General features: G+C 37.3%; 3 protein-coding genes across 7 annotated transcripts; 2 read left to right on the plus strand and 1 right to left on the minus strand.

Annotated features, from left to right (window-relative positions):
• The first annotated feature begins 554 nt into the window (after positions 1-554).
• Positions 555-2379, plus strand: LOC103709399 (UDP-glucuronate 4-epimerase 6-like). The gene has a single exon (XM_008794708.4). The coding sequence runs from the start codon at positions 672-674 to the stop codon at positions 2064-2066; it is 1395 nt and encodes a 464-aa protein (XP_008792930.1). The 5' UTR covers positions 555-671; the 3' UTR covers positions 2067-2379.
• Positions 2380-27297: 24918 nt separating this feature from the next.
• Positions 27298-38608, plus strand: LOC103709400 (myb-like protein X). The gene is made up of 3 exons (XM_008794709.4): positions 27298-28532; positions 36155-37412; positions 37538-38608. The coding sequence occupies exons 1-3, from the start codon at positions 28455-28457 to the stop codon at positions 38023-38025; spliced, it is 1824 nt and encodes a 607-aa protein (XP_008792931.2). The 5' UTR covers positions 27298-28454; the 3' UTR covers positions 38026-38608.
• A 2967-nt stretch (positions 38609-41575) lies between these two features.
• Positions 41576-56750, minus strand: LOC103709401 (cyclin-dependent kinase F-3). 5 transcript variants are annotated; one of them, XM_039129969.1, is made up of 20 exons: positions 56603-56750; positions 54447-54657; positions 54247-54323; positions 54095-54173; positions 52405-52473; positions 52216-52305; positions 48939-49077; positions 48752-48854; positions 48548-48600; positions 47502-47568; positions 45664-45772; positions 45516-45581; positions 45340-45408; positions 45202-45262; positions 45018-45122; positions 44566-44597; positions 44368-44413; positions 42769-42853; positions 42526-42666; positions 41576-42006 (listed from the first exon to the last, which is right to left on the minus strand). In XM_039129969.1, the coding sequence occupies exons 3-20, from the start codon at positions 54252-54254 to the stop codon at positions 41988-41990; spliced, it is 1341 nt and encodes a 446-aa protein (XP_038985897.1). In that variant the 5' UTR covers positions 54255-54323; positions 54447-54657; positions 56603-56750; the 3' UTR covers positions 41576-41987. The 5 variants fall into 5 exon arrangements, with proteins under 5 accessions (XP_038985897.1, XP_038985898.1, XP_038985896.1 ...); XM_039129970.1 differs by lacking the exon at positions 54447-54657; XM_039129968.1 differs by lacking the exon at positions 54447-54657 and having other exon boundaries at positions 54247-54372.
• Between the last annotated feature and the right edge of the window lie 4198 nt (positions 56751-60948).

The raw sequence follows: 60948 nt of genomic DNA on the forward strand, positions 1-60948 counted from the left end.
TCCAAATGTAGTACTTCTCCGCTGTTCGATCCGTTAAACCCAATCAAACCCCCGTTTTCTGCTCTTATTATTATGGTGAATAACTAAAGGCTACCACCGTCCTCTGCCTTCCATGCTTCCGAGGTAACCATCCAATCAATTGTATACAAACAAGCTGCTGACACTAGTATAATCACCTCCGGTGCACGTTACGAAAACTCTCGCCAAGCTTTCCAAACACAGGAACCTACCACGGCTTAGACCCATTTATCAATCCCTTGTTTACACATTCCAAACACTTAAAGAAAAGAAAAAAAAAAAACCCAGACTCCATTTTCTAGATTATAAGCTATTGGCTTCACCTCAGCAGCGATAGTCTGATAGTAAAAAGAGAGACGGCAAGTAAAGAAAGAGAGCTCGGATGATGGATCTAACACAAATGCAAAGAATAAGGTAAGCACAAAAAAAAGAGAGGAAGGAAGTGGCTTCCAACCAACACCAACCTCACCATGGTCCCCACCCTCCTCTCTCTCTCTCTCTCTCTTTCTCTCTGTCTCCTTCCTTTATATGCATCCTTCTCCTCTCTCCACTCCCTCCACCTCCTGCTCCTCCCCTCACCACCACCACCGCCACCACCAAAGAGGTCCAAAGCCTTCCCGGGATCGGGTCATCGGCGCCAGTAAAGAGGTATCATGGCTCTTCTGACGGACACGAGCAAGACCACCAAGCTAGAACGGTATAACAGCTATCTCCGGCGAGTTAACAGCACGAAGCTCCTCGCCGCCTCCTGGAACTTCCTCTTCCGCGCCACCCTCCTGACCGCCATCGTCCTCATTCTCCTCTTCACCCTCCACTACCCTCCCCTCCTCGCAGGCCACCACCTCTCCGCCGCCTCCGCCCACTCCCACCGCAGCCTCCTCTCCTCCTCCTACGGCGGCTCCGCCTGGGAGCGCGACGTCCGGCGCTCCGCCACCCCACGCCGCCACGGCGGAATGACCGTCCTCGTCACCGGAGCCGCTGGCTTCGTCGGCACCCACTGCTCCCTTGCCCTCAAGAAGCGCGGCGACGGCGTCCTCGGCCTTGACAACTTTAACTCCTACTATGACCCCTCCCTCAAACGCTCCCGCCAAAATCTCCTCTCCCGCCGCGGCATCCTCGTCCTCGATGCCGACATCAACGACTCCAATCTCCTCATTAAACTGTTCGACGTCGTCCCCTTCTCCCACGTCCTCCATCTCGCCGCCCAGGCCGGCGTCCGCTACGCCATGCGTAATCCCCAATCCTACGTCGCCTCCAATGTCGCCGGCCTCGTCTCCCTCTTCGAGGTCGCAGCCAAGCACGCCGACCCCCAACCCGCTATCGTCTGGGCCTCCTCCTCCTCCGTCTACGGCCTTAACACAGCCGTCCCCTTCTCCGAGCTCCACCGCACCGACCGCCCCGCCTCCCTCTACGCCGCCACCAAGAAGGCGGGCGAGGCCATCGCCCACACCTACAACAACATCTACGGCCTCTCCATCACCGGCCTCCGCTTCTTCACCGTCTACGGCCCCTGGGGCCGCCCCGACATGGCCTACTTCTTCTTCACCAAATCCATCCTCTCCGGCGATGCCATTACCCTCTTCAAGACCCGCGACGGCGCCGACGTCCAGCGCGACTTCACCTATATCGACGACGTCGTCAAGGGCTGCCTCGGAGCGCTCGACACCGCCCAGAAGAGCACCGGCAGCAGAGGCGGCAAGAAGCACGGCCCCGCGCAGCTCAGGGTCTACAATCTCGGCAACACGTCGCCGGTGTCGGTGGGGAAGATGGTTGCTATCTTGGAAGAGTTGTTGGGGAAGAAGGCGAAGAAGAACGTCGTGACGATGCCGAGGAACGGCGACGTGCCGTACACCCATGCGAACGTTAGCTTGGCGGAGAAGGATTTCGGATACCGGCCAACGACCGACCTCGCCACCGGGCTCCGGCGGTTCGTGAAATGGTACGTGGAATACAACGGGGTGGCGGTTTCCCGTGCTAAGGGAAAGGGGAAGGGTGGCGTCCGCGAGGAGCGGAGGGGAGTGGATACAGCGGGGGTTGCATCGGCGTAGGATGCGACGGGTGTCGGTGGGCGACGCATGGACTTTGTAAGCGGGTACTATGATGCGTTTTATTAGGATCAAAGATTGTAATAAAGATGGCGATAGAAGGGAAAGCAGAAAAAGACTGAATTAGAGGTCCTGGGATTGAAGAAGGATGACATCTCGGATCCTCTCTTTTTAGTTTTATTTCTTAAAAGTATTCTTGGTTAGTTTTCCAACGATTTGTGCAACTTTGTGGATTCTGTTTGTCAAAGGGAAAAAAAGAAAAAATGAAAAGGTTTTACTGTTGGATGTAAATCCATACAGTTTTAGTTTACGTGCATATTGGTCTCTTCTTATTCTACTTCTCTGTGATGTGATCCCCTGCTCCCTCTCTTTTTACATCTCATTAATCAACTCAATTGGTAATTTATCAGTTAATTGGTTGGTTATCATTAGCTTTTGGTACTGGAGGTGGTGGTGGCAGTGGGAGTGGCTTTGAGAGAGATGTCCAGGATCTTTGTTCCCACTTCCATGTTACCTTCTCTGTTGCCGGAGTTGTATTGGCTCACCACTGAGAGCGGAAAACTTCAAATAAATAAATAAATAAATAAACAGAACATAAGCTCTAAAATCGATGCAACCACCAAGGGCGGAGCACTCACGGGATACCTCTGGCCATCCGTTGCCGGAACCCGGCGGCCCGCCGGCTAGATCCCCAGCCCTCCGTCTATCAGTCGCCGGAACTCAGCGAGTCGCTGCTTGGAACCAACCGGCAGCCATTGGTGTAGAAGGACCCCCGGTGGCGAAGCTGGCCTTCCTTCCATTTGAAGACGCCGTCGACGTTGATCCCGGAGGTGGCGGATCTCGTTGTAGTTCTTGAGGACCTCGGTGGGAGAGTGGTGGATTCGGTCGAGGGGTCGTCGGAGATGACGCAGTCGAGGAGGGGAACGAGGGCGTGGAAGTGGTGGGGCCCGGGGGATGACGCCCCAGAATTTGGTAATGGAAGTCTGATGGTGCCTCGGATCTGAAGCATGTCTCTGAAAGTGTGGTTGGTATCGGTCAAACTTCTGGTATGACTTTGGGTTTGTGTGACCGGTGAGCCGGAGATTTGAAGATTTTTTTTTTTTTTGGACTAGTATGTCAAAAGATGAGGCTGGGCTTAGCTTTGGTCTCTTGGCTGAATGGCGAAATTATATATACATCACTAGCAGAGCAGAGGTAGTACAGCTGATGATTGGCTAGTTTCGGACACTGAAAAGATCAAATTTTAAATAGACTTGGCCTGAGGCCCGACTTATGATCAACTCTAATCACTAGCAAGAAATAGGAGAAAAAATTATATCTTGTACCATATGCATCACATGATGGTGCACCTTGCCAATCATACATATTGATTTCTATGAATTTCATGCATCATGCCCTTGTCTCGGACTGCCACTTTTTGCACCTTATTTCGATTTGTTTCTGTTGTGATGTGGTATAAAGTAAAAGTTCTAATATGAGACTCTTGGTGTTCTTTTTGTCACAAAACTTTGACGAGTAATTATACTAGGGTTTCTCTCTTTTTCGGCTTGAAAGAGCAAGGCAATCTAGCTAGGATCAGTGCCGGCATGAACTTAACAAATTGTAATGAGAGGGCTTTCAAATTTTCTTTAGCTACTGACATGATGACTCTTGACCCTTGATCTATTTTGGTTCTCTTTTGGCCTTAATTTCTTTGTATTTTCATCTTTAAAAAATAAATTGAAAGCGAAAAATTTGCATCATGCCCCCTCTTATACGACATACACTTGTCACATAAAATCTAGATTAATGGTGAGCTTGGTTAAGATATGTGATCCCGATCTCTCTCTCTCTCTCTATCTATTTACCTATCTATCTATCTATCTATCTATCTATCTATACATGCATGCACACATGCGTAGAGAGGAAGAATAGATCACTCAAAATTTATTGAGAAAATTAGAAAGTATAGGACATCTGCAGCATCTAATAGAGGTGGAACTAATATCGAGGCATCATTATAAATTTAACTAAAAAAAGATATTCGGGATTCAAATAAAAATATAACTTGATAATAAAATTGTGAGGATCCGTGCGGACGTGTGTTTAGTCCCATATCGGTTATTCGCTGGGTAGATCTTGGGTACTTATACAGGATCAAGAAACCCAAATAATACCTTCTAGCTAGCCATTTTGGGTGAGGTCCTGGGTTGTTACAAATGATATCAGAGCGGACCTGGACCATAATCTATATGGACTAAGAGACACTGTAGCATGGATCCATTGGGGCGGACCACGGCCCAATCGTGATGTTTGTGATTAGATTTGAATAGATTTGAACACTTAGCCTGACGAGGACGCCAGGATTTGAACGGGGGAGTATGTGAGGATCCGTGAGGGCGTGTGTTTAATACCATATCGGTTATTCGCTGGATAGATCTTGGATACTTATACAAGATCAAGAAACCCAAATAATACCTTCTGGGTAGCCATTTTGGGAGAGGTCCTGGGTTGTTACAAAAATACTGCATTCTAGTAAGAAGTAAATCTTTATTCTACCTCCAAGTAAATTCAATTCATTTGCAAAGACCCTACTATCAATTATGAAACCCAATTTGAAATAAGTGAAACAGTGTTCACCTCAAAGAACAATAAACAAGGGAATCGGGTCGCAACGAAGCAGCGCAAGGGAAGCAAGAAAACTATAGAGTTGGGATTTGGAGTAAAGGACAAAGGTTGGGACTCACAAAGGTCTTAGTCGTGGCATGTGGTGTACTTCATGCACAGGAAAAGGTCGCGATTCGAAATCGAGTGGAAGTGCTTCAAAGATTTCAAAGATGTGAAATCGAGTGGAAGTGATTTGGAGATTGGACCTCTCTAGTTCAAGTGCAAACTGGAGAGGATCTGTTGAAGATCACCACTAACTCGAGATAAGATTAGTTGTTACCTTTTTCTAATTGTTGTAAATTTATTTTTTGTGAGGATAATTCTTATCTAGTAATTAAGATGAAGATGGGATCTATAGCTGATAAAATAGATCTCATCTCTATCATTTAGTTAGAGTTATGCTAATCTTTTAAGCTCTACATATAGCCATGTAACTCAGTTTTCACTCTGCTCTTTAATCTTGCTTCCTCTTCTCAACTCTCTTTCTCCTCCCATCTGGTACCAAGGAAAGTTTACATTTGGTATCAGATACTGGGGCCTGGTCTTAGGTGACCATTTCTTTGGAGCTTCAAGGAGACATCAAAGGCAGCAAGAAGATGGTGGAGAACTGTTGCTGGCTTGTTGGTAGGGATCGAGAAGCTCAACAACAACTACTACATTCCTGGAAGTCTTGCATGGAGTCTTATTCGCAAGCTCGGGATTCAAGATTTTCTGTTCCGGTTGATACTGATGCATACTGACCATACTGTACTAGGATCGAATCAATGCATGTTATGGAGAGTTTACCGACACTTGGTATGCCCAAGTGAATAACATATTGGATATACCGACACTATAATAGAATGATACTGATATGGGATCTGGTACCAAGATGGCAAATCTTGCCAGGACTTATAATGAACGATAGAGATGACAAGGCTCTTGAGGATGTAGGCGTGGAGGCACCTTGCAAAAAATGGATAATCTGTGTTGGAAAAGCCTTGTACATGTTGAAGGCATCAATCAAGATAGATTTTGATCGAACACATGAGAGAAGCCAAGACACAAAATGGAGCATGGAAGGCATTGGAGATCCTTCACAAACAAATGATGCCTGAGTGTTGCTCTTGGAGAATAAGATTGGATTGTTAGCACTAGGCACATTATCTGTTTCTCAATACTTTATCAAAGTAATGACCTTCTGCAACAAGGTTTCGCTGCTGGGCAAGGAGTCTAAAATCAGTGAAGGCCAGATGCGGAGGTTGAATGACCATGATCTGATGAAGGCTGGGGGACTTGGTGCAAGTTGCAAAGTTACCCAGGAAAAGACTAAAACAAGTTATACAATAAAAGTTTGGAAACAACATGACGTTACCATTCTTACCAATCCTGTTTATGAACTTGTGGAGTCACCCTCAAAAGTTCAAGTCTAGGTACTTGACACCTCAATGAAAATGCTGGCTTTGTAAGAGTATTGCCTCTCATTGGTTCAAGTCTGGGTACATGAAAAGATTGTTGTAAAGTAAGTTATGTTTCATCCCGTTTGTTCCATAGACACTACAATTTGTGACAAGTTATACAGAGATATGAGTCATCTTTTTCTTCCCGAAATCTCATCCACAGGATGCAATGGGAACCAAGAAACACAAAGGACTAGTGATTGGTTGATTAATAAAAAATGATTGATAACATCTTCCAAGTACGTTGGCACTAAAGCCTACATGAATGCCATCCAATTTTAAGAAGGCTACTATCTGGTTGCCAGAGTCTCCCATCCAATTTGATGCTGGTACACCAGGGACAAAATATTATTTTTTTTTGGTTAAAAAGGTGCAAAAAAAACAATCAACCCTTGTGAATTAAATCAAGTCCTTCATGCCAAAACCAACAGCATCTGGCAAGCAGTATGGCAAATGCTCTACAAAATTGCTGTATCTGAAATTCTGAAAGAATCTGAGTAGTGTAGCTCATATTTATATCATGTTATAACTTGCAATTCTGTGGTCAGTTTTGCTATAATAAATATGGGGGCTGCAAGAATGACAGAAAACAAATGGTGCCATATGTCCATAGTAGGCCACAAAAGAACGCTCTCATTAGGGTAGACTTTTGAAATTTCCACCTCCACTTGTGAGATATCTGAACAAAAATCCTAGTGTTGAAAGGGAATCGAGTTGTTCGTAAATCGGGACCTGATTGTTGAGTTTCTCTGGGCTCATTCAATTATTGAATGAAGCTCAGGCTCAAGTTTTAGGCATTTTTAGTTACCAAGCAAAGCTTGAAAAACACTAAGCTTGGTTAATTTTAGGCTTATGAACAATTAAGTTTGAATTGTAGTGACAAAATTCTTCATGAAATTTACTAAAATAAAACTCCAGTATAAATGCCAATACACACTAAATCCATTTAATTTGGAAAACTGGACTTTTTGGAGTCTGTTATACTCCTGTAGTCACTCTCCTCAAGTCTCTAGTCTCTCACTTCAAACATCCCAAGTCCTTCCACTAGGAATTTCTGAATAGGTTTTTGCTAATTGCTAGTTAGATTTATATAGAAACCTAAATGAAGACAGATTTACCCAAACAGACTAAAAATCTGAAAAAGATCGAAGATAAAAAAGTAAACAAAGAGAGAAGATAAATGTATTTTCTGATGTGATATATTATGCTAAAAAAGAAATGCTATTCATGAATTTTATAGAGGATGTAATTATAGTGTTGCTCGCTAAATGCAAGATCTTGGTTCCATGACTACAGGCAAGCTTGAGCTTGACAGAACATGTACAATCCAACCCTGAACATTTTAGTTGAGCTCATATGAGGCTTGTATTTGATCCAAATAACCTATCATAACAGTCTAATGCTTGACTCATGCTTGCTTTCTTGATTTCAGGTATTGAGTCTCAAATTGGCATGCAACTTAATGTTTGGTCTTCGAACATCACAGATAAATGCATTACCAAAACTAATCATGCCTTCTTTCCCTTTATCTAAACTCTTTTAGAATCTAGAAAGTGAGTCGATCACCGATGTTGCCTACATATTTATAAATTAATAAAATTGCATTCTGAAAGGAAAAATCATACATTGCATGCCTCCAAACTTTATTAAGTTTTTTGTTGTGTACAGCTTTCTTACATGTTAGTTAGCAAAAGGAAATTTGAAAGCTACATGCTTTACTCCTTGGTGAAGCCCAGGAAGGGTGTCAAAGCGTCGTTGCAAAGCCCCAACCAGTTGCATTGAGACCATCTCAAATAACACATCTCTCAAGTCTCAACGTAGATGCATTCTTATTCTCTATCTTGTGTCAAAACAATGAGAAGCACCTCATCAGAAATGAAAATATATTTAGCAATCCACATAGGTTAGAAACACAAATGCACTCTTATTCTGTCTCATGCAAATGTTGACGTTTCAACGATCGACAGAAGAAGCATTCTAATTTCTCTTAAATCCAACATTTCTCTTAAGTAAAGGTAACATGCTTTGCTTGTACCATATAACATACCATGACCATCACTCGTCTGAGTTCTGAATCACACATAATTTCCTTCTAAAGATCATTCATTATGGAGTGATAATTCAATGGTTAACAAGATAATGATCATTCATAAGATACTCATGCGCACAAGCTTATTAGCAGACTAGCAGCAAGTATGTCGATTTGGATTTTCTGGATGTTTAGATTTCTTTAAATCCATAAGAATGGCTAAGAGGGAGGAGAATTTTCAATACATGCAGCCACTGAATCCCCAAAGAGCTCAGACAAGGTGGAGAAAAGTGAAGGTGGGCTAGCTAAAAAAATAATCTGGTAACAAGCATCAAGACATCTAATGGGGGTGTCATTGTGATCATGCTAACATCCATTAACTGGGGTTGTTAAAAGTAACTTGTCCACTTCTGCTCATTAAGAAAGACAAAGGCAGCATTGGATAGGATTCTGCCCATCTCTTGTTTGGTGAATGGGAGTTGTTCAACTCAAAACGGTTCCATGTGGCTTGCAAGACCTTTCTTTTGTCAATCCCATGCTCTGATGCCTTCCCCATGCAAAGCTCCAACTCACCCACCCAACCACCACATTCCAGGATAAGTGGGATGTCCATGTCCTGCCCAAAAACTTCCCTTTTCAGTGAATCTCCCTAAGATCGCTCGTCCATATGTGATGCTAACACGCAGCTGAAATCAGGACACCAGTCTATTTGCTTATCAATTGCCGCCATGAGTACCTTGTCATGGTGATTTTAATGTAATATCAGACTAGAGGTCCTAAGTTCGAACCATGTCTCTGCACTCTTTAATCCCATTATTAAAAAATTTCACATGTTGGGCGATGATCCAAGGGTATAACGCTGTTGCTATTCATGAATTGAACCCGTCTGTCGACATGTCGGATCTCGATTGCTGGTGCATGTGCTTTGCAATGTAGGATGGAGCCAATCAGTAGACATGTCAGGTCGAGAACTAGTTACATAGCATATATCATGTACTGTAAGGTTTAAAAGAGCCACAGTCAGCGTAAGTCTACTTTACCAACAAGTAGGAAGAGGAAGCATATGAAACTGGGAGTCCAAGAAAATGATGGCAATCCAAAGCACATGGCATGCACATGCATGAGATGTGTCCTTTTGAGGAAACTTCTAGCATCTGGGCTCCAGTTGATGAATGAGAAAGACAATTGTTGCCGCTTAGGTCCGGCCTGCCTCAGGCGCCGAGCAGAAAAGATGTTGGAGTGCTTGGTGATGAGTTGCTTGAGTCGTGCAAGGCTATGGCTCGGAGTTTATAGTTGTAGCTGCAGTCCTGGTTCGCAACCAAGCTTTGATCCAAAACAACAGTGATGAAGAAAACTTTTTGCCAGAGTATGTCCGATGGAGACCTCCAATGCTTAAGTTAGAACGATATTCAGGGAATATAAGAAGTTCTTAGTGGTCTGTAAGGGCATCCGAGTTCTTATTTAGAAGATTTTCTGGAACGTGGATTGCATAGGCGAAGGCGAGCACCTATCACCCCAGAATTTGAGCACGTGGGCCAGCCAGGATTGACAGGCCTCTGTACGTTCCAAAAATTAAGCGCGGGCATTTCGTACACGGTTCGTATCCTACCCACTTGCCTGGCGTGATTTTAGAGGCTGCTCGAGATTTCGGTCGAGGTGTCGTCAGCTGTAGAGAGTTTTTGAAATTCGAAATCAGTTGCATGTTTCAGGGCTTGCCACATGGCGGGCTTTAGTTGGTGATTTAGAAGCTTCATGGCGGGCTTTGAGGATTTACTGTGATAACTCGACAGCAGTTTTCTTCTCAAAGAATAACAAAAGTGGGAGCCGAAGCAAATATATTGACATAGAGTATCTAATTGTCAGAGAAAGAGTAAAGAAACAAGAAGTGGCCATTGAGCATATAAGTACAAACTTAATGATTGCAGATCCCATGACAAAAAGACTCTCAATAAAGGTGTATACACAACATGTAGAGAGCATGGGATTACTTGGATCATTTGATGGTCAATTTCTTGTTTTCTGTCTTACTTGCTTATTGTCAATCAAAGTAGTTTTATTTGTGCATATATAGTTTTGCTCTTAATATTGTCCATTGGGACATTTGGACCCCGAGTGACTTATTGGAAGTCATTCATAAAGAATTACCACATTAAGATCGTATTTAGAGTGAATAAAACATTGTAATACATGAAAGAAAATGTTTACTAAGTAGAGACATAACCGCCATGATTCATGTGTTTTATCTTTCTAATTAAGAATAAAATTTGAGCAGTTTTTAATTGGTGGCCATATTCAATTTTTAAATTTCTCAACCCATATAGTCTTTTAGATATGCCATGGGAGCCAAGTGGGAGAATGTAAGCACACATCTCTATGTAGGAGACTTAAGATAGCCCACATGTCACATCTAGTTTTTAAAATTATTATAATTATGTAATATTATTATTATATTCAAAAAAATCACATCTGGGAGTTGAGATTTTAACATAACTTCTTGTAACCAATCAATCAGATCATGTAACTCATGTTAACGTTGACCGGGTATCTCCACTTCCTTGATGGAAGGAAAGTGGGTGAGATATTCAGGTGGATATGGGTCTTGGCCTATCTATAAAATTATCTGTGATTATCCATCAGGTCACATACTTACGGAAAATAGATTAGGCTGAAAACTGTATCCTTTCCATATAGATAGTGAGGGTTGTGAGGTTTGCTGGGATTTTATCCACCTAGCCTCTTGGTTCTCTAATCGGCTTAAACAACCATGGCTGGAGGTCAGTCCGTATTGTATGTGATTTTCTTCTGCATGTAGTGTTATTATTTCTCCCAAATATCTTTCATGTGCTAGATTCGACATGCCAAGAGAACAATTGGTTTCAACAACTCAAGTTTACTAGTTTCTCCATATCTTTGTTAAAATTTGCAAAGACAGACATTAGCTTTACTTTGTATTCTCAGCTTGGTAATTGATAAAGCTTAGCTTTTGCCTTTGACGAGGAGGAAAACAAAAGGAGAAAGGAGAAAGGAGAAAGGAGAAAGGAGAAAGGAAGAAGAAGAAGAAGTGTGCAATATCAATATCAGAGTCACTCCATTACCCCTACTTATTTTCTGGAGATTTAGTTCCAGTTTTAATTCAGGTCTATCACCTTTTAGCGAGAATTCCTGTCTTTTTTAGTGGCCTGGTCCAATCATTTTTGGCCCTACCAAAAGCCTGACTTTAGAGCGAACAGGATGCTCATCATATGATTATTCCCAGCTTCATTTTGGCTGAGCATCTCGGCATCTCTGCTTTCTAAGCCATGTTATGATAATTAGGTGCTTCACAGACAGATGTCAAGTCCAATAAGAGCCGGTATTACAGTTGAGTTCTTTACACTTGAGCTTGGAGTTTGGAACAAGCTTGGTAAACCTCTTCCTGAAATTTACATGCAAGATGCTGAAGAGTAGAGGTCTTATAATGTCTGACAGATTAATTTGAACCCAATGTTACTGCAGAGAAAAATCTTGCAGGGCTTGGTTTTAGGAGCCAGAGCAGCTTGACTACTAACAAGCAACCTAGGCAAAGAGTTGTTGAGCTGTTCCTACCCTTATCACATCAGCTTGAGCCTAGTTTGGCCCGAATCTATTGGCCGAGATGATATGAGCCAGGTGCGGAACGAAGAATTACTGCAAATCACATTAACTAATCCCATTCTCGCATTACTAGCCAAGGCAAATCTCAAGATTCTGAAACTTCTAGTTTTTTCATGAATTACGTATCGAAGGTTGTTGAATCAGAAGCAAACAAGTCATCCATTCTGATTGCCTGTATCAAGTGAAAAAATGTTGACAAGCAGTTAGAAGATTGCGCCCGCTCATATATTTTTATCATAATATCAAGACAATATGACCCAACTACTAGAACAAAGAAATATTATGTACTGCTGCATTTGTTTTCTCACAAGATACGCAAATATTCAAGGAATTATTTCAAAACAAACGGATATTACTTTCTATGTTGCAGATATAAGCAAAAAATAAAGTCTGACACAGAGCTTAACAATAGGCAAATTATAGTTTAAGATAGCTATAAATGCATGTAATAAACTACATCACTTTTTTGAAAATTTAGATATATTTTTAAAATGAACCAAAAAAAATATCTGGACTTTGGTGGCAAACTATCTGATATGATAAGGATTGATGCTGGCTGGATTATAGAATCAAAACAGACGCAAATGACCGCATAAAGTAAAATCTGGATTAGTCAAGCAACTTCTGAATTCCATGTAAGTATCATGGTATACATTTGATGGCTTCTAAACAAGACCCATGACCATGACCAATAAGTTTTACAAGTTTATTTTTCATAAACTTTGTGAACCCTTAAACATTCTTTCTAGCTAAAAAGGCTACATGCACTGATTTTTTGCAGGATCCTTGCTCACCACATCCAAACAATATCAAGTCATCCTCTCCTTTAGTCAAGGCAAAGTCATTGCACAAAAATAATGTTACAAAGAAGATGTTTCATTCCTTATTGCAAGTAGCATAATCTAAAGTACTACCAAGGTTGCTGGTCTTAAGTATGATTTGCTGCAGTCCCAAACAAAACTAAACTTAGAGAACCCACAAGCATGAAGGCTATGCACAGAGAAGCAGCAGGATCTTAGACTCTCATCAATGAAGGCTTCAGCCAGAATCCCCGCCAGTGCTGCTGCCATACCCACCACTAAAACCACCACGAAGCCCAGAAGTAGGTCTATAATTAGCTTAGCTTACTCAAAAAAATTTGCAGCTATGTAGTTTCTGAAGATAACAAGATCAACATTAAGCATCCATCAGGTGGCAAGTGATATGTAAGAAATCTTTGCGTAGACATCAGGCTAATTTTAAGCTGCATTGTTCAAAACAAAATAGAAAAATGCTGATTCCTTACTATCAAAATTTACAAACCCAAATCCCCTCTACCTTCCAGTGTGTCTTCCAATGATTAGCTTTGTTGTATCTCATAGGAACATGACCAACTAGAGAATCCAATATAATCTTTTGTGCTTTTGGGCTTCCATGATAGAGCTACCTTGAAGATCCACCATTGAATCATTAATCAGCCTGAGCCAGCCCAATGGCCATGGTCCAGGCCCCATTCTGGTTGGTGTACAGTCTTAGATTTGACAGAGCATCTTCCCAAACCTGTTTACATTTCAGGCCAAGTTCAAGCCAACTCTAGACAATACATAAACAAGCCAACATCCCAGAATTGTGGGTGATCCTATTAACATATATATACACGCATATGCATGTAATTAAATGCATGTATAATAGACGAACATGGTTCTATCTTGAATAATGACCAAATGATGAGCTTGATATGGACCTTGTTTGTATGCATGCATATATATGTGTTTGTATAAACATATCTGTGCAAAGAATATGTATATATTGACAAATCCTAAAGGGGTCCACTGCTTGGTGCAATGTTAAAGGATTCAGCTGACTAGTTTGATAGCACAAGTTCGAGTTGGTAGCTATAATGCATGAAAAAATACCAAAGATTAGGTCTTTTCCCAGTTCGCCTCTCCCATGTCCCTAAATTGTTGGAAACATAACTAGCTAATAGTGACAAATCCTAGCTAATATCGTATCATGTTGTTTCTGTATCTCGTAACCACATCCATGCTTCCTAGAAATACTCATCGATGGTTCATTAAAAAATAAAAAACCTTGTATAAATTACATTTCTTAATATAATAGTTAGTTTTTGACAATCGGCTAAAAATTCTATAACCATAAGTGTTATCATGGTTCTTTCGCAACTCATAAAAAAGCAGCAATTACGAACCAAAAATGAAGATCTACTTAAAATGTGAAGTTTATTTGAAATCCAAAGCAAATGAGATGAAGATCAATCTAGTAAGTCAGCGCATTGACTATGCTCTGGGGAAAAAAAATTATCATTATTCAAGCAATCAAATTATAGATAGGAGTTTGACTTCACTACTTCCATACACACACCCAAAAAGGTTGCAGAAACTATATAATGTTGGAACTCAACAAGTTTGAGAAGTAGATTTTCTCTTCAAGATTAGATATGGTCACAAGAAAACTGACATCTAAAATCAATCTTTACCATCTTAAATCATCCTAGGTCATTCATATTATCAGCTGCATAGATGAACCTGTAGATTATATTGAAGAGTGAAGATATTATATTTATTAATTTTAAGCATATTAACTTGTAGTATAACCTTTTATTTGTTACCGGTAAGAATTAATCTCCTTACTTAAACACGCATACCTGCATGATCTAATCTACGACTGCAAACATCAATCACTAAAAAAACAACAAAAATACAAGAAAAATACTCCCATAAATCTCATCTGGTTATTAGCCTGGATGATGCAATCCAAAGACACAATTCAACTAGAGCAGTCTGGCTCATGTGCAAGCTTAGAATCAGCACAAAACCAACCCTCATGCAATGATTAATCCTTAAGACTGAGTTTCAGCAAGCATGGTGTTAACATACATCAAAATATACTTTGAATACATAAAGGCTTGTCTTCAAATCCAACATCATTGCAAGATACCTTGTTAAATCATCAGGCAATCTTGGACCCTTCTACAGTAAATACTTTTTCCCCCACATAGATCTAAACCAATGATGTCTCCATAGTAGATTCTTTATGGTTCACTTTTGATATGGCTTATCCAACAATTGCATGGTATCGGCTGTACCATTAAATTATTCTTTATGGTCGGAAACAATTGCTTGTTGGCGCAAACTCTAAGCCTGGACATCCTTCGTTTCTAATAACTCTATTCATCTCAAAAGAAAAAAGAAAAATAAAGAGATGTGAGATGCACAGCTCAATAAGTAAAATTTATACTACCTTATCGATAATGCATCATTTAAAGAAACTAACAAATATTACAAAATTAAAGCATTTTATAATAAAATATGATAAAATAGGTATAAAACAAATCATGTATACACAAATCATCCATATTTCATAAATATGGTCCAAGTTTATATTGCAAATAAATTCATAAATCATTCATCTGCCATTTAGCACATCATATTGCTCACAAATATTCATGCTAAGATCACTTTATACCCATGACAGGGCCCGTGTTCGTAATCGGCAGTGTATCTTGTTTTGTATGCTAATATTATACTCGCTCGCAGAGCTTGTGCTCCTGTAGATGCTAGCTTTAGGTCTCGATCATTTCCGATTTTAGAAGTCATACATAGCTATTTGAGAGCCTCTGTAATATTCATATTTTTTCTTAACACATACATATAAGTAGATGGAAAGATACTAAATGATATGATAAAATTCGTATTTTATATAAATGCTATTTTCATTAAAAATATGTATGGAGCTATTTTTCATAATAAAGTATGCTTTTCATAACACATATACCAATCTATAATTTTAAAAAAAACATAATATTTTTCCTGCAAATCATATATGCATGGAAAACATGACAATCTGAAAAATAATAAAAAATGTAAGATCTACTTACAAATTCGAAAATTAGTAAGAAATATTAAGTTTACTGACCTCTTCTACCTTAGATCTTCAAACTTCATTAGGCGAATATGCTAAACCTCAGTTCCGGCATTTTTTAGCCTCGATTTTTAACAGACACAATGCTAGGGAATGGTGAATTCGTAGGAAGAAAGAAGAAGAAAAAGAGAGAAAGAGAGGAAGAAGAGAGAGGGGGGGGGGGGGGGGGGGGGGGGGGGCATGATGATCACTGGTGGAAGGCCATAGAGGGGAGGGGGTCCTATTGATAGAGCCATAGAGGTAACCTAGGGTTCTAGCGGCTCTAGGAAAGTTCTGGCAAGCCTAGGTCTCCTATTTTTACAAGAAGATGATCACTGGTGGAAGGCCATAGAGGGGAGGGGGTCCTATTGATAGAGCCATAGAGGTAACCTAGGGTTCTAGCGGCTCTAGGAAAGTTCTGGCAAGCCTAGGTCTCCTATTTTTACAAGAAGTTGTCTGCTTCGGATGAGAAAGCAGACTCCTATCGGAAGTCTACTGCTACTTATTGCGTGCGACGCATGCACGGGTCCAGCATCCTGGTTGGGCTGGTCAAGTGGATTAAGCCTTGACCAGGCCATCACAAATAGCAAAAGAGTTGATCCGATCTTTGATAACTGGCATGCTTAGCAACTAAAAAGTCCTGAAGAGCTGGCCCTCTCTATCCTCACGCAATCTCAAAATGCCCCAATTAACATGATGCATACCCTTGCAAGCATAGCCTTCAGCCCAAAAAAACTTTCCGGCAATCTTAACATTCTTGGTCAACACAATATCGGGCACTGAAGTAGCAGAGAAACAAAAATTGGAAATGGCATCAAAATTATGATGGCATTAATTAGGCTGGGCCGGCTATCCTTTAATGCTGGAAATCCTGTTTCCAATCCCATGTATCCAGATAGATTACTTTAAATGGAGTCACTATCCTCTTAGGAAGTCCAAATCACTAATAAACACATCATTAACACGCAATAAATGGCACATCCTATCTCCATTAACATGGAGTTGAAACCTGCCATTCTATGAGCCTGCATTTCTCAATTCAATAGAGAGGTAAAAATTTGGGAGCACAAAATAAATAAATAGGGAGACAAGGGATCACCTTGTCTAATCCCATGCTTACTTTAAACCATTGGGTAGGCTGCCCGGTTATCAGTAGAGAAAACTGAGAAGTAATACATGCAGTAATCCAATTTACCCATTGTTTTGGGAAGCACCTGAACAATGGCTTCCCAATTCAATCAATCACATACCTTCTCCAAATCAACCTCCATAGTGTGAGACACTTCTTGCGCCATTGTAATATTATTCCTTGAGTGCGGATAACCACAAAGGCGTTCTGCTCACAACCAAAAATAAGTTGAGGCAAAAAAAAGGCTTCAACCAATTTACCAATAACTTCGTCAGAAGATGGTAGGCCACAATTACATAGCGAAACAGGTCTAATCTCCTACCATTGTTGGATGATCCTTCTTTAGCATTAAAACACTATACGTTTGTCCTCACTGGAAAGGCAAGGTGCAGTCCTATGGAGTTGATCAATGGCTATAGAACTCCTCCTCCAATCCATCAGGCCTTGGGTTGTTGCTTGCAGGCATATAGACCATAGAGTGGCCTTAAACACCTCAAGAGTGAAGGATCTTACTAAATCTCCATAGCATTTTGGTCCAATTCCAGAAGTTCTGGCCACTCATCCTCATCATTCCACAAGGAGTGGTAGACTAGGAACTCTTGCCTAATGCCCTGGTCATTAGAAATCTATATTTCATCCCCATCTTCAACCTATAAAAGAGTGTTAGCTCAATGATTAACAAGAGTAGTTAAATGGGAAAAAATCAGTCAGTGTTGATTAGCTAGCCTCATGAGCCCTACCCTAACTTAGACAATTCTTGATTTAAACCCAACCCAATAAGGTTGGGTCGGGTTCGGTCAATTTTTACAACCCTAAATGTACATTTCATATTGATGAAAAATAAAAAAAAGAAAGTAGAGGTAAAATCATAATTATAAAAATAAAATATATTTTACTTCACATTTTAGTCTCACAAAAGTTGCTCCAACCTGTAAAAATGAATTTACCCATATGTATTGCACTAGATAGTTTAACATGAATGGAATTATTTTTAATGTTTGGCATATATTACCAGTGCACCTTCTTGTTTTCTTTCTCCTTTTTTTTTTGGCAGCAGTGGTATCAATTAAGTTTTAAAAAAAAAAAATCCTACAAATGTGCAAACAATATATGAGGTAAATTTGCCGTTATTGGTCTGAATGTTTTATAAAATTGCTCTAGTACACAAATATTACAATCCCCCTCCCCAACACACATATACCAGCTACTGAAAAAAATAACTCACTTAGCAAAAAAAAAAAATCACTCTAATATATCAGTCACCTTACTAGTCATTCACATTAAATAGTTATCATGTTCTTTTAAATAGTTATAATGCCCTTATAAAGCCTTTCATGTTGTTTTCTCATTAATTGTGTTTTTTTCAATAACAGTAAAGAAATCTTAGAACTTCTTCATTAATAATTGTTTATTGATATTTCTCTTTAAATTCATGTTATTTATTATATTTATATCTCTTTAAAAGTTATTATTATTTTTTGAATAATTCAAACAAAAACTCACATTAGATCATAAACTTGATAATATCACTATAGCTATGTGACACCCATACTATCATAAAATTTATAAAAGTAACCACAATAGATACAAATGATTAAGAAAATCACATGTCACCCCGCCTTTTCCACCTTATCACCAAAGACATTTCTCAAGTGAGGACCGGCCGCTGCTCCATGATATTTGCAGGGCATTGAGGGAGGCTGACTCCTACCAGGCCACGCACGTATGTCGGGAAGCGAACAGTGCTGCATGTTGGGTTGCTTCCTTCGCGGCTTATCACTCGGAAGGATTTTTCTGGATAGACCATGAGACTGTGCCTATGCCTTTGCACAACATTTTGTTTTCAGATTTTGTTGGTCGTCTTCACACTCGTCAGGTGTGAGCTGCCGATTCACCCCAAAAAAAAAGCCATTTCTCACCTTCAACCTTTTTGTCCTTATTGTCACGCCCCCGCCTCTGCGAGGCACGTGAGGCACCTAGTGCCCACGTGGGGGCCACATGAGGGGGGAACACGGGGCTCCCCTGCCAGATATTGTCCGGTTCTGGGGCTTCACGCAAGCGTCCTTCACCCCTCCCCGGTTTTGTTTTCTACCCAAAACGCGTCTGCAGGATTTGGAGACATCCGCCTCATATGCCCAGGCTCTGGAACGAGTCTTTCCGATGTGGGATTATTAGGCCTCACACCCTTCCCACCATCGGACAAGAGCCGTCCTCAGCTCTGATACCAAATGTCACGCCCCCGCCTCTGCGAGGCACGTGAGGCACCTAGTGCCCACGTGGGGGCCACATGAGGGGGGAACACGGGGCTCCCCTGCCAGATATTGTCCGGTTCTGGGGCTTCACGCAAGCGTCCTTCACCCCTCCTCAGTTTTGTTTTCCACCCAAAACGCGTCTGCAGGATTTGGAGACATCCGCCTCATATGCCCAGGCTCTGGAACGAGTCTTTCCGATGTGGGATTATTAGGCCTCACACTTATTTTGTGTTAAGAAGAGTAAACAAGAATCCAAATGCTTATTAAAACATAAAAAGTTGATTCAATTGGAAATATAACAACTAGCATACTCTAACCTCCCATTTGTTTCTCAATGAGAAAAAGATTAAAGGTAGCATCCCATATTCCCATATCATTTTAAGAGTATATCAATTCCACAATACAACCATCTTAAAGTTCCTTTTTTTTATATAAAATATAAATCTTTATATCAGCTTGTTTTCTATTGAACCAAAGCACTAAATGTCTCTTTTCATATTTTTGGCCTTCCCTCTCATCATTCTTTAGTTCATGTTTTTAATTTGTTCTTATTCTTTATTTACATTCTCTCATATGCATCCCTACCCTCTAATCATCTTGGAAATATCAGCCTCAAAAAAACCCATCCAACTCTTGCTCTAATGATCCAACCTCAGGGAACCATCTATCCGACCTCTATCTTCACTAATTATTGTTAAAACTTCCCTTATTATAAATCTATCTATCCCGCTTTGCTACCTTACCAATCACATGTTAGAACAAAAAAGATGCGTTATTGAAGTTTTTATATTATAATAGTACTCATAATATGAGGTCATATATTATATGCATATTGCATTATTAGAATATGTTAGAATGATAATAATAATTTAATATTTTATATTCATAATATAATATATTGTATTATACTCTAGTATATAAATATTAAGATATAGCAAAATAAAATGTAGAATATCATAATTAAAATAATTTTAATTATAGTCCATACATAAAATTATAACATACAACACGATATATAAATATTTTATATATGATACATATTATTTTGATAATTATTAGATACAAGTTGGCTATATATTATATTACTAAGATGCAATTTAAGTTTAGGAATTGAGGGGATGAGAGTATATATGATAGAAATTGTATTGGTACCAAACTGGTACGATACAGTACATCCTATACTATATAGTTTAGTATGGTATGGCATATCATGTTTGGAAAAAAAATTTCTTCTATAGTGATTCCTGATCAGAAACTCTATACCAGAAGCATCGTTGTGCGTGCATCTATCAAAAGATGCATTTCAGTTGAAAAATCCGACGTAGCTAAACCTTGAGTAAAAATAGTACTTGGGGTAGTTATCGTGCTCCGATCAAGAATCAAACTTATTTTAATGTTTCTCTTATTCTATATTTTCTTGAAGAAGGTGCTCAACCTTTGTGATATTTTAAGGAAAGCAGAATTATTTCAAGAAAGGAATCCCAATGATCAGGTTGTATATCATCCGTGTATTCGATGGAATCCAAAATATCCTCGGCCAATAGCATAGCTTGCTACAATACTATATAATGACAGTTCGTTCTCAGCAAAGTTTATCTGCATTCCTAACAATTCAGATCTTCTACGTACGGAACATAATTAAAGCAGACAAGATTTGGATCTAAAAACCTTAGCACCTCTAGGAGGCCTCTGAAGAAATTCTTTGGCTGTTACCCACAAGTATGCTGTGCCAATGCCTTATCTTCCATGGCTATGCTCCTGTGATTCCTGAACACTGAAAGAACAAGTGGTCAAAATCCTCAATCCCCTCGTGCCATCTCTGGCTCATCGACTTCCTCAAATACCTCTGACTCAACAGCTGATCAGCTGTTCGTAGGCTCTCTAAAACTATCTTCCTTATACACCAGAAAACTCGGTAGCTAGGGAGCTTTGATCTTCCAAATCCAACCAGAAGTTGTACCGCTTGGAGTTGTTGGTGATAAGATTTCCTTCTACACCTGCTGAATTTTGATTTTATTGCTATAATTCTCACCCCAATACAGCACAACACATTATCTCCACCTGCTGTTGCTGCTTTTGGACTATCAAGGATAGTATATGTAACATAGATGTTAATTATGCCCTTATCAAAGCAACATAGAGGTCGATCGTAGGAAATTTGGATATCGGATGTGTTAGCCGTGACAGCAATATGCGCCGAACCAAGGTTGACAGCAACATCAGCAGAACTAGCATCATACTAATTGACCTTAAAAAACGACCTGTAATGTGAGTACTAACTACGCTTAGAGCCTCTCAAATGGTAAGCTTGTTGATGGTGCAAAGTAACCCTAGCTCCCATTGTCTGGTTGAATGGATATTGTTTTGAGCATCCTTGCTAGCATAGTATTGGGTTGCAGAACAATTCTCCCTGCTAATTACTGGGCAGTGCCGCCAACCATTTCTGAATATTTAGAATGCCAAGGTTCAATGTATTGGTAGATTGTAACAGCTCAGAACCTCACCAAAAATGACTAGCCGGAAGGTATTATTTAGCTTCTTTGATCTTATATAAGTACCCAAGATTTATCCAGCAAATAACCAATGTGAGACCAAATAAACGTCCGTATGGGTCCTCGCATACTTTCCTCCTTTAAGTCCTCACGTTCTCGTCAAGCTAAGAATTTAAATTCATTCAAATCTAATCACAAGCACCACAATCGGCCCGTAGTCAGCCCTAATCTACAAAGGTTATAGCCAGGTCCACTTTGATACCGTTTGTAACAAGCTAGGATCTCATCCAAAATAGCTAGCCGGAAGGTATTATTTGGGTTCTTTGATCCTATATAAGTACCCAAGATTTAAATACACACCCGCATAAGTTCTCACACAGATCATTTTAAGTTCCAAGTAAGCAAAAAGTCATCCTAGTGCATGAGGCTCCTACCATTTAGATCACAACATTATCTCTGCTTTTTTAGAGGTGGTTTCCATATTTTAAACCTATAACACCTATATATCACATCACAGTCGAACAAACTTACTATTGTACCAACGCTCGGAAAGCATATAATTATATATAAACAGTATATAATCTGCGAACATTTGGTGCATGACCCCATAGGAAGCTCCTGATTGTTTTATTCTGTCGGTCCATAAAATGACCCTGTAGGAAGCTCCTAACTTCTTTATCTGTCGATCCATAAAATGAATACTTAGAGAGATTGACACGCTGCCCCGACCATGCACAGTAAGATCTAAAGGCATCCCAATCCCTGCGCCTCGCCCTTGAAAGAAGAAGAGTGGCTGGTAGCTAGCCACTTCTTGGTTGGGAAGCATAGATTCTTCCAGCATCCATATGTTAAGAATCTCGGTACAAAGTATAAATAGGTATCGAGATGGGGGTCGCCCTTGGTGAAGCATCTTTATAGATTTTAGTGTTTGTAAGGACACCATTAACTACAGACAATAAATGTTGGATCACGGTCGTAGCCATTCACCTATTTTAATTTTTTTGATCAAGTGACTCCAGATTGATGCAAGACAACTTCAAGTTAACCCCAACTTACACACAATCATAGGCCCCTCATGCCCAATATTATAGAAATCATTTATAGCCTGCCTTCTTGGGCCTTGTGCAGCCAAGGACTCTTGATTGAGAACAATGTTGCTTATTCTTCAGATACATGCATAGATCTCAAATAGATCTCTATTCAAATATAATTAGGCCTATAATGGATGTTAGAGGTTTTATATTGACGATCCAAGCTATTGGATATAATTTACGAACTGTAAACTACGTATATAATAAAAACTATATGATTGAAGACTCCTAATCTATGAATACAAGTGATCAAACAATATATATAATTTAATTTTATTTAGATTGTCCAATTCTTTGACTAATTGATGCATAGATTAGGAATCTCCAAATTATATGATTTTTTGGCATGTAAGCAATTTAAAGACAATAAATTATAGCCAACAACTAAGATCATTGATGGCCTTCTGAGTGGAGAATCTCTCCACACACACACACACATATAGCACCATGCTTAAGTTGGTAGCAATAATTTTAGCTACCAATTTATACATGGAATTGCATAGAATATTTCATCTCAAATAGAAGGCTTTGGTTGGAGCTTAAACTTTGGGGACAAGGATAATAAATATCCATTTGCTAGCATTTGGGAGTGAATCTATGGCAAAGAAATGTAACATCAAATTACTTTCATGCTTCGAAATAATAAAAAAGCTCGCTGGAAAACCATCAGGCCTATGGACCTTATCTGATGCCATAGACTGTGGAGCTAGCTTGATATCCTGATGAGCTGCCTGAGCTATTATTCCTTATCTAGAAGAATATTGAGAGGTGGTAAGTTAGGCGAGGATACTGTGGACAATTACATGCATCTATCATGAAAGTAGTTTGTAAGCTCAGCTTTGATTTCCTCCTCTTCTTCCACCAAAAAGCCATCCTTCTTTTTTAGGTTGTTAATCTTGTTGTGCCTTCTAAAGGTAATAATCAATCTATGAAAAAAAAAAAAGTATTTTGTCACCTTCTTTTGGTCACTGCAATCATGATTTTTGTTGCCAAAAAACTTCCTATGGCTGTAGAAGATTATGAAGCTCATATATCACAAGATCTCAAAAGTATCAAATTTTCTAGGGAATAAACCCTCAACAACCTTTGCCTGCTACAAGCTAGCAATTTCTCCTCTACCTCCTCTAATCTGTGAAAGATATTAACTCATTCCTTGTTCCATTTTATAGAAAAAATATTTGACATAATCTACATCTCAGGAATAAATGCTCGAAATTTCAGGACAACTTTGATACATAATACGTGTCTGACTACTTTGTGGAGGTGGGATTTGAACAACCAATTCTCTCGTGTTTAACCACAAAGAGACTTTGCCAGCTTGACTACCTTGTGACCAACTCTACTTTTTTTCTTTCCTAGCAAGCACCATTAATCGATCAATCAAGAACTATCAATAGATGTACACATGCAGGCGTCGTACCTTTCGTGCGAAAGAAGAATTCATCTTTCTTTGTATGAATCACGATTGGATCGTGCAATAGCCTCTTCGAGATCTATGCAAATGGATGAAAAAATAATTTGGAGTGCTTTGAGATCTATGTGAGTTGTGATCCAATAATCGATGTCGTGAAAGACGGTCAACCATTTTTTTCGCACGTTCGATACAATGTATCTCTATGTGTTTATCTAATTAATAGTTTTTCTTGAAGAAGAAATAAAATCCCCACCCTAACAAATGAAACACTGTCCAACTTGGAACGATGCATAAGAGACTTAACTAGGCCTCGAGAAAAGAATCAATGATTGCTTTGTCCAACAGGAGTTCTCACTTCGATGGAGATGAGACCACTTGAAGAGTTTAAAACACATGCTAATATTTCATGGACATGTCACTGCTGCCTAGATTCCTCCAAATCTAAAAATTCCAAACAACGAGGTCTCAGGGGATGCCAGCTTGCACTCCTTTTTCATGATTACGTATCATTCATAGAATCCAGTCAAATGGACGTGTCCAATGGATGTCATACGAAGCGCTTGTGGATATGGCATCTCTTCAATTTTCCACGCAATTGTTTTCCTAATCAGTGGATACGTTTCGTCTAGATTTGCTCTCTTTCGTTTTGGATAGCGGACGCAAGAGCACGGCGAAGTCAACCAATTTGGGACGTTGGGACGAAGGCTACAAGAATGTTCACTCATGCTTGTCAACTTTGACCATTTCAAAACACACACCACAAGCACCAACATATAAGATATGTATACAATTTATTTTTTTATTTTTTTTGGAGTTCAGATAGCTTTCATGACATCAATTTTAAAGATGAAAGGCTCTCATTTATCTCAAAAAATATCCATCAAAAATTAAAAAAATAAGCCACAACCTTAATACTTGTGTGTGGATGGATGGGACTAGGTTGAGTTGGCACTTGGCACGTAGCATAAATTAAACCCCGAACTCACTAAGTTGGTCTGGGGTCTATGATCCGGAGTGTATAGCTAAAACATTAAGAAGTTTGGAATTTGGGCCGGGTTTGCATCTAATTTGGAGTAGGAACTAACTTTAATGTATCATAAATATATCAGAATAGCATTATTTTGGCCCAGAGGACACGTACCTGGTCCGAAATTCTAAAACCTTGCTTTCAGAGGTTGCTTTTAAGGCTAGCTCTGCTAAGATTAGTACTGGCTCGTTGGGATTCAGTAAAAAAATATTGCTATACCGGGCTCCAATAAATGATGAATTCTTGGTATGGATCATGGTTGACCGTTGGACATTGCTTGACCCACTTCCTAGGGCTGTATGATCGTGAGAATACCACGCCTACTTGGTCCAATGGCATCTCTAACCCTGCCAAATAGATAACCAAAACGGGGAAGTTGGGTTGGGCATGGAATCAACATAACATGGTGTTGCCTCAAGTTTGCATGGTGATGTTGACCCATGATCCATTTACTGAATAAGTCTAGGGTTAGGTCCAATTTAGATTTTTTTTAGGTCTAACCAATTGGGATATATTACTCTCGATAATCAAGTTGATTAATGCTCAATGGGTTCAATTCTCAAGTCCATTATTGCTTGTAGGATAAACATATATGAGTTTGAGATCAATGCTTAAATCACGGTTTAGGGGTTGGGCCAATATCGACTTAAATCTAATAGTAATAACTGATTGACTTCCACTGAACTGCCATCCTAACCAAATATGCTCAACCGAAATGATCAACCAAAAATAGCCATGAGTCTTACAAGACTTAGCCTATCCCAAATAGACTCGATGGCAAGATACCACCAAGGAGCTCAAACTTAAGGTTTAGCCCTACAAGTTAGCAATTTACTATAATGTAAAAAATGATCAAAAATTCATTGATCCTTGATCAGTCCAACTCAAAACAACACAATTATTCATGCCCTTGTCACCGACAAATACTTATCGCTCCTATTTTATGCTTTTCATATGTTGCTTGCTAGCTATTGTCTCCCAAAATTGATTTGTGCATGCTGGTACAAAGCATGCCATGTTTGGTCTTCCAATGGATTAATGACTTATCTAACTCGATGGAAAGACAGAACTAAAGAAAGAAAAAGAGAAAATAGAGATAAAAGAGATGAAGTCGTGCCCATATGCTTAGTACTTTTAATAATGCCTCCTCCAAAAATTCAGAAAGTATGAGCATCTAGAAGAATCCTAAAAAAACAATATTTTTCTACTTGATAGTTCATTCCTTTTTCTATATTCCTTGCTATTATCTATTATGAACAAGATAATTTTATCATAAACTTCTTTGATTAGTTTAGTTTATCTCTTTCTTTTCACTAACTATAATAGAGTAATGCCCATTAGCTCATTATAAAGGGCCGCACTAACATGATAGAGAACATTTCTTGTTTTGCCAAATCCCTACTTAAAAAGAATATTTTTTAAAAAAATTATTTATTGTTATAGCATGTATCATTAATTGATATAAATTAATATTATGACTTGATCGTATCATTATTATATATTTTTTCTTTTTTTAACTAGGTGAGATTTATGACTTACTATATATTGTTTTTTTTTAGCTAAGTGGACAATCAAAAAATCTATGAATGATACAGTCACCACTAACAATATGAAACAACTGCTATTAGAACCTACGAACCCTTATTATATTTTTAATAAATTCATACATAATATATTTTAAAATAATAGTCATGTCATAACATTTTCTTCTAACCTTGTTCATCAACAATTTCACTATATTCTAGTAAAAATCTTTAAATTTCTAAAGTCATGAAATAAAATTGTCTTATCAATATAAAAATAATATCATTATTTTAAAATAATAATAATAAACTTAAAATAATTTTTGCTCATAAAGAAACTGTTACTTATTCGTTTATTCATGAGACCTAGAGGTCCTCTAGGCCACTCTCATATCTCTTATAAAAGGTATGATAAATAGAAAGAAAGAAAAATTCTTTCTTCTTTTCCCTTTTTTTTCCAACGGGAATAAAATTTCCCATTTAGCTTCAAGTACAGAGCCAGGTCTAACCACACCTGCCTTGCCTTGCCACCTTATAAAAAAATTAAAAAATAATATATTGAGACCAATAATATAAATATATATATTAAAATAATTCTTTGCCTTATATAAATACCCCTTCCCTGATTCCTCTTTACCCTTCTCTTCTCCTGGGGTTTTTGATCACAGCGAGAGAGAGAGAGAGAGAGAGAGAGAGAGAGAGAGATTGAGGGAAAAGAAAGAAAGAGAAGAAAAGGGTTGGCAGCTTCCCTCCCTTCCTGCGTAAAACCGAAGAAGAACTAATCCATTCTCGCTGATAGCTGAAGAGATTTCTATCGAGATTCATCCAAGATAGTTCGAGAAAAAGAGGAAGGAGTAGATGTTTTTGTTTCCGCTTTTTTCCTAGCCCCATCCCTTGTTTCCCCTCAAATTTTTCCTGCAAAGCTTTTATTCTTGGTAGAATTTGAAGCTTTGGATCTTCTCCGCGAAATCTCGATCCCGTGCTTCCCATTCTCCCCTTCCCTTTTCCCCCTTTCCGCTCCCTCCCTGGGAACCCAGAAAAGTCCCCCTTTTCCACAATCCTTTCCGATTAGGGTTCCTCTTCTTTCTCCCGGTCGCCCTCGGCGTCGGGAACTTCGGGGCTCGGCCTTTTAGATCGGAAAGCTTCGACCTTGGGATCCGGGGACCAGTCTATTGGGGCATCTGGAGTGTTCCGGGGATCGGATTATGGGCTCTGGTGCTCTGGATCCTTGTTCTTGGCGGGGTGTCAGTTTCCCTTTCGGAGGTTCTCTTTCCCATTAAAAAAAGTTCTATTTCTATCTCTAATTTCGCTCCCGAGTCTCGGAATTGGCCATGTCTTAGGACATGGAAGAAGACTGCACTTTAACGATCATCTTGGTGTTATTCCAATTTCGGTATAGTTGATTCAAGTTACCGGTTTTCTGCGCGTTTTTTTGGTGTTTCCGGTGGTCGGCGATACTATTCTAGCAAACTGGATCTTGGTTTTTGCTGGGGTTGGTGCCTTGACGACCACTTAGATTTTCTGAGGCTCAGTCTGTGTTCTGAAGGTGTAGTTTGACACTTGGAGGGGTCAAAATTTTGCTTTACTAGTACAGTAAGTTTGTCTTTAGATCGATTTCCTCTCCATTTGGAAGCTCCTAGGGTTCGTGTTTGTCTGTTTGGGTGGTGGGTTGTGACGAGGGCAATGGCGAGGTTTTGAAGCTGGAATGTGTTTGGGGACATGGTGCATGGACAGCAGCTTGGCCAGTGGTCGGTTCCCACACTGGAACAGCTGTACTGGAAACTAGGGTTTGTAGCTGATCCAGGGTCTACGTGCAATGTCTCGCTGCTTCCCATTTCCGCCACCAGGATATGAAAAGAAGCCAAGGAGTGAAAACGTAGATTTACTAGCCAAGGTGCATCTTCCATGCGCTTGCTTTGATTTCCAGTAAATGCGTCATTTTTATTAGCTTCATTCCATTGGCTGTTCGATTGATTGTCTACCCTGTAAATCTTTGCCTCGGTGAATTCCTAGTGTATATTCGGAAGTTAATATTTGATGTGGGCAAGATCTTATGCTTCATTTGCCGATCTTAATCTTTATGACTATAGATGCTGTGTTGGTTTTATGGTTTAAAGAGGTTCATGTTTACCGAGATTTCCCTGTATATAGAAAGATATGACAAATATGAGCATGGATAGCTTGATATTCCAACTACAGATACACGAACCAATTTATTTGCAAGAACTGATATACATCAAACTTGCTTCTTACTGTTGCTCAGTGTATTCATGCAGTTTCTGTTGTGAGGTTTTTTTGGGTGTTCAGACAACATAACATAACATGCCTTTTGTGGGTTGCTTGAGGATTGATACAGTGTACACTTGATATTTTGCTTAGCCATATGATTATTGGGATGAGAACAATGAGTATTTTTCTGATACATCAAAGAAGTTTCTTTTATTGGTGAAATGGCAAAGGGAGTGGTTTACCCATCCTTGTTTTTTATACAAATCTGCTGACTCTCAGTGGAGCTTTCAGTTCTGTAGAAAACAAGGCTGCTCATCTGGACTTTTGGTTGTACTAACTAAACAAGTCCAGCACATGATATCATTTCAATAAAAAATCCATTTTTTTTTTTATTGCATGAGACCACTCTCATATATTCAGATTATTTTCTTGTAGTTGGATGAAAATGTATAGACCGCAGTCATTGCATTAACCATGGATGCATACTAGACAAACAATGCTTACCAAATCTAACTCCAGCTTTTGTTATTTGAGTCTTGTGCCTGTTCTTTGCTGTGGGCTGAATAATTCATCATTGTTATTTTGCAGTATGTTTTTTTTTTTTTTTTTGATTTGATTGATGGTGTCCTTGAACTATTTGTAGCTTACTTATCATCGTGTTGTTTAAATCCCTTTTACTACAGCCTCATTTTCATTTATTTCTTTTTTTTGGATGTCAGTATAATGAAAACCACTTCTTGATTTTGAATAGTCACTGAGACAACTCCTTCACATGAGCTTTGGCTCATGATTGTACTCTGCCTGTGCTCTTTAGGTCTGTTATTCTGTTTTTTTTTTTGTGTTACAAAGAAAAATTCTGCAGATGTGATTTTAGAGATGAGCATAAGGGTTCTTTCTTTCAATGAAAATATGTTTCATTTGCCTCTTTGTTTTATTTGTTGCTGAGGAATGAATGCAGCTTCATATATTAAAAGTTATGATCTCCCCCCTTAATCTGAACTCTTTCCCAGTCTATAAGAATTTCAGAGAGCTTTAATTTTGATCATATTATAGGTCCTCTACATGCAAATTGATTTTGTAGGTTTCATGGGTTCCTCTCTTAACTAAATTTCTTGCCTAGGAATTTGACCATTTTCTAAAACATTAGGCTGCGCTTGGCACTGTTATCACTTTTTTTAAAAAAAACGGAAACAGGAATTCTGTTTCCATTTTTTTCCAGATTTTTGACAATAGAAAACATGTTTGGGTCACTCTTTTTTTCTTTTTAACAATGAGAGGAGCTGCTTGACCATGTTGGGGCCGAGAGACATCACCAGGAGGAGTTGTCCAGGAGCTCGAGCATCATACCTTGTGGTTGGGGTGCTCTCCAAAGGTCTCGAGGATGGAGGGGGTTTGGGCGACATCAGAGATGGCGGTGGCCATGGTAGAGACAAGCATGGCCGCTTGGATGGCCGCAAGGCTGGTTGTCGTTGGTAGGGAGGTTGTCAGGGGCATAGGGGGAGGTAGAGCGGGGGAGAAGGCAATGGATAGGAGGTGGGTCTAGCGGAGGGGGCCGACGACAGAGTCGATCTAGCCATCAACTATGTGGTAGAGGCCGATGTGCTCGATGGCAGTAACATGCTCGACGGTGGTGACATGCGCGAGTCAAATATGAGGAGGTTAGCCGGAGGGGACGAGAGAGTGGTGAAAACCCACCTTTAGAAAAGTGGAAGTGACAATTTTTCACTTCCACTTTTTTCAAAAATAATGAAAGTTTTTTTAAAAAAACAGAAATAGAGTAACCAAACATGTTTTCTACGTCAGATCATGTGTTTCTGTTAAAAAGAAAATAAACAAAATACAGTACCAAACGAGCCTTAGCATTTGGTCGAGATCTCTTAGCAGAATCTGCTCAATTCTTCATGGAGCCCTTTGAACTTAGGATCCAGCTTCGTGACTGAAGCTTTCTTGGTGTTGGTGACTATGTTTTCCTATGAATATGGTCTCTGAAAATATTTAGGGTAATTACTTGTCCAAGCATTCATCAAATTAAAGGTAAAGGTAACCATCTAGTGGATCTTAGAACACTACTAGTTTAAAATTAAGCAGCATATTGTGACTTGTTAAAGAAGGGAGTGTTTATGAATGAGAGTGGGCAAATCACTTGTAGCATGGATATTAAACTATGTTGATGATTATGTGTTTAAGTAAAATGTTTGTTCTCAAAGTTCCTTGAAACATGAGTATAATGTTCAGATAGATTCTGTCAACCATTTTTGATACTTGATTTACTTGTGGTCCATAATCCTATATCTGTAATTCTTTCAAAGTTACATTCTGCTTATTAATAAGGGCTATTGGACTTTCATCAGCTTCTTCCATTTCCAATCTTCATTTTTATGGTGTTATGTCTGGTATTGTTTCTGTTCTACAATAACAATATAAGTAAACACAATAACTATAAATGGGACAGCCAAACTTCTATCATTTTTCTAAGACCATCCGTGTCTATTCTTTTTAGCTCTTTGCTGCAAACTTAAGCGCATACCCTCATTTAGGCTTTCTTTGGCTTTTGTCGCTACTGAAAGGACATTTTATTCCAAGTTCCATTATGTTATGAAATCTTAGTCTCCATTCAGTTTATTCATTTTTCTACCTAACCTTCCTACTGTTTACTGTACATACATACATACATACATACATTCATATTATATACATAGATACATACATATATATATTCCTATCTTTTTTTTTCTGTTTTGTTCATGTCTGCCTTTTCTATGATTAAGCTGGAGTGAATCATAATGCATTGTTGCTATACATTTGCTTAAGTTGTTATATAGTCTCTTATCATATGAGACACTTGTCATTTTGACTTTCTTTTGGGTACTCGTTGCCCTTAAAAGCGACTACATCTAAGATTTAATATGCGATGAACTCCTATTTTCTGTTCTGTGTATTCAGCTTTTATTTACGATCCTTTCCTTATTATAAAGCAATCTATATATGTTGACAATTAAGATGGATTTTTATTGGCATTGTAATTAATTCTATCCTTTTATAGTTTATTTTGAGTCCACCTCTTCAAATATTTAAGCTGGGATAAATCCGATCCATTTTAGAAGATTCTCCAGTAGAAAAAAAACTTCCAATAAGTAAATAGGCAAAAGACCTAACAGTATTTCTTATAATCTGAATCATCATATCTAATTATCTAAATATTCAAGAATTATTTATATTCCTACTTGATATTCACACGAGCTTTTGTTTGGTAAATTCGCTCTAGATCATTTGCAAGTAACATATACAAATGAGAAATTTCTAATTCAATAATTGCACAATCACTTCCCATTCCCAAAAGAACAAGTTTATATTTTTAATAGCCTAAAGCCAAATCTTCATGTAGTCTGCTTCATTGGGAAACTTGCGTAATTCACTATAATCAGCATAGCTCCCATAAATCTCCTTTATGAGTGATTTTGTTGTTGTTAGTATTTGTTTGCTATATTCCACAAAGTCACCATCCACTAATGGTTCTTTGGCTATATTCTTTCTGAAAGTTGGTATGCATCATGCTTATACTTTCCCATCCCCCCTTTCTCTAATTCTCTTCTCTATGCAAGAAAACATTCCTTGTGATTAGCTATCCTGTTATATAACCAAGCTAGTGATGCAATTATATGCATCAGCTTGTCTCTCAGAAATTAGTATCAAAATTCATTTCCTTGAGTCATCAAGAAAATTGTTGTTTCCAGCTAAGTAAGTAAATTATCTATCATCCTGAGATTTCTCAACTTGTGTTTTGTTAAGTCTAAAGCCCTGGATGTACAATATCTCCTTTTTGCTGGGGATGTATATATTGGTTATTTTCAGGTGAAGTAGATGGTTTTTGTTTGCTTGGGAATAACATAAACTAATGGAGCAGGGTGCTGACCTCCCTCTTTTTCTACAATATGATTTGAAGATTTCTCAAGTAACTTGACGGTGGTATCAATTAATCCAAAGATTCTGAACCCTCTAATTTGGATACTCTAAAATCTGGAACTTGGAAGGAATCCTTGTTGAAGAACCTTCAGAAATGTATTTAATGTGATGAATGTTTATTCAGCTCTCTTGGAATGCCTTCGTCATCTTTATTTAAACATCTTTCATAACTGCCAAAAACAAGAAACTCTCATCTTTTGCCAAGCAATGTATCCACTGTCATTATATTCATTTGTATTGGTTTTACCACTACATAGTCCTCCCACCTGTCTTGCATGGTTATGCCAGGATCCTTCATAGATTCGATATATTATCCAGCTTATTCAATGTTTGCTTGTTCTTTCTTTTTTTATTTTTTTCCTCTATAAGATAGATCTTTGTTGATTGAGTTTCTGCTCCTATATTTGCAGCATTAAATATTAGTGCGTAAATATCTTTTACTTAGAATTTCGGTGAATGTCGGTTATTATTTTTTATCTTTTTGAGGGGTAATGAACTATTTTATTATTATCTGTTGTCACATCATATTTTGATAAAATTTTAGTTTCTACAGTCCATCTATGATTAAAAAATAAAAGAATTGAATTCCATCTTACCTAATGCCCCCTATCTCTTCTTGCTCTGTCATTTCCATATATAACCACTAGTCTTTGATGCTTACTCAAATTTATATGATGTGTAACTTTGTACTTCTGTTACCTTATAGACAATTGGAATCCTGTTATGACAAGCTTTGTTTACTATCTAAACTTATCAGATGTCCATCTTTATCTTTGAAAGATCCATTTGATAATTTCTAGGTCATATGCATATGCTTCAGCAAAATTTAAATATGCAGTCCTCTGTCAATTTCTTGTTTTAAAACCCTTGTAGCAAGTGCTTGAAAAAGAAAAAAAGATCAACAGATTTCTGATACTTGTAGATTTTTTATCTTCTTGGCGTTTTATTTCTAGGGATGGTCAGCATTGAAATTTATTTTAGCTTAGTGTATTAATGTTGCTCGATATTTTCTTTCTCCTAAGTTTCTAATGCTCTTCACCTCCTTTACTTTGTGCATGCTCAAACTTGTGTTCATGCATATACTAGTATTATGTTTTTAATCTGGTAAAGAATTTTTAACTACGTTCATCCAAGTCCCTTTGGACATCACTTTTATCAATTTTCATCTTGTTTTCGAAGCCCATGCTGGCTAGGGCTATCTCTATGTTATGTTGCATGTTCTTACAAAGTCAGATGGATTCCCTATTTTATCTTCTAATGCCGTGAACCTGACTCATGGCTGCTTTCATTGAAATGCTACCTCTCATAATTCTACCCAATGGCCACCTTGGCATCCTTCTACACTGATCTTATTTGTGGGTCTTTTCACTCCTCCACATTTCTCATTGATTCAATAAAACTTGTTTTCTAACTGTATGATGTAGTTTTCGTTGTGTCTCTATGGTATTCAACGATCAATCATCTTGCTGTAACTTTGGTAAGGACATTTATATCTACCCTTAGGTAGCTAATGCAATATTATAAGGAAAATATTTGTCCAATAAATTATGATTTTTTTTCTTTAATTCTTTCTTTATCCCATAAAATTATAGTTGAAGTTTTGGTCCATCAAGCTTTGAAACATCAAAATTTGCTAGTTTTACAATCCAGATTATTGATTACCCCATCCCCTATATTCATCAGCAAACAACATCATCCACAAAACAAGCTACAGTAAGGGGTCCTTCAATTATTTGAAAGCCAGTGACCTCTGGTGAAGGATTATTAAAACCTAAACATCTATGCTCCCCTTACGAGTTGTTCATAAACTTGCTTTATTCTTGCACTTTGTCTTTAATAAATTTGATATCTATTTCTTTCTCATTCTTGCGGGCAAGCAATCACTTAAAAGATAAGCGTGCATACACATAGAAGAGTGATTTCCTTCATGATTGACTTTCATAGAATGAAACTAAATCAATTTCTTGAGTTCCTTGTAACCTACAATGTCTATGCCAGTGTATAACTCATAAATCCCAGATCACTTAATCTGATTTGCTTTGTTGGTGGAGTCTCCCTTGGTTTCATGGTATAACTCATAAGTTCGATCAAAGAACAACTTGTGCAAATATATGATTGTTTGTTGTTCTTCCAAACCTTTATTAATCCAAGAAATAACCATGTCTTAGTCTCCTTTAATGCAAATCTGACTGGCTTTGAGAGTGTGAATTGTATAGTTTATACACTTGGATGCTTCATGGGGACTTTCTAAGTCAAGAAAAATGCAAAATATATTTTTTTGTTCATGTAAAAGAACTTTCTTGTTGCTATTGTTGATACTTTCATCATGTCATTGCTAATAATATTTTGAAATCAACAAGCATATGCAATATTTTGATTGCCATTCAACTTTCTATGCTTTGTTCTCATTATTCTAATTTTATAATTTTTACACTTTTTTCAAACTTTTTCTTGGATGTACAAAAAATTGGTTGTCTTGCCATGATGACCATGTCCTGGGGCTCATAATAATATTTTTGAGTATGTGCTAGTTAACATGTACTCACTTGTAGCCATGGACCAATATAGACTGGCATAGACCAATAGAGATAACATACAAGTTTGTACTCCTGAAACATGTGGGCACTTGCTAACACAAAATATAGCTTTATGGCAGAGACTAACATCACGTGATACTTCCGTCATGCTTCATTGTGAAAAGTAGTTATTTGCTTGAATGAAACTCTTCTTCTCAACATAGTTATCCTGCTTTACTGATGAGATCTCAATAGCTTGATCGGTGAGACTTCAATCATCCTGGTGGTGCTACTCCAAATAAGGGAGAAGGTGAGATTTGAGTACTTGTTCAGAAAGAGAGATGAGAGTCCTCTAGGTTGCCTGTTAATCATTCGAATATGTCTTTGCACTCATTCATTCTTCTTTTTGAGATATTATTCAGCTAGTGTGTTTTTGTTCTGCTTCTTTGCATTGGCAAATTCTTTGCGAACTGTCTATTTCACATTCCTGTTTGATCAAATCATGCTTAGTATCTACTCTGGCCCCTTTTTAGGCATACTTTCCTGACACTGGTTCATGTAGTCCTTGAAATATTAGACAGCTCACAATCTTTATACTAAAATATTAAAGGGGCATTGCCAATGGTATTTTATATCGTGGCCTTTGTGGTTTTGATCTTTTTAAACCTTTTTTCCTTCAACATGTTGGCATGAGATGTTCTATTTTTATTTGCTATTATATTGGAGTTGTTCTAAATTTTTAAGAGGTGTTTTTTTTGGGCTGTGGTTAAATTTGTGGCTTACCCTTAGATTGAACAACAATTTTCAGGAGAAGCACAAAGAGAAGAAGCATAAAAAGGAGAAGAGGGACAAAGAAAAGAGAGAAGGTAAAGAGAAAAAGGACAAAGACAGAAGTAAAGATAAACACAAAGAGAAGAAAGATCGAAAAGAAAAGCACAAAGACAAGAAAAAAGATAAACATAAGGATAAAAGCAGGTCATCAGAGGATAGAAGAACTGAAGAACAGACTGAGGGTCGCCATGAAGACAGATTTAGGGAATGCAGCCAGAAGGCTGAGGAAGTTAAAGATTTTAAATTTACAGAGGATTTGGGCAGGAGGATCAAGGATGAAGAAAAGGGGGCAGCAAACAGAATGGTCGAGAACTTCACTAGTTCATTTCAGAGAAACACTGAAAAATCGAGTACTGCCACTGTGGTGGAGAAGAAAAGAGTTACAGGTAATGAAATGCTTCCAAATCACACTGGAATGCAAAGGAGAAATGATGGAATGGGACATCCAGCGGATAACTTTCCTAGTCCAATTCAAAGAAAAATTGAGGGCACAGTCTCTGGAACTGCGATGCAGAAGGAAAGATGTGCAAGTAGTGAAGTGGTTCCTAACAGCATTAGTTCAGGGGAAAGAGGAAACACGGCAATGGGCCTATCAGCAGAAAATTCAATGCATTCTATTCGAAGAAGATCTGAGGGGCCGTGCATTACAACTGCATCAGAGAAGGAAAGAGGCACAGGTGCCAAAATCGTCTCAAAAGCCAGGGTTACAGTGCAAAGGGCACATGATGGGATGGGCCGACCAGCAGAAAGTCCATCTAGTTTCTCTGGTGCAGTTCAAAGAAAAATTGATGGTGTGGGCCTTGCAACTGCGATGGAGAAGGAAAGAGGAAATGGTAATCCAGTTGGTCCTATCCCCATTTTCACAGAGGAAAGAAGAAATGATGGGCTTGGAAAATCCGCGGCAAAGGATGCAGATAAGAAGATTGAAGAGAGGGAGAAAACCAAAGAGAGGGAAGTGGATGATGGAAAGGGAGAAAAATGCAAGGATGAGGATCGGGATGAGAAGAACAGAGGAAAGGACAAAGACAGACACAAAGAGAAGAAGGATAAAATAAGAGAGAAAGGTGAACACAAACATAAAGAACAACATAAACGAAGAGACAGTGGAAAAAAGGATCAGATTGATAGTCTAAATATAAAGCAAATAGCCCCTGAAAAAGACAATGGAATGAGTACTGGTTCTGATGAAACTGCCAAGAAGAGGAAGGACTTTGAGATGAATGGTTTTTTGCATGGTGAGTTTACTTCACTAGCGTCTCTTTTGCTTTCCCGGGGGACACATTTAAAAGTTTTGTGGTGTTATAAACTTCATTTTGTTTTGTTCAAATTTTACATCACTGCATTTGTCATGTGCCTACAGACAACGATGTACGTCCTAATAAGTTTTCAAGAGCAGCACCTTCCTCTGACCTCCCTGTGGAGAATGGAAGAACACTGGAGTTATCGCATGTTGCTACACCTTATTCTTCCATCAAGCCTGGAGTCCTAAGTAACAGCAAACCAGAAAGAGTCCTAGAAATTAAGGACCAGAAGATAAATGGCACCGCAGAAGCAAAGCCATCTTCAGCTGACTTGAGGCATCCAATTGCTGTAGACACCAGGGAGAAGGCTAAAGCTCCTCTGAAACCTCCTCACCGGGATGCCAAATATCTTAACCAGATATACTCTGTTCCCAAAATGGAAGAATGGCCTGAGTCTGATGATCAAGAATGGCTTTTCAGTAGGGATCGCCTTCGGCCAAAGCCTAAGACGAAGTTTGAGGCTGATGAAACACCTTGTGTGTCGGCTGAGGCATTACGGATTGAGTCAGAGGATGTTATTGCCTTGCCATATGTCATTCCTTTCTGATACTAGATATTCTATTTATGCTCAGACATGCTGATCGCTGAATTCTCACTGAAGGTATGGCAGCATGGCAGAATAGATGCCTGTTTTCTTGCTGCCCTTATACTCTAATCCTGTTTTACCAGGTATGTGCTTGGACTTCCTGCAATTAGTAGTACATGACCTCCTGGGCTGTTCGGGTACAATGGTTCGCCAGGCATTGCGTGCTCCCAATCGAATGGACTTGGATATATCAACATTTCTTTATCTATACCAATTGTAAGTCCTTCAGGTAGAAATGCATTGGATTAATGGAATGTCCAATGTCCATACCAGCGAACAGAGATGTTGATGGACTTTATAAATTTTCATTTATTTCAAAAATCTGAGGGAACAAGGGAGAAGCAGGGAGTTGTCTTGCTGCAGAACTGCACAATTTTGATTGATTTGTATCATGTAAATCTTTTCATAATTAGAAATGTACAATAGAGGGGCAAAAGAGAGAGAAGAAAATGAAAGAGGCTATTGTCATTCATTCATACTCTGTTATTTGGTCATCTGCTGACTTTATTTGCCTTATAGAATGTGGTGATTATTTGGTAGCTTAGAGGAGGCATTCATTTGTGTTAGTGAATCATTCATTCATGCTGTGGTAGTTGGGAAGGGAGAGAAAAAAATTTGTAGTTCATATATAAAAGACGTTTCCATTTGATGGATGCACAGAAATTCGAAGGAACAATATAAGTGACATTTTTTCAGCGCCACTGCCGGAAAAAATTTGTTAGTGGCATACAATCTGGACATTAATGGACACAGTTCTACCATTATATGAAAATACTGCTATAAATTTGTTTCCTAATTTCTCGACTAGTTTTATTCAATACACATCCTACTTGAGTGTTTGCTGATTAGAGCCCCTCTTCTTACCTGGGACATCAACATTTATCTTCTTGTCATCCTAATTGCCTGGTGGAACATAAAATGCTTTCCCTAGCTTACTGACTAGTGACTTCATCTGACAAATTGTGCCAGTTATTCAACTCAGCTTACTAATGTTTTTGTTTCTCATCCAATGTGATTATTGTCAACCCATATCTTCACTCTTTCCTTTCTATATGTGCAATACTATGCACATGATTATTGTGACATCAGTTGGTCGTTGGCCATGATAATATACTTGTTCACTGTGATTGCATTTTGATTTGTTTTATTTTTTCCTTTCTTGGTTTTTTCCTCCAAAGCTCTCCTTTGTGGCTCCGAACCTGCGTCCGTCCTCTTTGGGGCTGCAAGTGGGTCAGCTGGGCTTTGGTCCAATATGACTGAAATTTGGTCGCTTTAGCATTTAGATTATACTAAAATTTGGTGCATATATTCAGTCAAACTGAGTTATGTTGGATGGAAGATTTGTCAACTTTAAGTTCGGTTCACGCGTCACAGATTGGATTGCTATTTGTAAAATAATTCAAGTTAGGTCTTATTACTTCACATCTGCTCTTTTGGAGAAGGAAGAATCAGGGCAAGGATTGAGTCTAGATTTTAAGCTGATCAAAGTCTGTTGTACCTATTTATCCTATTTTAGAACCTCAATTCTGTTCATCATGCATTTTTTTATAACATTTGTTGCTAAAACATTTTTTTAGAAAAAAATGCCACCAGTTGGCCCCGTATGACCCCACTATAATTTATGAAATGATTAGGATCTAATTCTGACCTTGGGCGTGGGTTCCTATGTTAATTAAAAAAAAGAACCCCTCCGTAATCAGAGTGATCTCAAACCATGCTAATTGATCATTACCATTTTCTTTTTCTACCTATGTAATTTTCTTGTATTCTAATCTATGATGCTAGTTTGTTTCCTTTCCCTCTTTGAATCATTATGGCAGAAAAATACTCATGATGTTGACTTTATTATTCTGAAGTCATCTTGAGTTTTAATCGCATTTAACAATTTTTGTTCATCAAACACTTTAAATGTTACAATTTTGTTCGTAATTTTAATCACATTATCATGTGTAATTATGGATATCACTTCTTTTTTTTTTTTTTTTGCTTTTATAAGTGGCTGTTATCATACTTTTCTTTATTATTAACCATTTAAATAATTTGGAATTGGCAGACACATCCTCTTTTTGTGGTTCCTTAAACTCTAGTTGATCTCTCGTTAGCAATTTCAGAATTAACATCTCCGATTTTTATCTTTCGATCGATATCAAGTGCATACAGATTTCACATTTGACACATTTGATGTACTTTTAAGAAATATATGTTGGCCTGCCACTCCCACATCTATTTTTGTTTTTAACTTTTCCTAAAATGGTGCCAAACTGTGCTCAATTTTGCTAAACAAAATGCCGATAGTTCACGGATCTGAGAAAAAGAGTCATAGGCCAATCACGGCGATCCTTTCATCCATTTCCACTCTTTTTGAGAGGAAATCTACTAGCGTACTTTGGGTGCAGATCAATAAGCAGCCTCCATCTGAGGATAGTTCAAGCTAATTGTTAGCAGCCTCCATTATATACAAGAATGAGTAGAGTGAGGAAACTCTGTTTTTCTTTCTTTTCCTTTTTTTTGGTGGAAAACTAGGATGTCGGATAAGGGTGAGGATCAACACCTAGTGAGGTATCAACTCATGAAGTGCTACAAGTTGATGTTCCAGTCGTGATCCGCAAATGTTACTCAGGTATAATGCAAGAAGTTGCAGGGTCTCCAACAATATAATTTGAAGCAGATGTTACTATAATGGCATGGAAAACTTATTTGCTATGTTGAATTTATGTGAAACGGTCAACTACAGCTATTATTTAGTTGTTATGGTGTAATAGCCATTGTATAATAGAAGGCGTTGTTTGAGAAGGAGGATTTTCCTATCTTGGTTAAAGCTCTTCTAGAAAGATGCTATTAGATAAAAAGTTTATGGTAGAGGAGAGGAGACGACTATTTGTTGCTGGGTGGCAAGAAAGGATTGGTACAATTTTTTGCGTGGGTGCCCCAAAGCATTTTCCTTGTTCTATTGGTAGAGTCATACCTTGAAAATGAGAACTCCATTCGCTCGATTATCCAACAAAATGAAATAAGAAAGTTAGATGTTCGTATAATTGCTCGTAGTAGCTAGATTACCAGAGTAAAATGAAAAAGAAGTTAGAGTTACATAAAAGGCAGATGTAACTCTCTTTTTGCACCCACAATAATATTAGCCATGGTGTATACTCAAATTCTATTTATACAACTCGGAAAGAAAATCAATTGAAAGAGTTTATTTGCATAATTAGATTTTTTTGTAAATATAAATAAGAAAGAGGTTGCATGACTATGTAATAATATAAAGTACTTTTTTCAAGAACAAAAAAGAACATGTTGGGTATTGCTTAGAAAAGCTTTCTTTTTAAGATAAATATTTGGCAACATTCTTAGATGTTTTTTTTATAAGAAAATCTTAAAAAAAACTTGTAAATGAACTCAGAAATTTGCTTTAGATTTTTTTTAAGAAATAATAAAAGCAGAAGCAATGCCAAACTCGCTGGAGCCAACATAAAGTGTCACATAAAATATGTTTCAAAAAGACATGACAGAATGACAACTTAAAACGGTTTCCATCCAAAGTTGCAAAAAGCTTTAGAACTTCTGCTACTCCCAAACAAAAGGGGGGAAAGAATATTCTGCTACGGTGCTACTTCCATCTTTGAATAGAGCACCGGACGACAACATTCCTCAAATATAGCATCATGGTCTGGTACCAAAAGAGCCAAGTGCCAATTTACTTTCACCACAAAAGTCAGTTGCAGTTTCTGTGGATGATTCACAAGTATATTTTACAGGGTGACTCCAGAGTTGGCATCAACACAGCCCAAAGAAGATTATGACATGATGGCAAGATGGCTCCGGTAGGTTTGTGTTTTGAAAAAAAGAGTATCGTGGCCTGCAATATCCATAAATCATCCTCTGAAACTTGTTTTTAGAGAAAATAATGTGCCTACCCATCTTTATCAGATGTCTTCTCGGGCTCTGCGCAGGGAACCGTGGAGAGCATAAAATCATAAAATGTAGATTTATCTCCTTTCACTATATATGCAAGCGGCAAGACATGCATCAGACATTTCATGAAATACAATTAACTACCCTCTTTAATCACCAATCATAAGGAAATCTCTTTCCTGATTCAGAATGTGAAAATTCAAACTCAAGAAACAGATTACTAACTGAAAGCTTGCATGAAAGAAACTGAACTCTATCGGCTCTCATATGCTGATAAGGGTGCACTTTGAATTAAAGGTGTATTTTGTTTATCATTGATCACATTGTATTTCACAACTTGATAATGTTGATTAACATAATATGTACGCAAAGTCTCTTATTTGATCTTCTGTCAGAGTGTTATCTACAAAAATGAAAGCCATAATTTACAATTTTTCCACAATAAATCAGCCGCTTATTTGACCATCTCAAATGCCAATCATGCATGCATTTGTACACAGAAAGAGGAAAAGATGAAAAAAAGAACTAATGATTTAAAAATGTATTTACTCAAAGAAATGACCCTGCTGAATGGGTGAAGAAGTGGTCATCATTGGTCCAAATGAACAGCCGTCTAACAAATTTGGCTGCAGTGAAGAGAAGGTGAAGGCAGTGGACTCTGGAACCCCAACATTTGGTAGGGAGGATTGGCTGCAAACAAAGTAACCCATGTGCTGATTAAATTGAAATCAGGAGCAACAATAATGTTTATGATATAAGGATGATCAAGATCAATGGGTGCAAGTTTATTACCTGTTTACCAAGTATGATGATGATAAGGAAGGCATAGTTGGTACATCATTCATGCTTTCATTTGAAGATATCAGAGGCCAAAAGACTGCAAGAAAAAGGAGAGAATTTCAGAAGAGTATGTCTTGTACTTAAAGTCTACATACAGAGCTAAAAATCTCTCTCTTTGAGGCTGTAACTGTACAGAGCTCTCTAAAAATCAACATTAAAAGTACCATGAAATTTATCCAAATTACTGTTTAATTTTTTTAAAACAAAAAAAAGCCCTTCTATTCTGTTGTAACCCCTCCTTAAAGTGGTATTAGAAAGTACACATTTGCTAAAAAATATATCATAAATATAACGCAATGTTATTCTATATTTACACCTGCATTTATGCAGCAAATTAATATCATAAATATAATGCAAGTGCTATAACATGCAAAATACCTTTTCATAAAGCATACTAGCAGTAGTATTATGATCTTGCAAGATACTTAAATAACAGCTACCTATGGGCCCTTGAACTGCAATTTCTTTAGTCTGGATTTAGTAACACAACTATATGTCAGAGAGAAAAAGGAGGAAATTTAAACAACTCTTCTCGGTTGAAATTAGTGAAACAAGCACTTTAAAGCAAGGTTCGCCGTACCGGTACCAGACTACATACTGGTGCCACACTAGCATAGTATCAGTATGGTATGGTACAAGATTTTTTTAGCATACCGAGGGTCAGTACACCACCAGTACTGGTACCGTTACCGAACCGGTATAGTATGGTACGCTCGGTACCGTCCGAAATGGTACGACATATCATGTTTCAAAGTATACCTGGTGGCTGGTGCAATATATTCTTTTTTTCTTTTTTCAGAAATTCATGTTGACATTTTGCAATCCACATAATGTTGATAATATTAGGGGTTTAGGTGGGATGATGGTGAAGTAGCTGTATTGAACCAAGTGATAAAAGATTCCATGCAAGAAACACAAGGGTCAGTTTGTGAGCAACGGCTCAAAGACATTAGGAAACATATCAACATGGCTTTGCAACTGGAGGAAAGATAAAGCAACATCAAGTTTACTAAATCAGAATGAGGGTGCACAAGCAACAGTCAACCAGCCTTGGCTCAGCTGACTAGCATCCTTCTCCACTTGAGAGAGGCTTAGGGTTTGAATCCCAGTGGTAACATCCCCACCATATTTCCCGAGCCAACAAAAAAGTGCACAAGAAGGATATGCATGAAATAAGACAACTATTGCTTTTGAGCTTAGCATTTGCAGGAGCCACAAATACATTGTACATGACCCTATATATCATCCAAACCCAAGTGGTAAAATCTCATGCATCATGGCTTCTTACAAGAAATTATATGGCCATGGCTGCATTGGGCAACATCTGATGCTAACCTCATCCCATATGTCAGGGCAAAAAAGGGCTTCCAAAGATATAGCATAAACAAACTAAGACATTCAAGTACTGAAAATATCACAAAACACAAGTAACAGATTCTTAAATATGAACCTTAGAAACTACAATTATGAATTTTTCTGATTTAAATGCAACTATTAATCGTTATTCCAATGCAAGTAAATACTGGGTGAAACAATGGAGAAGTGAGTAACCTGAATGCCTAGGATTTTCCTGATACCCTGAGCAAAAAAGGAATTCCTGCATATCAAAAAATTGCAGCCTCAGGAATGCATCAAATGATGGCATATTAACATTTTTTTGCAACTGCGCATGTGTGGATGCATAATGCTGCATGTGTATTTTATGTCCACGCATGCACTTGTATACACATGGGCACAACCCCAACTCACCTCTCTTGAATGTTGTGAGGCAAGGTTAACATCTGTGGATTAAAAGAAAAAAGAAAAAGAAAAAGTTAGCGAGCTTGTATCTCAAAACCAATCACAAATGAATTCACAATCAAGTAACAAGGGCCCTATCCTGTGTTGAGACAGGCATGTATAAAATGTTTATAACCTCTATTACCATTCTAAGAATCTAGAATTCAAGGGATAAATCATTTCATCCAGAACAAGGTTTCCTTGAGCATTAATGGAAAAGAATGAACGAGGATTGTCCGAATCTAGCTATTAAAGTTTAGTGGCATCCAACTTATGTATCGAACTGATAAGATCATAAAGTTACCCCTATTCTGCATCTGATAATTTTTACATAATCAGCCATGAACTTTCTTGACACACCCTGAGCTATCAGAAGCACTCCATTTTCCTTATAAAGAACATACAGAGCAGCTTTACATTACCTATATTGGTAATGCTAGGTTTGACAGCCAGCGTCAGACCAAGAAAGCAATCATCCGATTCAGTGCCAAAATCCCATAGATTCAACTCAAGCTTTGGCTTTGGTCCTGCAAAGATCCAACCATTTTATAAAAATATTGAAACTATCAGCTAATGAATATTCCTCACTGATGATTAGCACCTCACCAGTTTCATTTATCTTTGGATAAAAGGGATCCTGGAGAGGATATGGAACCCATGTTCCCACCTGAATCAGGTGTACAAGTCAGAATGGTTATTTCCACTAAAGAAACCAAGGACAGACACAGTGCATTTTGTTTTTACATGGAAAAAGGGATGTTGTAGTGACTGCTCCACAGTTGGCCTCCTTTGTGGGTCCCAGGAGCAAAGTTGCTATTCGTATATAGCCAACATCAAGGACAGTACAAAAGCTCATAGTCAATAGCAAATTCACAGGGAGGGTAATCAAAATGTGGAAAAAAGTATATTCATGACAATACCAGGATCAAATCAATTGCTTCCAAGCTAGCATTAGGAATGATATCCGAGAGATTGGCTGGCGGAATCTTTTGATGAGGTAGAAACAGAGTTAAGATAATTGAACATGATTTAGAAAACTAAAGAAATCCAACTAAAGTATCATTCCACCTGAAAGAATTGAAAATTTACTGCTCGAGAAAGGTCCATCCCTTCTGGCCAGATACTGCTATCTGGAGTCCCAAGAACAGTGCATATTTTGTATATCTGATCTGTTTCACTGGAGCAAAATATGCAAACTAGTTGGAAAACTGATTATAAGGTCCTAAACATGGAACTGTAAGTGTTGATAGAAAGATATATACACCACAGCTGCAGGGTAGATGAAGTAAATTGCACGTGTAGAAATCTCACATTGAATAAAGCATAATGAAGTAAAAAAATGCACCTTTAGGGCCAGTTTTGGAACTTCCTGCCAGATCCGGCGGGATAGCCCAGGAAAGGAGCATGGGGCACAGGGAGGGAGGTAGGGAGCGAAAGTGGGAGAGGGAGAATGCAGGGGTTGCGGGACCCAATCCCCATGGGATTAAAATAGTAAGACCTCTTGAGGTCTTTTTCTTCATCTTGCAGGGAGCAGGCTGCATGAGCTCCCATGCTCTCCCTTTCTCCCTCTCCCACTCCCTCCTCCCTGCTCTCCAACCTGGCCTCTCCTGCCGAATTTAGCCAAACAGGCCCATGATCAACATGCACAATTAAAACACCAAAAAAATCTAATATGGTTAAGGACAGCTTTACATAGTCAATATGTTGGGAGCGTAGCACAATGAACATAATATAAGCTAATGAGACAATGTAGAAGCTGATGTATTTTACAGCAATGAAAAGAACATAAATGAGTATACAAGAGGAAGCCTAGGAATAAAACCTATAGAGCATGATGCAAGGAAAAACAACTAGACATGCTTTTGGAAGGGATGCCCTTGATGGAGGGGGGATCTTAAAGAAGGTTAATAAAAGGGTAGAAGTAGACCAAATATGTCTTAAAATGAAAGTAGTAAGATGAAAATGCCTATAATCAAAGAAGGAAAATGGATAACTAGTTATAATGCACATCATGGCTGCTAAAGATTTTGGATATGGGCCAAATTAACTAAATTACAATTTTTAAAATTTTAAAAATGATTAAATTTTTGGAGAAAATAGATAATGTGGGTGAAGGATTGTGGGTTGCCATAGCAATAATGCTTAAAAAAATTTAGGTTGAGAGTTTGGGTGGGGTGGGGAGAAGGCTTAGGATCGCTGGGCTCAAAAATTGCCAAGGAAGCCCTAACAATAACAGGCCTATAATTAGTGTGGCATGATTAAAGTGGAGGCACTGTTTAATAACAAAATCTAATAAGGGGTATTATGGGAACTCAAAAGCTGGGAAATATTCACACTTTTATAGTTTTAGAATGTGAGGAAGACTAACTAGAAGTGGTATAAAATACAAAAAACAATAAGAAAAGCAGATACCATGTCAGGAAAATACAACATCAAAAACTAATATCATTACTGAAGCTATAAAAATAGATCATGCAAGTTTAGATTTAGAATACATGCGCAGAATGAATTATTGTTCAAGAGGTGGGGTTAGTCTTGTACACATCAATACAATATTTTTCCCATTACCAAGTAATCTTCTGTACCAGATCAAATAAATAAGCAGAACATCTAACATAATAATCTTGGCACCAAGAGGGCAGGATAGCGTATACACAACTGCAAGTGTTAGAGAGCCAATTAATTCCAAAAGATAGATATCTCATGGAGAAATAGTCCATGATATTAGAAAATTCAGATAGTGCATAAATTATATATAGCAAGAGATGGCAGTAGTAACTCCACAGAACTTATTTGCTCATCCAACATGCCCATTTTTGTTGCACGTTTTGGAGTTTATGACCAGTGCTCAAGATAGAAGAAATTGTTCAATGCATGAACTCTGGAGTAGAGATTCAGATTTGTACCTTTCACCAGGGAAAAGCGGACACAGTGTGAAAAGCTCAGCCATAATTGCACCAACAGCCCACAAATCTGTAAAATCTTCTAGTTGTTATGGGTCAGCTTTACCAAATGATTACAAGACTGCTCCAGGTTAAATAAACCAGTGCGTCTAACAGGAATAATTCTGTGTAATTAAAGAAGACAAAAGCTCCTTCATTACGCTGTACTACATGTGTGCATTCAACAAGTTGTAATGTGACATAAGATGGTGCAGATATTAGAAAAAAATTGCAGCATTTAATGTTACAAAGAGGAGAGCTTTGTTGGAATACAATTCAAGCACAACTGGTGTCCAGGACTAATCTGGTTCAGTATATTGAAGAACCATAGATGAAGCTCTGCATCAGACAAACCTGGACAACTGAACAGTTTTCCTATAAATTTACCTACTGTCCTGTCTTGAAAAACCCCATAGTTGTACTGTTCTCTTCCAAATAACTTTATTCGTGTACATGTCCATATATAGTTAGTGAAATTCAAGAGCCTGCTTTGGGAAAAAAAAGTTAATTGTTTGTGTACGCCAGGAAAAAGAGCAAAAATACTAAAGAAAAGGTGGACAGAAGTTGATGGATTTGTCCTTGGATGAGGTTGCGTCCTCTGAAAAAAAATGAATGTTGAACATTACAGCTACCCTAAATAGATGGGTAGAGTTTGTTCACTATGATTATGCCAATGGGCCTAGATGATCAGTTGTTAAGAGTTGCACCAGATAATCAGAGCCTAGACTTTCAGCTGGTCTATATTTTCAAACAAACATACTACTCTGATGGACAAACCACCAAGGAATATCTTAAGTTTCACAAAGGCCACCATATATGTTTTTCGCTAAAACATTAAATCAAAATAATAATATTTACGCTTTACTGCATATTTTGAAACTTCAGGTTGATATATATAATCAATAATCTCATATCAACAGAAAATATTATATTCAACATACAATAAAAGGCAGATTTAAGTTAAGGACAAATACATAATGACAACTGACAAGGAACAAAAATGTAGTTACCAATTGCAGGGGTGTATGACGAAGAATGCAACAACACCTCTGGCGCTCGATACCTTGTAACAAAACATGAAGCTATGAATTAGATAATATATAGATGATAGAACAATTCATCCTCTATCATTAACTAGCAACAACAATTGATCCTTTATCATCACCTAGTAAATGCAGGATTCAGAATTAATATAGAAGTTAAAAGAAACTCACCATCTTGTAGAAACATAATCAGTATAAGGAGGCTTTGACATTACTTCTCTTGCCAGTCCAAAGTCAGCAATTTTAATAATGTCATTTGTGACCAACAGATTCTCTACATAATCAAAACAGTACTTTCATAATCTTTTCTAGAGGAAATAGTATATAATGCAAATAAAAATAATGTTAGTTTAACTACCAGGTTTCAGATCCCGATGAAAATATCCATTTTTATGCATATATGCAAGTCCTTGCAATATTTGAGACATGAAGCTTCGTATCTCCCTCTCAGTAAAAGAATTTTGACAGTCTCTCATGAGTTGATAAAGATTACAACCCTGGACATGTGAATGACAGAAGATATAAGAATTCAGCCGAGCATATAGATTACAATGAACATAGTGATCTTTTTTCACACATCATGCACATTGTAAAAAAAACATAATGCTCAAGAATGCAATGTGACCGCCCACAAATTTATTCTGACGGTAAAGACAATAGGAGATCAAATGTCTTATCAGGATTAAAGCCTTGCAGTGCTTTGTAACAATCAGCAAGTAATACCCAAGCATAAACAGTATTGCGATTTGCAGTAGAACCAGTAATGCTTTAACTATGGGACCAAATGATAACTGATAGAAAGAGTATAGTCATGCTAGAACAATAGAGCGGATGCCAAACAAAAACATAAAATTCTCAATTTGTTGAGTATCAGAAGAAAAGCCACCGGAAATAACACCAAGAATTACAGTAAGAAGTCCAAAAACAGAAAGAGAACAACAGCCAGAAAAGAACCACCATATTAAACATTATATTCGAAAGTAACAATTAGAGCAACAGAGACAGAAGTGAATTATCTACCCTCCATTGTTATCTACATTGAAATTTTCTGCAGTTTAGGACGGGAAAAAAGAGGACTTTATCTGATCCCATCGTAAAACTCGGACTTGATGATCCAGACCTAATTCAGTTTTGCCACAGTCAAGGTTTAGCAACTTTAAACCCATTGGAAACAAACTCAAAGCTATTAATATTTATGTAAAGTCTTGCCCATAAAAATTTCAAATGGTAGATCCAAGCCCCAGCCACTATGGATGGAAAATCTCCTCAAGCATTTCTTGCCAATTCCAGCCAAAACCTTCTTTGGTTGTCTGCCACCCTTGTTCGCCCAAGGGTTAACAAGCACTTTCACAAAGGTTGTTTTTAGGATATTCTTACTCTTAGTTCGTCTACTCTCTCTTCATTTTCCATCGTTGCAACCCTGACCTTAGTCTAATGTGCAAAGTCAGGTTTTAACATTCTCCGATGTTGTCATCTTTGTTCTTTAAAATTAATATTCCAACTGACACAATCAAGCTGACCTTCGTTGTGGTCCTCCTATGACCTATGTAAGATAGCTTGTCGCCATAGAAATAAATGTTGGCATCCAGCTAACCCTCACATCCTTAGTTGCTTATACAAGCAATCATATTAACAACTCATATAATGGATCATGAATTGTAGATTATCCAACTTCCATCTGACCCTAATCCTGCAAAAAATCATGCTTAGTGCATTTGGTTATGCAAAAATCTGCATCACTTCATCAACCTCAAAATATTACAAATGCAAGCTTCTGGAATAGGGGCAGCAAGGATGACAATCAAAGCAAGGAGGAAGAATTTTGTGGAGAGGAATCATCATATGCACAAATACAAGGGTTGTGAGGTAGGCAATGTTTTGTGTAGATGCTAAGAAGCAAGGTTTCAAAAATCAGTACCCGACTTTGTACCCCTTGTTGCCGGAACGGTACAATACTGGGTACCACCACACAGTTTACAGGTGCTGGAAACATGCCAGAATGGTACGGTACCTTTCGTGTCATCCCATTTTGGCAGTTTTTGAAACCCTTTCAAGAGTGTCTGAAACCTTTTATCTAAAAACAAATCTAAGCATACATCTATAAGACACAAAGAAAGAAATGGACACAGGCATATTTATATAGAAAAATGTTGAATACTAAGTTGACTACTAAACTGTACTATATATTGCTGTACTTGTTTTTAGAGTAATGATATTATGAAAAAGAAAAAAATTGGGACACTTCATTATAAGTAGGGTAGCAATAGTTTTGGTCTGGTCAAGGTGGTGTTAATTATTAAGATATACACATTTAACCCACTCTGACCCAAAACCCAGTGAGCCATTGTAAGCTGACGCTAGAGTTCGAAATACCATTGTACGGGTTCCTACCATTCACATCTCAGTATGGTACGCTCCGCAGTATTCATGGCCTATCGATGTCTTGGTACATGGTACAAGATGGTCCCAGTACACCCTCTATACACCTCACTATAGGGAGTATTATACCATGGTAGTGTTGGCTTTTCAACCCTTGTTGACCACACCTGCTATTGGTCAATCCAAGTTACTCATTATTATCAACTTGCATAACCTGCTTGCTGACTTCCTTATACCTTGAACTATGGATGATACACCTGACCCACTAATTTCTCCCTCTTCCACCCTACAATTATATGAATGAAAAATTACTCATCAATGATGGCTGGCACTGTAGTTCTTAACAAAAGTCTATTAGGGCTTCAAGGTATTGCAATATAAATAATGCATGGAAGTATACCTCAATATTAACTTTACCAAAACATCTCCAATAAATATTGATTTACCAAATCAAGTGAATGTTAACCACATTGATATTGCAAAAGGAAAATATCTGCTTATAACAAAGTTACAGTTGTAATTGACTTCCAATCAATCCTACTTGGCACCTAGAGTTGTTGAGATTTTGAGTGTCAACATTTTCACTAGTGTCCATGAAATGCACATTCCAAAATCTTATGCTGAATGGCATTCCATACCAGTAGATTTAAGACCCTCCATTTTCAGCAAGCCAAAGAGTGATATACTGTTCCTGCCAAGCTGCACTCCTATTTTAGATCAAGTGTCCAACTTTCCAAGTGTCCTTAAGGTTTCATCACTTTAAAAGCAGAAATGTCTTATGTTGCAATTAACGTGTAAAATGTAGAGAATCTGGAGATCAGAGCTTGTTAGAAGTCAAGAACAAATTGTTTGCAATTGGCTGGTGAACAGTTTTTTTAAGCCAGGTGGAATTTGGTGGGGACTGGGGATTGTGTTACAATATGCTCCTCTTAGCTAAGAGTTAGTGTCATAGAAATGGAAAGAAAAGGAGGAAAGAAAATAAAATTCAACAACATTGTCCTGCATGAGATACTGCAATATTTTAAACAGTTTTTCATGAACCACAACCACAACCAAGATTCTGTAATTCCCTCTAAGATAAACAGAAAGTAGTTAAAAAGGAATGGAGACTTCCAATTCTTACAATCTAATATGGTCTAAAGAATATGGTTAACTGATTGTGTTTCTCAAAATTACACATACCCATGATGTCGTTGCAACTAAATTATGTAATTATTCATGCTTCAAAACAAAACTGACATTAACCACACACTCACCATATATTCAAATATAAAGAAAAGCTCATGGTTCTCCCTGACTACCTCCTTCAACTTGACAATGTTGGGGTGATTCATTTTACAAAGAGACTGCAAAAGGATAGCTTTTTATGTGATAAGGCAAATTAAGTTCACTATTAGATATAAATGGTTGTTATCGTAAGTTAACATATCAACAAAGTGACAAACCTTAACTTCGCGCAGATTCATGCATTCTTCCCAAAAGTAAAATTTTCTCTTCATTTTCTTGATAGCAACCTGAAATTAATATAGAGATAGAATCGCTAATATTTTTAATGCAAAAAAAATGTCCTCTAGAAGTCTTTAAAATGCTTATTTAATAAATATTGAGCAGACAAGTATGATTAGAACCTTGTAAGTGAAATCCAAATGAATTGATGGCACGAGGTTTGTAAATATATCTCTACCTACTAACTGAAATTTTTATATCGTGAATACGAAAAGATACCAATTTCAGTATAAAAGGTTGGCAAAATGCTCAAGGTAATGCATGGGAACTAGAAAATAGTTAGGCCTAAATTTCTGTTTGTTGATCAGTGAGTGTAGGATAACTTTATCTTATCAGCAGTGTTCAAATGCATCAACTGATGGGGTGAACTGTTGCTAGAATCTAAGAAAGAAGCTCAGGACGGTGTGGCAAGTCTTCTGTAGGGATGTATGTTGTTGTTGTCATAACCACACTAACATTTCCTCAGAACCATAGATAAGATTTTAGATGATGACAACTTCGGCGTAGCAATCTACTTGTTATAACCTTTAGCTAATAAGAAATAATTTGCTCTGATAGTGAGAGGTACCCACATTGACTTTATAAAGAAAACTGCATAATATACACAGTTCCACACAAAAAAATATCATTTATCAACTATATTTAGGTTCACAAAATAATGTGGTATTATGGCCTTTATTTGATTTAAAATGTGTATTTGATCCAGAGCTTATAATACCATAAGAAGATATGAATAATGTGCTTTTTTATAAGGTTGAATATTCAAAGCATCTTATGTGCATCTCAGTGGAAATTTCAGATCATTCCAAATCTTTTTATATCATTACAAGTTACAGTATATCAAAACTTTTAAGGCCTGTTTGGATGCCAGGATAAGTTGTCCATTAGGATATTTCATCCATGATGGACAGTGTGAAGAGGTTAGCAGCGGAAGAGAAATAAATCCCTCCAATCATGGAAATGGTGGATCATATAATTGAAAAAAAAGAATCAGATATTGGAAATCACTTTTTAGAAGGAATCTGCTGTCCCCCTTTTTTGGGGAAGTATGATCTCGGGGCTCCCCGATTATGTTGTAATCCTTCTTTCCCAATGCCACCTCCGCTTATTCAGCTTTTTGTGAAATCTATGTTGGGACAGTTGGTCCAAGCATCCATCTGGATGTCCACATAAATCTTAAGAACAGCCAAAATTTTAGATGAGGAGCAGGAAGAGGAAGAAGAATGTGTTGCAAACAAAGAAACCCCTGAAACGTACAATCCATGAAAATAGGGATGTCAGATTCCTTGTAAATGATCATCTCTGACATCTCAATTCCTTTTTTTATTTTTTTATTTTTTTGTGGATAATACGATCTGAGGTTTCCCCAACTGGAAAAACTCATTTCCTCCCACCAGCTCCCTTCTCACTGTGGACCATATGGGGAATACTCCATGAAAAAAGTTGCATGGGCATTCAAACTGGCCCTTAATGAATGTATAATATTGACAAAATTAGTAAACTTTATTCAATCTTCATTATCTATCTATCAATCTAACCAGTTGATGCAAAAACAATAAGGAACAATCAGTAACTTATCCATAGTCTATTGAAAGCCTATTTACTAAACAAAAGGAGTTCAGGACGTACTATCTCATTTGTTTCTAGATTGAGCGCCTTATAAACACATCCACAAGTTCCATCCCCAATTTCCTTTATAACTCTATACCTGCAAATCAATTAGGCAGAAATATCAGCCTTGCATAATGAAACTGTGAGATATGAGAAAACCACTAACTTACCTTTCCATAGCTGAAATTTGACCAGAGCACAGTCACCGCTGTCTCACTGAACTCCACAAGAATTCACAAACACGAACCTGTATACCAGCTTTGCAGTACCCTTTACTAACTTGCGGGCAATGGATGCTGATAGCAAATAGCAGAAAATTTATGAAATACAAGAAATTCCTAATCTCATGACATGAACGATATAACATCACCCAAAACATGGTTGACATGCTTGATGCAGCCTCGATAAGCTGCAATCAACTACTATCATCTGCATGCAACAAGATGTATGAACAGCAACTCTGACACTAGTACAGCCAGATAAATATTCAACTTAGTTTGAAGAAGGCCCAGGAAACTACTGCAATTTAGCTCCATTTATCAAAAGGCTTTTCCCAGTTGTTACAAACTGGGTTAGATGAGCTGCCAACAAGTAAAAAATATATGTGTCCATCAAATTTAGAAACAAAAGTCTAACAATTTAAAATCAAGCAGTTCAGTGTTAAAGAAAAATGTGAACATCAACAGCTAACTGAACCTAGCATGAATGTGTCTGAAATGGATAAAAGTGGAAAAAAGTCAGGCGAGAGATCATCTTGCCACATAAGAATACTTCTATAATACTCTTTTTTATTAAATCTAAATAATAATGTATATGCATGGGGGATTTTTTAAAGGTGAGCTTTGGCACAATGGTAAGATTGTTCTATTGTGACCTAGGTGATATGGGTTCGAGAAAAACAGCCTCTCCGCATGTGGGGCTAAGACTTCATACATCTGACCCTCTCCGCACCCTACAATGGTGGGAGAGACGCCCTCTATATGCATGCGGGAATTCTTGCCAGTAGCTTTTATATCCGAAGAAGATAAATGAGTGCTCATGAAACAAGCTAAGTCAAGACTTATAACCAAACACCTAGTAGTGAAGCATGCAATGGTTCACTGTTGTTCTCGTTGTTTACCCAACCACCTTGGGTTCAGTTTGCCTATTTTGGTTGTTTCTCAGTCTCAGAGCTCAATTATTAAACATCCAACTTATACAAGACAAAGTAAGTCACATTCTCAAAGCCTGTTGCTCAATGTCATCATAACAATTCAAAAGATATTAAATTTGGGCATTTACTACACAATTCTACATGTTTACAGCAGACAGAATGGCCAACTTAACCAATTTGCTGCATAAATTCCAAGAGCTTCTACAAGAAAAACATGCTGTAACTAGAAGTTCCTTCAAGATGGGTAACTTTCCTACTCTAAGTGGCCAAGTGGAGGCCTCTGTATGGCATTCATTTCTCCACCTTGTTCAAAATTGGCCTACCCAGTGTCATAAGCTGATCTGGTTCATATAGACCTATTTTCCCATATTGAAAAATAAATCAGAATATAGATATGGAATCTCTTTCACAAGGCACAGCACATATTGACACCTGACACCTATCAGCAAACAAAGGAAAATGTTATGCTTCATTCAGATTAAAAATGTTGTCAACATTATAAACAATAGCCAATTTTCAAGCAACTCGATGACAATATTCAGGCAAAAGCCAAAGAAGATCGCCTCCCATATCTTTTCCGACTCCCACAGATTTTCGGAGTAATGATGTAAGATGTAAAAACAATCTTGCGAAAAAATTGAACAAGTGAACTGAGAAGGCAAGGAAAATGAACAACCGCTATTCTAGTTCAATCATGTGAATTACACGACTTCTTGGGTGGCTGTGGATCTATAATCAAACCATTTCACATTAACGATCAAAAAATCCTCCAACGCGGTAAGACATAATATGATCCCCTTTCATCATACAAAAACCACACATTATCAATCATCTAAAAAGAAAAACTTGCTTCACATAAAAAGGGGCAAATAAACCTGTGAAGAACAGACGAAACCTACTCGATTAACCAAAATCGCCAACAACATTCACTTGTATCATATCAAACCCGTCAGATTATTTTTTAATTAAAAACAAAACCAAATGATTCAATTTATATATTATCATATATAAATTCGCAACATAAAAAAGATCATGAAAAGCTTCCTTTTTTATATAATCACATATTACTGGGTCAGAGAAGAAAATAAAACCTTCAAGATTAAAACCCATATCTATTAGCAAATTTCACAATCAATCAGAATAGATTGGTACAAATAGATTAGATTGGCATTAAAATCAAAAGAAAAGTTCAACCAATCTTTGAACTTATCAGAAAGGAATCAATAAAAGGGCATAACAGCATCCGGATCGATTCCAAAAGAACTTTTCGATCATCAAGAAATCTATCAAAAAATACCAGAGAATCGCACACATTCCGAAGATTACAAGCCGTGAAAGAGACGGGGAGATGGAGGAAGGGAGAGACCGCTCACCCTCGAACCGAAGGAACATCAAAGAATCGTATCGGGCAATCGGAGGCGATCTTCGAAGAAAGAGGAAGGTGAAGTTGTTTCGATCTACGGAGAAAGGAGAGGATTTTTAGAGAGAGAGGGGGGAAGGGAGGGGGAGGGAGGGAGGGGTAGAGAGAGAGGAGAGGGGTCCCCACCCGAAAACAAATAGATATAATATAATATTTTATGAGTGCATTTACTTAAATACCCTTAATCAATATAAAATATTCAAAATGGGTATAAAAATACCTCGGTTAATTAACATTGATAGTGATAACTCCTATTTCCTAATAACTAATCGGTTCGGTGAACTGTAACCGACCGTATCGCAGTTATCCATCGCCAGCTCTTCCGAAAATTCTTTTTTAAATTTTTTTTATAAATATCCTTCTAAATATCAAATTTTACATGAACATCTTTGTAAAACACTTATTTTTGCTATTCTTTTTTTTTATCCTTATTTTTGCATGTGTACCCACACCATCTAACATCATTATAAAATTAACGGTTTCAAATTAAAATAACAAAAATATTCTTAATGGGTAAATATGCAAAAAAAGCAAAATTTATAAGGATAAAAGATTAGAAAGTAATTTTAAATTTTATTTTATTTTAATTAAAATAAATATGATTTTTATTAACAGCGTTACAAAAACTGTTATATTAAGCATTTATGCAAAAATAGTATTTTATGAAAGTACAGAAATAAATATAAATTTTAAGAAAGTATTTACATAAATTTAAATTTTTAAAAAGATATTCATGTAAAAAACTTATTCTTTTTATAATATAACCGTTTAACCAGATAACAACAGACAATAACTATTTGATTTTGTCATTATCTAAGAATAAATGTTTTCTTTATTCAATTAACGGGAGATATAAATTTAAGAAAAATTAATTTTACTGGATGTTAGATAATTGATATTAATTCACCATGATAATTATAATAGAATGACAGGTAGATGACATCTTTAACACACAAAATTCAAAGCCTTGACTATGATCCTGGTTAATGATCCAATTATCATCTACTATAGATTTCCTTTTATTATAAATATAATTTTCCTATTTAATGCTTCATTTACAGCAAAATTAGATGCATACATATGAGCTTAGATAAATAATAACTAAAATGTTTAATTATATAGAATTTTGTTAAGAAGTCAAATAAGATGAAATTATAGCCATCTATGATTCTTCTTTTCTACGTGTCCCAGGCTATATTACCTAGATAAGCTTCACCTAATTTGGAGCAAAATAAAACAAACCCATAACCAAGTTTTGGTGCTTGCATGTCAACTTACAAAACCAATGGATAAAATATTAAGTGAACTGAGATCTTTCGTTGAGAAATTAAATAGGATTGAAACCATAGTATATCTATCCATGATTTCTCCCTGATGCACCGAATATGTCAAAAATTAATGCGATATAATGGATATTTTGGTGCTTACATATCAACTTACAAAAAATATTGGATAAAATTAATATTAAGCGCACATAGATCTTTTGTTGAGAAATTGAATAGAATTGCAAGCACACCATAGCTATCAATGATTTCTCTCTAATGTATCGAATGTGTCAAAAATTAATACGATATAATGTTATAGGTCACCTTCATAATTGTTGTAATCACCGTTGTAACATAATAGTGGCTGTCATTTTAGGCTGCAGCAGTTTTTTTTATTAGAAAAGGGTTTTATAAAATTATTTAAAGACATGAGAACGCTAAAGGGTAAATAAGAGAGGCCATGGTAGGAGGTTGACGTGGGAGATAAGAACAAGGGGAGGATGTGGGGTTAATTTGGTCATTCGACGGCGATTGTGGATGCGCAGCGGTTGGATCGAAAGCCGGGTGAGCTTGGCATCGCAACGGCTCGGCCAGCTCCACGGGACCGGTTGAGGTGGGGCCGAAATTGGGGGCGGATCGAAGTATATCCAATCGCATTTATTTCTGTGCATAGTTTAGATTGAATTTAAATATTATTTTTTTAGTCTAGTCAGAATTTAGATAGTCAATTCAAAAGCCTTCCGGATACAAATAGGAATACATCTGATTCTTTTCGGATTCGGATCTGGATCCGAATATCCGAATAATAAGAATAAGTGAAAAAAAAAAATTTAAGTTAAAATCAATTAAAAAACTAATTAAATGATTAACCAAACCTAAATAAAAGCAACCCAAATATCGGATGACTGTTATTTAAGATAGTAACTAAAATATAGAATACTTAATTCGAATAAATTAAATTTTTCGAATCACCTTGTTTGCCTAAAAGGTTCAAACTTCTTCTTCATCCATTTCGTTCCTTTTTTCTCTTCGTCATTTTCAAACAACTGGAATTTCGAAGATTCCGTTCACTTTCTAATTTTCGCCCGGTGATTGCAACTAGCAACAACTGTGAGACGCCTAACGCCTTTGAGGCGCCATTATATCCCATCTACTTCGATGTTGAGCAACTTTGAATGGTATATCTTTTATGAAATTGCTAGTTTTTATTATGCATAAATACTTGATAAAATTATATATTTTTTTATATGAATCTTTTTTTATGATCATATCTTTATTGCTAGTTTTTATCATTGAATTTTGCTCAAATTTGATTAATATCCGAAAAAATATTTATTTTACATTTGTATTCGGATTAAAAAATATAAATATGTTTAATATCTGATTCGTATCTATATTCATTTATAATAAATATAGATACACTTAATATTCGATTTATATCCATATTCTTGTAAGACAAATATGGATATTAATTTTGATATCCATTTAATATCCGTATTCGTTGGAAAATATAGATGCAAATATAGATATATCAATATCTGATCCATATCCGATTCATTTTCAACTCTAGGTAGAGAGGACCATCTAATTATATATTTTTCTTCAAATAAAATTATTTTTTTAATATTGCTTTGAAGTGCAATCCTCCAAAGAGATTCTACTCTCATTTTTTTTTTTTTTTTTTGGACCATGATAAGCTTCTGATATGTTGACACACTATAATGACCAAAATAGACTTAGTATGTTGTTAAGTGGGGAAATGGCGAGAGCATGTAGGTATATTTTTAAAATGTCTAATTTTTTAACAACAAATTAATTCAATTATTAAATTTGGATGAAAATGTCTTATTTTTTATGCCTTTGGCTTTGCAACTAATCATAAAAATGTCCTATGATTTGTATTTGGTTGTCATTTTTTATGAATATGTATGCATTGGCTAAGATACATCCATGTAAAGTACAAAATGGATATTTCTTGTCATAGACAAATAAATAAGAATTGTTATAACTATAAAAATAAAATTAATATTTTATGTTTTCTCAAGAATTTAAATTTTTTGTAAGATCTCCTAAATTGAAATGAAGGCATGTTTGCGTATTATGCTATCATAAATTGGCAATCTATTTTTCGATAGAAGAAGTAGCACATTGGATGCACCTCATTTGATATGTGGTTGATGATAAGTGTGTCATTATACAATCTATCACATTGGATGCTTATGGAGAGAAAAAATGGTTCTTGATAGTGGTCATAATACATCACATCTGGTGGGTCATATGAAGGACATAAGAGCTAATACAGAAGAGCAGATTTTACAAATCAAGTGATAACTAGGGTTTAAAAGAGCTTTAATATTTGCAAAAGTAAAGAGAACTCCTGTTGCACCCAAAAATACACTCAAACTGTGACTTGCAAGATTTTTTGTGGAATTCATGTAGGCTTCAAATACTTTTCAGGGCCAGTATACTTATTTTGGCTATAATATATCAATGGAGACCCAAAAATCTATTTTAAACCCATCTATGCTTTTATTACATGCATAGCATTTTCCTATTCTAAAAGATATAATGTTAGAATATGTGACAGTTATATAAAAGCATACATTAGGAGTATTTGTTGCCACCTTTCATATTAATCATAGCCTCATCTCTACTATCTGAATGCATAATTGGACTTCCTTTGTTGTGAAGAACCAATTCAACTAGAAGAGGAGCAAAAATAACTGGGACTGAAAATTTAGAGATTACTTAAATGGAGGTTCCTACTCCTCATGCATTTGGCTAAGCTGTTGGTTATTTTGCTTCATCTGGTGAAGACGAGGCTTGGCAGTTAATTGTTTTTAGAGTGCAATTTGATATAGGTTGTAATGGGTTCGTGTTGTATCTTTCGCACGAAAGATCGATTCATCTTCTTTCACAGATCTCGAAGCACTCTAATCTCTTTTATTTATCCATCTGTATAGATCTCGAAGCAGCTATTGCATGATCCAATGGTGGATTCGTGTGAAGAGTGGTGAATCTTTTCTTCGTGTGA

This window comes from Phoenix dactylifera, chromosome 9 (assembly GCF_009389715.1).
Source record: "Phoenix dactylifera cultivar Barhee BC4 chromosome 9, palm_55x_up_171113_PBpolish2nd_filt_p, whole genome shotgun sequence".
In the NCBI taxonomy this organism is placed as follows: domain Eukaryota; kingdom Viridiplantae; phylum Streptophyta; class Magnoliopsida; order Arecales; family Arecaceae; genus Phoenix; species Phoenix dactylifera.

Excerpts from the sequence above, each read along its gene's own strand:
- LOC103709401 (XM_039129970.1), bottom strand. Across the intron at positions 45,773-47,501 it reads CCGCTTTTCCCTGGTGAAAG|TGAAACAGATCAGATATACA; the intron begins GTACAAATCTGA and ends ATTTTGCTCCAG. Across the intron at positions 45,263-45,339 it reads TACAACATCCCTTTTTCCAT|GTGGGAACATGGGTTCCATA; the intron begins GTAAAAACAAAA and ends CACCTGATTCAG.
- LOC103709399 (XM_008794708.4), top strand. The coding sequence starts at position 672 with ATGGCTCTTCTGACGGACACGAGCAAGACCACCAAGCTAGAACGGTAT.
- LOC103709400 (XM_008794709.4), top strand. The coding sequence starts at position 28,455 with ATGTCTCGCTGCTTCCCATTTCCGCCACCAGGATATGAAAAGAAGCCA. Across the intron at positions 28,533-36,154 it reads ACGTAGATTTACTAGCCAAG|GAGAAGCACAAAGAGAAGAA; the intron begins GTGCATCTTCCA and ends AACAATTTTCAG. Across the intron at positions 37,413-37,537 it reads GATGAATGGTTTTTTGCATG|ACAACGATGTACGTCCTAAT; the intron begins GTGAGTTTACTT and ends ATGTGCCTACAG.